This window comes from Xenopus laevis, chromosome 5L (assembly GCF_017654675.1).
Source record: "Xenopus laevis strain J_2021 chromosome 5L, Xenopus_laevis_v10.1, whole genome shotgun sequence".
Taxonomy (NCBI): Eukaryota; Metazoa; Chordata; class Amphibia; order Anura; family Pipidae; genus Xenopus; species Xenopus laevis.
In genome coordinates, this window is record NC_054379.1 from 119,831,928 (window position 1) to 119,904,016 (window position 72,089).

Below are 72,089 nucleotides of genomic sequence, written 5' to 3' on the forward strand. Positions count from 1 at the left end.
TTTATTAGGAACACTGGCAGGACTTGGATAAGCAATGTTTCAGGCTCAACAGCTGTTTATAAAGAAACATACTGCACATACAGTATATGTTCCTTTATAAAAATCTGTATTGCCGTTACTTATGGTGCTTCTAAAATGACTAAAGGTATTCTTATAACAGAGAGTCCAGGGTGAAGGGGTGTACCACTTGTGCTGCACATGCAGGTATAGGATCTGTTATCCGGAAACCCGGTATCCAGAAAGTTCCAAATTAAAATTAATATTTAAATGATTTTTTTTAGTAACTTAGGGTATGGAGATCCTAATTACAAAAAGATAACTTATCCAGGTCCTGAGCATTCTGGATAACAGGTCCTATACCTGTATCACATACAAATGCCATTAGCTGGACTGCAGAAGGTGTGCAGATTTCAAGTGCTGCCCATAAATGACAAATGTTTATGAATTGCACAGTATATTAGAGGCTCCTGTATGTGGAAGTTATAGATGAGGGTAGATATAGCAGCACTGTCAGTTAGTGATGGGCGAATTTATTCGCCAGGCGCGAATTTGCGGCGAATTTGCGCGATTCGCTGGCGTTAAAAACGGGCGCCGGCGTCAAAAACGGGCACGGGCATCAAAAACGAGACGCCGCAAATTCGCCCATCACTACTGTCAGTACCTGTTTTCCAAAATACCCACCCTTAGGCTGGATGCCTCCTGTGCCCCTCCCCCAATGCGTGATCTTATAGCTCCTGTAGGCTCCTCTGCTCTTCGTTCCAGGTGTCCCAATGAGGATAATAGATGAGGCTGGGCCTAAAAATTTGGCTCTTTGTCAGGTTTTGGTTGGGCGAGTCTTTAAAAACAAGCAGGTCTCTACCTCGGAGTTTGATCAATTTATTTAAAATACAGTATGGGGTACCTAATTCCCAATATATTTGTCACTAAATGTAATGGTTCATTTTGTGTTTATTAAAAAAGACTTTTTATTTTCAGTGTACTTCAAATCCATTCACAGTGTATAATAAAAATACATTTTTGGTTCATAATATGTACATAGATCCATCCCCTAAGGGATAATCATCAGTTTTACTGCAGTTTGGCCTCCTCCATTGGTGGCAAGTGTTTGTAACGTCTCTAAGACAGAGAGAGGGAAATATACAAATACATGAGCAGGATAGTGCCCCTAGAACTGCATTTATTTCTACATATTACTGCTGTCTTCACTTATCGAGCAGTGATATATTGCTGAGCTTAGTTTCCCTACCCTGGGTGAAGACCTGCTGGATGGTGAAGGGCAGATAATGAGTGTGTTCATACAGCATGAAGCAATGCCCTTCAAAAGTGTATTAGCCAAAGAGAAGGCTGGACAGGGATAATATCAGGGTTCTTTCTGATCATTAAATATCTTTCTCTCAACGGAAAAGCAATAAGGAAATGTTTTACACATTACACAGACAGCAACAATAGAGCATTTATTCTCTCTTTACACTTCCATTTGCTTTTTAATTCATTGTGCCCTTTTCCAGTTCTTCTTAATTGGGGAACCTTTCACACACGAATGGATTTCAGTATTCAGTCAGAAGGCAAGCCCTGAACACAAGGATCAGGTAGATGGCTGTGTAAGGATCATCTACAGAACAGAAATTAATTAGTGGCTTCAGGTATAAAAAGTTACCTTTTGTTATAGCATTTATGAAAAAAATGTAAACTTGGTTTATCAGTCTAATGATATTGAACACAGACATTAGCAACACAATATTCACATCTCTATACAGGAATATTAACAGCATTACACATTACATGTAGCCATTACTATAAAAATATAATTTATAATAATAGTGCAATTTTTATGACCACATACCCAATAACACTTATTTATTAGGATATATTTTTATGATAGATACTAGATCATTTTACAGTCTACAGATTGATGCTACAAAGTGAAGGTAACAATCTCCCAAAAAGCTCTATGGGCTGTGAAAAAAGCCAGAATACTGTAGGTTTTAGAAATGATAAGTCATAAGGGGTTGTGAGTGTTCTCTTGGTCCAGGCAGTAAGAAATGAGCTGGTAGAGATGAGAGAGCTGAGAAAAAAATGTAAAAGACTGTGGGGCTCATTTATAAATACTGGGCAAATTTGCACCTGGGCAGTAACCCATATCAACCAATCAGTGAGTGGCTTTTTTCAGTCACCTGCAGGTTGAACAATGAAAACAAACCTTAGATTGGTTGCCACGGGTTACTGCCCAGATGCAAATATGCCCAGTGTTTTTAAATGAGTCCCTGTGAATTAGATATTTGCCGTTTTCCTAAATTAAGTTGCCCCTTATAGTCATGAGGAAAGGTCTCAAAGCAGATTTGAGGTATCTAGGCAGTGGACTAGTCTTTTCTGATGACCAAAGAATTAACTTTATATTGTTTACTCTAAATGAAAAAAGTCCCTTGTTTGTGGAAACCCTGCTGTCAATAAAATACAGGCACATACCTGCTTGAAAATTACATTGGTTGTCACTACCTTTAAAATAGGTAACTCCACGTCTGCCTTTTGAGTAAATTCACACTGTATAAATATATATATATATAGGGGCAGATTTACTAAAGGAAGAAGTGGCTAACGCTAGCGACATTTCGCCAGAAATCCCGTCCGCAGGGACATCGCCAATTTACTAACAGGCACAGATGACAAATCAATAGAGAATGGGACCTTTACTAGCATTCATTCACACTCTATCACACTCTGGGGTATATTTATCAAAGAGTGAAGTTAATAGTGAAGTTCCGCCACTAGAGTGAAATTCCGCCACTTTCCATTCATTTCTATGGGATTTTTATATGCGTATTTATCAAAGGGTGAACTTTCACTTTCACCCATTGATAAATACGCCTTTCAAAATCCCATAGAAATGAATTGAGAGCTGCGGAATTTCACTCTAGTGGCGGAACTTCACTCTTTGATAAATTTACCCCTCTATCTCCGGTCATTACTCCGCAAATTCATTAAAGTGTGAATTTTACTGAACGTTACCTCTTTCGCCAGAGTTGACTTCGCCACCTCAGACCAGGCAAACTGCTAAAATGAAGCTACATCTTCCTCAATCTTATGTCAGTGACATCATATCCTGTCTGCCGGAAAATCATTAAAGTTGTAAAAACTCTGACGACATTTCCTTTTTTTAAGCGGGATTGCCTGAAAAAGTCCTAACTATGAAACTTTTTTGATTTAACATATTTCCCCAAACATTTGAGGGGCATGGAACATTCATTTTAGGGTGGGCTCGTGTGTAGGGCATTATAGTATCTCTTTTGTCTTTATTCAGGTTCCTTGGACATTTGTAATAATAAGTGGCATTTGCACTTTAGTGAATTAGTGTAGTGGTAACGAATTTTCACCTGGCGAAGAGGTATGAAGAGGTGCGAAGTGTGCGAAGCTGTCGCTGGCAGCAATTCGCTATTTAGTGAATCTGCCCCATAATATATCAGTAGAGTCTCAGAGAAAAAAAATCCTTGTGCAGGGGGCCATTCAAATCCAATGACTCCAGCATAATATGCCCTTTATATGCAGTAAAAAGTACCGGGCTCCCTTGTACCTTGGATCCCCTGGAGCTTCTTCCACCCTTTATATCCTGACAGACACAGAAGGTAGGGGCTTGCCAACATCTCACCCATGAGTACTCCTCCAGCATAGTGCTGTAGGTGAGCAAAGAGTTATGAAATTAAATTATAGTCAAGAAAAAGTGTCAATCTTGTGAGGCATGGTGTTTGCTGTTAGGCAATGTGCTATATTCTCAAGAAAGTGTTTTCACTGTTACCATTTTTCCAAATCTTTTACTACTGCCTTCCTTACCCAACATAATTTTTTAATCTTACAGTTTTACCTACTTCAGCAAAAAATGAATGTAACCAAAAATGAATAATACAACTGGCTCAACTAAAGAAGTGCTGGATATTATAGGTAAGTTCAAAATTCATTCCGTGTTGCCTTATACTGTAATATAAACGGAATATAAAAGAATCAGGATATATCTATTACTATACTAGCTGCCATATTGCTTACTTTGCTATGGTAAAATGTAATGGATATAATATTAAATGACATGGTAGAATACTCACTTGTGTCTGCCACACATGTTTTGAATTAAGTGCATTGAGTGTGACTGTGCTTTACTAAAGGAAAAGCTGTACAGGTATGGGACCTGTTATCCACAATGCCAACCTGGGGTTTTCTGGATAATGGATCTTTCCATAATTTGGATCTTCATACTTTAAGTCTACTAGAAAATCATGTATACATTTAATAAACCCAATTAAGGATTAATTATATCTTAGTTGGGATGAAGTACAAAGTATTGTTTTATTATTACAGAGAAAAATTAAACACTTTTTAATAATTTGGATTATTTGGATAAAAAGAAGTCTATAGGAGATGACCTTTTCATAATATTGAACCTTCTGGATAACGGGATTCCGGATAAGGGATCCCATACCTGTACAATATATTTACAATCTTAAAAAAATTCTGATTTTATCAGAATAATATCTTAATGAACTGAAGCGAATGGCAGGATTCGGAAATAGATTTAGAAGCTCTTATGATTTTCATGTTTTGGGACAAGCATTTTAAAAACACATACCATCAGCTTCAAAGAGTTGTTGTGATGAATCCCTTTCATAGCTGTATGGAAGGCCCTGATCAGGTTATGGTATGAATAAACACCAAGTATACATTTTGAGGACATTGGACATTTAGCTTAAAGGACCAGTAACATCAAATTTTTTTTTAAAAAAATCGTTAGTACACATCAAAAAAAAAAACACCACCACAAATTATAATTTAAAATCACAAAGCCTTTATTAAGAAATAACTTCCTGCAGACCTACGTGTGCCTTGTAGCTGGATGCGATACAGCTTTCCTTTTCCCCGCTCCGCTGCACCTCCTCTGCTCCTGCGCCCAGTGCTAATCCAGCGCACAATTCAGCTACAAGGCACACGTAGGTCTGTTAGCTAAACGGAATGCAGGCAGATACAAACGCTATCGAAACAATCACTCATGTGCAGCGAAAGGAGCAGGAGCGACCAGGGCAGGGAGCGGTGGAGGAGGAGGGGGCCTGGCCAGTGACTGATGATGAGAAGCGGTTGCCGCTGCCAACATTGATTTACAGCTCCCTCCACCGCCTCCACTACCACCGCTTCCTCCAGTGTCCAGTTGGGCGCTTCTCATCTATAGTGCAGGAGGAGGAGGGGGACCGAGCAGTCACTGCATCGCAGGCATGAGGCATCCATCTTGCTCCTTCACAAGCTGTCAGTAGAGTAGCCAGGGAGGAGAAATCGAGCCCAGCAGCATCGATGGTCGCCCTTTCGCCGTTTCTGTACAGGACAGGAAGTGCAGTTTCTGTAAGTTATTTCTTAATAAAGGCTTTGTGATTTTAAATTATAATTTGTGGTGGTTTTTTTTTTTTGATGTGTACTAACGATTTTTTAAAAAAAATTTTTTTGATGTTACTGGTCCTTTAAGTGCTGGCCTTCTCTGACCCTTTGTTCTCATGGTTATTGCTTTGTGCAATTGACTGTATATAATATACAGTATACCTTCAGTCTGCTCCTGAAATGCCCCCTCATTGGTGTATAGGTATTTATAGGACTCAGTGCTAGAATAAACACATTTCTTTAAGCCATAACCTTTATTAATATGCCATTTTACAAAAACTCTCAAAAACGTGCCTTTTATAAATGATTATATCTTATTTGGTTAGATATGAAAGAGATAAAGGAAGGGAATTTAGGGATGGTGGACTTGGGGTATAGAACTTTATCCAGGTTAAGGTTCAGCTTTTAGAGTTGCCGGATTAATCCCATAGTTCACAGCAATCAAGCCTCATTTACGACTGCAGTGCAGTGTGCAAAGTGCAATGTGAATTGTAATTTTTCTCCCACAATGCAACAGAATTCCAGTCGGTTGAGTCTGTCCCAGTTTTGCCAAAATGAACTCCATTTCACATATCCATTTTTGTGAAATGTGTACAATTTGCAACTAACATTTTCAGAGTGGGGACTGTGCCATTTCCAGAGTGCCAATGCCTGTGTCTTTGAAAATGCCATTACCATGTGATTTGTCTTGTGCAAGTCGGTTGTGGCTACTCACACAACTCACAGTGGAAACCCTGAAATGTCCCACCATATTGAGGGTAGTGGTAATTCCAGGGCTCCCATGTGTCAGTAGGCACAAACTTGGTGGGTGCAGGGACATGCAAAGAGCATGTTTGATGCCACTAATTATTACTGTAGAGTGAAAAGGGGGCCGCCTTAATTACAAATCAAGATACGTTTTTGTTAGTAGATGAGACTGGTCCTGACTTCATACTGTAAGTTGGAATCCTATGGTGGTGTCTAGAGGGTAGATGGCACTTGTCACCTGCCCACCACATATATGCAACAATTCCTTCCTCTTTCACAAGGTGTTTTTAGCCTGCCAGCACCTTGTGAAGGACCTATGGAAAGTTTAAATCAATAATGAAGAGCACCTGTAACATATGGCTAGGATCTTATAGTTTTTTTTAGGCACTGTTGGTATAAACAGTTGTCTCATTCCCTATCAGTGAATGGCCTGCCCATGACCTTCCGCCATAGGTAAACCTCTAAGCAACATTTTCAATAAAGTAACTAATTGTGATATTTGGGTGTCGCAAATTCTATGAGTTCTCTCTATAGTGGAAGGCTATTTAAAGACATTTTGTTTCATTTGGTTTCATGGAAAAAGTCAGAATTGTCCATGAACAGATGCCATTGGGTCCAGCTTTGTAGAGACAGTGAGCCAGTTCAACAATACTAGGTCTCTCTGAGGTTGTCACCCATTATCAAAGTTATGGGCATCACATAGGATTTCTTGACACTGAGACAGTGAATTAAGTATATCAGTTTCCCATAACAACTCTCCCTACCAGTGTTGTTGCTTGTAATGAGTTCTCCTCAAATAAATGCATATTATTCTGTCCCCCCCCCCAAACTCTAACTGCATTCCTGTTCAGCCTTTATTTGTTTTGGAGAAATCTAATCAGGGGTTCTGGTCAGACAATTCTCCACCATTATCTATTTACTGTGGGGGACCAGATGTTTGGGGAGATAGGTTATTGTACAAAAGTCTTGAGAAGGTGCAACTCAATCTGAGTCAGTTGGGGATGCTTCAGGTGATTTTAATGGAGGAAATTATGTGCTTGCAAAATGCCACTGGTCCATCACCTTTATAGCAAGAGACTGCCTACTATAGCCCTAAATAGTTTTGTTACTTGTACTGCCTGAAAGTCAACAATTTCTTAAAGGAAAACTATACCCCTCAAACAATGTAGGTCTCTATAAAAAGATATTGCTTAAAACAGCTCATTTGTAAAACCCTGATTCATATAAATAAACCATTTTCATAATAATATAGCTTTTTATAAGCTGAAAAACTCGAGTATAAGCCGAGTTTTTCAACACCCAAAATGTGCTGAAAAAGTCTACCTCGGCTTATACTCGAGTCAGCTAAAAAAGTTGCTGCTTACTCACTGATTGAAGCGTGCAGTGACTCCTCCGTGCTGCCCATAATTCTCCCCCATCGTGGCTTGATTCTGCTTCCTTAGCCCCTCCCCTCTCAGCTCTCGTCACTCAGTACTCGCCCTCCTCAGCCCTTCCCCTTTTTTTCCCACATGTGTGCGTATTATTTTTAATAGGAGCATGCGAGAGTTTGGAAGAGGAGCGCTCAAGATGACAGTAGGACGAGGTGCGCGCTCACTCTGTGATACGAGCGTGCACCTGTACAGGGAGCGGAGGCGCGCGTCTTCTCCCTCTGTGACGTGCCCTGCTTCCTTCGTGACGCATAGTTGCAGGAGGGGCTGCAGCTCTGAAGTTATACTTTTTAAATATGGCGCCTGTCAGAAAGAAGAGAGGCGAAGCATGGTTCAATCTGTGGAGAAAAGGTAGCGCCAGAAGAGGGAGGACTGAGTGACAAGAGCTGAGAGGGGAGGGGCTGAGGGCTAAGGAAGCAGAATCAAGCGAGGAGGGGGGAAAAGTATGGGCAGCACGGAGGAGTCACTGCATGAGTAAGCAGCAACTTTAAAGCTTTAAATTGACCTTGTCCTAAAATTTATTTCTCTCCCCTAGGCTTATACTTGAATCCAGTTTTCTTAGGTAAATTAGGTACCTCTGCTTATACTCGGTCGGCTTATACTGGAGTATATACGGTATGTGCCATTGGGTAATCAGAAATAGAATATTGCCATTTTAAAAAATAAGGACAGCCCCGTGGGATCGTATGATTCACAGTGCATACAAACATAACAAACAAACTATACTTGTTAGATCACATGAGCCAATTAACAGACAAGGTTCTGTCTTTTGTTTCCACACTTCTTCCTGTTACAGTTAGAGTTGCAGTATTTCTGGTCAGGTGATCTCTGAGGCAGCACACAGACCATCATGAAATGGGGGTTCAAGGCAAGAGATGTAAAAGGGCAATATTTACTTAAATATATATTCCAGTTTGGTAAGATTCTTTAATATGCCACTTAATATGATATGAACTATCTGTTGCTCAAGTGTTCATTTTGGGGGTATAGTTTTTCTTTAACCTCTTGTGTGTAATTCAGCCTAGTTTCTGTTGTTTGTTGTCCTAAAGGTTACAGCTTTCCACTCTACAGCTACACCTCTCCACACAGAATAAATGTGCTTAAATATATTGAAAAATCCAGAAACACAGAAAAAAAACTGATGACCAAGGTATAATTAATGGCAATACAGATCCAAAATTACAAATAAATTAGCCAATCTTTTAAGCATTAAAGAGTCAAGTTCAAACACATTATTTTTATTAATATTATTGGCATTTATTTATATATATACTGGTATATCATTCACCACTTACCTAGATCACTGATGGTGTAGTTTAGTCTGTAGATGTAGAGCCCTGGCCAGAATCAAGCCCAGGTCCACAACACTGAGAAGGAACTGATGGATAATTTTCAATCCACCAGGATTTCAGGATGGTCGGTCTAAGGGGCCCCACGACTGGCCAGACATACCCAGATGGTCAGCAGTATGCTCGAAATCAGCTGGTGTCTGACCCAATTTGAGTTTTAATGGCCACCTTAAGAATAAGTACATCTGCAAAGTTTAAGCAAGTCTGTGTAGTCACCATGAAATCTCCAACATTTTTATAACAATATGTTTCTTCAGAGCTGTGTTAGTTTCATCTGTGGAGTCTGCTCTGTAACACAGCGTTTATTAATGTCAACATTCAATTTTTTATTATTGCAATATATTTAAAGAAATTATATGTATAATACAAAAGTGCACGTTTAAAATCTTGTGGTTATGACATTAATATTAAACACACAACTTTCTCTTGTATAACAAAGTGTTGCCAAGGAACATGTTCCTCAGGGGTCTAAAATAATTGATGAAGAATTCCATTACTTGAAATCCAGTGCCATGGCCTGACACTGTGAAGCAGCTGCTTAATTAAAGAAGTACCATGCAAATTGAAACTTGCACACCTGGAAACTTTTACAAGTTCTTTTAGATCAGTATAAAAAATTTATTCTACTAGTTAGGGGGGGGTGTATGTGAATTTTCCTCTTTGGGCTCCACCCAGGGTCGGATTGGAGCTTTGGGGGCCCACCAGGGGTGCACATCGAAGGTCCCTCCTGGCAGTCCCAAGGGGGCCCCCTCCTGACCTCTAAATTTTTGCGCATGAAATGCCACAGCGCAACAGCTAGCTGGAGAAACAGGTTTGGGCTGGCGGGGCCCATGAGTCTGACCCTGGCTCCACCTGTTCCCATGGGTGGATACGGCTGGAGAACCCTGGAGAAAAAGGCTGAGTTAGAAGATTGTGTTTATGAGAGCCAACTTATTATGTTAATCGAGGAACAGGGATAGCACCCCAGGGGCAAAAGTCAGGTTAGGTTAGCTATCCCTTAAAGCAGCATTGCCCGTACATTACTAATGCTGGGTCTACTTTTAGTGATGTTGTCTCATTATGATCTATATCCATAAAATATTCTGTTCCATGAAAAATATTATTTTAAATATTGATTTATGAGAAAATGTATATTACTAAATTTTATGTAACCTTAACATAATAAATATCTAAATTAAAAGCATGAAATAGGAGGGTTTGTTGACTTGGGATTTACTGATCACAGCTAAAGGTCTACTGGTAGATCCCAAGCTATCTTTTCAGCACCCCTGCCTTAAAGTGTAGGGACACTCATCTGGAAAGGGTTAGTATTACTTCTTGAGAGGCTTCCACTACAGGCGTCTGAATGATGCTCAAATTAGGGCACAGCCAAGGAGCAAGAGGGGGACACCTACATCTGAAATGGACCACAGAGATCTATAGCAATTCTGCTACCTCCAGGACAGAGAGCAAATTGCAAAAATGGTGCATTGTGCCCATTTACTGCATCTTGCCCTGCAAAAAGTAAAAGACCCCTAAGGAAACTCATAACCAGGCATGTCAACCCTCCTGGTTTTTTCACTCTACTCCTCTTGTTTCTCCTGGTGTGGGTGGTAAAAGTTAGGTGTGCACTCATGGCAAAACAGGCATGGTTTAATGATAACTCCTGGCCAAACACTCACAAATTTCATTCTGTAGAGGCTGCTGTCTTTTCAAAGAGAGGCTGAACAAAAATGAAGAATGAGCTGACAGCTCACAAAGTTACTAAGTTTATTCTGTAAATTTTGTCACTGAAATTTGCCTTTTATATTAAAGTGGACCTTTCACCCAGACACAAAAATCTGTATAATACAAGTCCTTTTCAAATTAAACATGAAATCCAATTTCTATTTTTTTATTAAAGCATTGTTGTAAACTCATTTAAAAATCTCATCTGTCAATCAAATATTGTCTGCCCCTCCTCTATGGCTTGGGCATAGAGGCGGGGCAGACAATTATTTTCACTTTCCATTCAGCACTTCCCAGATGTCACTGCTCTCCACACATTCCTCTGTTCTCTTCACCGTTCTATTGTGTATCCAGGGCATGGGGATGGACATCGGGTCCTCCGTTCTGAGATGATGCAAGGCTTGCCTTAATAACAGTGTCCACAAAATGGCTCCTGCCTGCTTGCTATAATTATGAATTCCCAGAATGAAGGAAACAAGATTCAAATAATTTCTATAGTGTAAGTAAAGTTCATTTTGCTTGACTAATGTGATAAAATAGGATTCTGAATGATTTTTTTGGGTGATGGGTCCCCTTTAAATGTCTGTGAATTGAACCAGAAAAGCCTTCCCATGATGAACTAATAAAATTATAACAAACTATAACAAATTGAAAACCAAATTTGCCTTTTATTCCGTCTTTGATGTCTATACTTGATCTTGATTATGTAATGCATTAATCCTCTGCAACACAGCAGGTTACACAGCTTTTCTTTATAATTAATTTGAAATGTAGTTAGTGAGCTAATGGGGTGGACCAAGGGCTTTGTGAAATAAAAAATGTTGATTGCTTTCATTTTTTTTTAGCTCACCATGAAATTTCCATTTTCAAGAATATTAGCCGTTAACTTCGCCCTTATTTGCATTAGTATCTCTGTAGTATGTTGGCAGATGATTTCTTGCACAATTTTATTTTTATAACGATTTTTCACGTATGCAGCACAGGCAGTTTATAGTGTATACATGTAAATACTGATGCAAGCCCCCAACTGTGCTTTTGCCATGGACACACTTCTCTCCTAAATGAGACATGAGACCAATAACCACGCAAATCATAACACACTTACACACAGTCATGCCATTACTTTGTGCCTTTCCTTTGTGTTCATCATTAGAAATGCCCCCTGTCTATGATGAAGATCTTGGTTTAAAGGGTTTGATTTAAAATTAGTATGTTTTAGAATGAGCAATTCTTAGCAACTTTTACGTTTTTAAAACATTTGCTTTCTTCTTCTGACTTTTTACAGCTTTCAAATGGGGGTCACTGACTCCGAAGCCAAAATGCTATTGCTCTGTGAGGCTATACATTTAGGGGCAGATTTACATAGGGTATCCACCCTGTGCTGACATGCTCTGCTTCCCACTGAAGGTAAAAGAGCGGCTGGGGAAGAGGGGGTTCTTGTTGGCTATAGAGGAAGCAGACCCCGCAGGTTCCCCTTTTCCCGGACCCCCCTGCGACTGCCGGTTCTACTTCCTTTATAGTTACGCCACTGCCTATTCATATTCCAGTCTATTATTCAAATAAATGCATGGTTGCTAGGGTAATTTTGCCCCTAGCAACCAGATTGTGGAAATTGCAAACTTGACAGCTGCCGAATAAAACAGTAAATAACTCAAAAACCTTAAATAATAACATTATTGTCTCAATAATGATTAATTGTCTCAGAATATCACGCTATACTTCATGCGAAAAGTTAATTCAAAGGAGAAGCAACCCCTAAAGTTAAAAAAACCCTACCCTACATAGACCCCCCTCCCTCCCCCCCAGCCTAGCTGCTACCCTAGGCAAATGCCCCTAAATCTTTACTTACCCTTCGGTGCAGATTCTGTCTAGCGGAGTTCACGGGCGCCATCTTCTTCTCTCGGGTAATCTTCGGGAAGTAAATGCCATATAGGCGCATGCGCAGTTGGAGCAATTTTCTGTTTTGTGACACCGAAATGGGAAATTGAGAAGCGCCGGGAGAAGACCTGAAGATTACCGAAGTGGATGAAAATAGTGCCCGTTAACTTCACTGGACTGAATCTGCACCGAGGGGTAAGTAAAAACTTAGGGGGTATTTGTCTGGGGTAGCAGCTAGGCTGGGGTAGGAGGGAGTGGCGTCTATGTAGGGTAGGGGGGGTAGGGTTTTTAACTTTAGGGTTTGCTTCTCCTTTAAAGGCAACCCCCTATAAATTGTACAAAACGTCAACCATATTGTAATTGAGTAAAAAAACAGAACATATGAAAGCAGTGATGATCTTACACAGTGTACTTTTGCAGCTATAGCACTTCTGCCTCAGAAACCAAGTATGGGTCGCCTCAGTGTATAAGAACCAGGTCTAACCCAAGCTTGATTTCTAAGGTCAGAGTGATCAGTCCCTTGTGATTAGGCCTCATGTCTCCTGTGAACCAACATTATTAGTTATTTATATAGCACCAACATATTCAGCAGCTTTTTACAAAGATTACAAATTATTCACGTCAGATGGAGTTTGTAAAGATTAACTTTGTTATATGTTTTTGGATTGTGGGAGGAAATTTGCGTAGCTGAGGGAACCCATTGAAGCAAGGGGCAAATTTACCAAGGTGTCAATCTCCTCCTTCTCTAACTTCAACAAAGTTCAGCTCAATTCACCAGGTACATTTTCACAGCATATCTCATGTTTACTAAAATTGTAAGGACATTGTTTAAGAGAAATGTGGTGAATATGTGTAAATTCTCAATGAATATTAGCCAGTACAGGTATGGGACCTGTTATCCAGAATGCTCGGGACCTGGGGTTTTGTGGATAATGGATCTTTCCGTAATTTGGATTTTCATACCTTAAATTTACTAGAAAATCATGTAAACATTAAATAAACCAAATAGGCTGGTTTTGCTTCCAATAAGGATTAATTATATCTTAGTTTGGATCAAGTACAAGCTAATGTTTTATTATTACTAAGAAAAATAAATCATTTTTAGAAATTTGGATTATTTGGATAAAATGGAGTCTATGGGAGATGGGCAGTCCGCAATTTGGAGCTTTCTGGATAATTTCCAGATAACGGATCCCATACCTGTATATTTTCCCCATACATCCGTAGTGAAGATGAAGAAATTATGGTAAAATTAGCACGGAAGAGGTGACACAGATTATGAGATTTAAAAGTGAGATAAGGAGAGTCAAAAAAGTTCACCTGGAAAAGAGATGTCAATTTTCACCAGTGTGAAATGAATGCTCCATATTGGAAATGTTAGCCCCTTAGTATGATGCAGCCAATGGTATTCTAAGACGTTTTGTAACTGATTTTTTCCTTTGTGGGTTTTTGAAACTTTTCGTTCTGCATCTATCCAGTTGAAAATAATGCTATTATCTTGTTTCTAGGATTCCTCTTCCCTTAGCAACAAGGCAGCGGATAGAATGGAGGATGAATAGGAGAGTGCCTGTCTAATTTCCTGCCTGAAAAGATATAAGATTGAAAGCTTTGGTGTAGAAAATCCCAACGGAATCTCACCGAGCTTCTTGCAATAAACAAACTGAATAGTTTGTTATCATACAGTTCATGTATTCACCTTCTCTATAGAAAGTTTTGAACCTGATTGTGTTTTAGATACCAAAGCAGTCAATTTCAGCCCAGTAAGATATTTAATTTAATGTACTTTTGCTATCGTCCTCCATAGCGGGATATAAATCACTGACATCTTTATTTTGTGGCTGTTGCGCTAAGTGCGGTAGCCCTCCAACAGATGTACACGACATCCGTAATTACTTTTTGAGGAGAGAGTGGGAGTTCTGCCTGCAATACAATAAGAAGAGATACTACCTGCTCCGATTTTGCCTGGATTGCCACATTAATCTCTTCTTTCATGTCAGAGGCTTGATTGCTCTTTCATTCTTTACAGTAGGCTGTGCTATCAAGTAGATCCAAAGGAGCCAAGCATCATGTCAAAATGTTCAATTTAGAACTTCTGAAAATAGACAAGCGAGCTGCTTTAGTTGGGCGCTGAGGTGGAAGACGGAATGCATATATTTTATTCTGAGAGGGGGAAATAGTTTTAATAAATATTTGTCTTTCTACAACAGAACACTGGTTGTTAGGCTGGAAGAATGAATACACTGCTGACAACGTTTGCCTTTAAATATATATGACATTTATACGAAAAATGGTCCTGAGGATGTGAATTAAGGCACACACATTCTTGCAGTACAGCTGTATTCTCAACAGTAACAGCATCAATTCTCTTCCCTTCATTCTAAATTATATTCATACAACATGGAAATATACAAATCTATCAAGCCCAGTCATCAAAATACAGTCTATGAGCAGTCTTTACCCAGCACAGAAGTTATCTAATATATAACCTGGTCTCTTGTGTCCTACTGACAAATCCCAAGGGTCATACACTAATTTCATACATTACCTGCTCCTTTGCCTCTAACTGACAAAGTAAGGGTCACATGGTAATTTTTACATATTAACTGCCCCCTTGTCTCCCACTGACAAACCAAGTGTCAGATAGTAATTTAGATATCATCTGTACCCTTGCCTTCCAATGACAAACCCCAAGGGTCAGATAGTAATTTCACATATTTTCTGCTCTCTGTCTCCTTCCCATTGGCAACCAATGGTCAGATGGTAATTTACATATCATCTCCTCTCTTACTTCCCAATGGCTCAAGAGCCAGAAAGTAATGTCACATATTAACTGCCCCCTTGTCTCCCACTGACAAACCAAGTGTCAGATGTTTAAATATTTATATATCATCTGCTCCCTTACCTGTCATAGGCAACCTGCAAGGGTCACATAGTAATTGTAGACATTACCTGCTGCTTTGCTTCCCTACAACACCCACAAGGGTCAGCTCTTATACATCAATCCTCATGGCATGGCACAGTAGCTCTGTTGGTTTCAATTGTTAGCTAGGAGAAGCAAAATAAAAATGACAAAATCATCATGCACTAGCTATCAGAACAGGAAGCTCTTTGTATTTGTATATATATATATATATATATATGTTACTAAGCAATAACTTTCAAGTCTCCACAGCTGGCATAGTATAGTTGCTTCTTATTCTTCTTGGTCTTCAATCATGCAAGCAGAAAATTCCTAAATCTGTTTTCCCCACAAACAGCAACTTATACACAGTATTTTACACTAGTAGGAGCGACATTCATGATAGATGCAACACTGTATGATCATCAAAAGCATGCAATATCAAGAAAATCAATATAACGGGTAGTATATTCCAAGAATGACCAGTCTTAGCAAGATAAAATAGGGGATCTGGCAGTGCAGCATGCAAAATCTTAGAGCTGAATAATAAGCAACAGAATGGGGAAACTTCATTTTGTACAGAAATCATCTATTGAAGAGAGGATGCAAAGTCAGAATTTGATTGAGTTGTAGAGTACAGTGAAGCAAATTAGGTATACAAGAACATTTTGAATCGGCAGTATAAAAATGATAGATGATATTTCCAGACATGGAGTCATACAGCAGTGAATTTAAATACAAAGAGGCGTCTCACCCAAAAACTTAATAGCTGCAAATATAGGAGAATGACAAAGAATTGGATTCCTAATGAAAGCACAGAAATTTGAAGAAAACACTTTATACCACAAGGAGAAAAGGCCATTTCCTTTGTAGCCATTATGAGTAGCATTATTCCTCTGTAAGAGCAAAGGTGGTTGACATTAACAGAAATGTACCATAGCCCTTTCTATTTATTTCAAGAATGCATTATTACAGAGTGTCATTGTTGGAAATATAATTCCATAGCCAAAACACGAAACAAAGGCACATGCTGTACAAAATATTTTGTTACAAAGAAGAAAGAAAAAAGAAAGAAAAAAAACAATAGACGAGTAAAGGTCATGTCCTGATCCAAATGAATCAGAAACCGAAATGTTGTTACAAAAACTTCTGTATACTGTATGTTACAATTTAAAAAGTAGGACATTAAGTGGGAATCAAGAGCAGTTTATTTATAGATCATCATACTTCTGTACATGATTAAAAAACATTCACTTGCAAAAATAGACATTCTTTACTCGCTTTTCCAAGGGCAATTGGGTTCAGAGAATTTTGCATTGAGTTTTTGGCGAAAATAAAACTTTGTTCAATTGATTGAGTTTTAGAATGAAACCCACTGAAAAAAACTCAAACATCATGTCTCATGAAGGCTATTAACATTAACATCAGAAATAGAAATATAAGGGTTCATTTACAAGGGCTGATTCACTAAGGGTCGAATATCGAGGGTTAATTAACCCTCGATATTCGACTGGGAATTGAAATCCTTCGACTTTGAATATCGAAGTCGAAGGATTTAGCGCAAATAGTATGATCGAACGATCGAAGGATAATTCCTTCGATCGAACGATAAAATCCTTCGATCGAACGATAAAATCCTTCGATCGAACGATAAAATCCTTCGATCGAACGATAAAATCCTTCGAATCGAACGATAAAATCCTTCGAATCGAACGATAAAATCCTTCGAATCGAACGATAAAATCCTTCGAATCGAACGATAAAATCCTTCGAATCGAACGATTCGAAGGATTTTAATCCAACGATTGAAGGAATATCCTTCGATCAAAAAAAGTTAGCCAAGCCTATGGGGACCTTCCCCATAGGCTAACATTGACTTCGGTAGCTTTTAGATGGCGAACTAGGGGGTCGAAGTTTTTTTTAAAGAGACAGTACTTCGACTATCGAATGGTCGAATAGTCGAACGATTTTTAGTTCGAATCCTTCGATTCGAAGTCGAAGGTCGATGTAGCCCATTCGATGGTCGAAGTAGCCCAAAAAAAACTTCGAATCCTTCACTCGAAGTTAGTGAATCGGCCCCTAAGTGTAAGTTCTTACTTGCTAAGGGCAGCAAAAGTGGACCTTTTGAGCAAAACAAAGCACTAGAAAAGGGTGGCCCAGTATAGACCCAGTAGTGTAACTTCATTTCATAAGTAGGGATGTAGCGAACCGCCGATAATGTGTTCGCGAACGCCGTTCGCGAACACTGGCAAAAAATGCGAACAGTTCGCGAACAGTTCGCGAACTTCGAACATCCGAAAATCGTTCGATTAGAACGATCGAAGGATTTTAATCGTTCGATCGAACGATTTTCGTTCGAATCGAACGAAAATCGTTCGATTTTAGCGACCGAATGGTCGAACGATTTTGACGCGAACGCCTATTGGCGAACGTCGCGCGACGTTCGCGAACTTGCGGCGGACGCGAACAGCCGATGTTCGCGCGAACAAGTTCGCCGCAGAACAGTCCGCGACATCCCTATTCATAAGTCCCTTCTTCCCATGGCTGGACCTGGAGAAAAGGGTAGCCCAGTATAGACCCACATCCCCACACCCCCATACTGCCTGCACCTGTGCCATCCAATATAATTCCAGTGTGTGCTGGGGGATGCAAGGTGCTAGACAGCCCTGTTCTACACCTTCTGCAAAATGAAAGTTGAGTTTGCACTTCCCAGTGGCAAATGCAGTTGCTCTTGTATCTTTAACTTTAGGTCATTTGTTTCCAGTTTCCAAGCAGGATTTTCCCAGGCACACGGAAAGTTATACAATAAAATTGCCAGCGCTCGGTCTAACCCACATTCTGGAGTTTTACAGCTGCTAGAAACGATAAAAAGACATTATTTGCACACAAAAAGAAAAAGATTGCTTTAAAAATAACCAATGGTTACCTATATATTTACATGTTTCCAGTGTAGCAACTTTCCGGGATCACCACTGTATTCCTGAATATGCAACAATGGAAAAGCAGTACAGTAGAGATACAAATGAAACATGTGACAAGGTAAAGCAAAATATCTGCATTAGAGTTGCTGTTTTGCATTTCTCAAACAGGTTCAGTAAAAATCTAAAACAATTACAAGTTTTTTCACATCACAGAGTAATTAAGGTGGTGTAATGAATGTTTGTACATTTTCCTCAATGCTTAGAGCTCCCCATACTCAATACTAAAAACAAGGACATATCCGAAAGGTCTCTCGATTCCGTTCGTTAAAATGCTTATTAACAGGTTTAGCAAAACATCAAAGCAGCTGTAAAAAGTCTATGGTCTTTCCTCCACATGATTGAGTATTACAATTAATGTTGCAGAAATTCATGTAAATAATAAGAAATAATGATTGCTTTCTTGAAAAATAAAAAAGAAGTATTTGATATATAGCTTTAGTTAATAAGCTTCCCTAAAAGAGCTTAGTCTGCTCCATTGGCATTAAGCCATGAAGTCTTCATCCTCCATCAAGTTGTATCCTTTATTTTCATTTCATCCCTGCATGACATGCCTTTGAAGTATGATCAAAATGTATTTAAATTAGCATTAACATTTTATCTTATGAAAAGCAGCATGCCTATCTAAATTAGCAACGGCAAAGCCATGGAACACATCCTTTCACTAGAAAGCAGACACAAAAACTGATAATGTTTCAATAGTGTAACTGTTCTGTAAATGTAACTTTGGTCTGTAATGAAAATGAATATTATATTTACTTATACGTATTTACCTATTCACACAAATTTATATTACAGGTGTGGGACCTGTTATCCAGAATGCTTGGGACCTGTTGTTTTCCGGATAACGGATCTTTCCGTGATTTGGATCTTTTTTAATAGAAAATCATGTAAACATTAAATGAGCCCCATAGGCTGATTTTGCTTCCATTAAGGATTAATTATATTTTAGTTTGGATTAAGTACAAGCTATGTTTTTATTATTACAGAGAAAAGGGAAATCTTGAAATATTTGGATTAGTTGATTATAATGGAGTCCATGGGAGACAGCGTTTTCGTAATTTGGAACTTTCTGGATAACGGGTTCCAGATCCCATATCCCATACCTGTATCTTGTTTTTTTCCTGATAACCCTGGTCATGATTCTGTTTTACCTGAATGTTTCATATCCATACACATTTTGTTGCTTATGCTTGTTTTCTTCATTTAACAACTTGGATTGTTTCTTTTTATTTCTTGATTGTTACTCTTTGGGGGATATGTATCAAAGGTCGAATTTTATAGTTTTTTCATACCTCGAATGAACTCGAATGAAATCACAACTCAAATAGAAAAAACTTGATTCAGCGAGTTCGGAGTTAAAAACCTGAAAACTTGAATTGCTGGAATTGTTGAGTTTTCTGGCAAAACCCTTCCAAAAAAACCTCAAACATCATGGAAGCTATTAACATTTTCAAATGTTTCAAGGGATCTCTGACATTTACTCCTACATGACCTCGACAGGTTTTACCTGGTGTATTTTCAGATTCAAGCTATTTCAAGGGTTGGGGTATAAGAAATCTCGAAGTTCTAGGTTTTTTTTTCTAACCTGAAAATGTGATTTTTGACCCCAAAAAAAACTCGACAACATAAGTTGATCCTTAATATATGTTTAAAACACTTACGGGCACATTTACTTAGCTTGAGTGAAGGAATAGAATAAAAAATACTTCGAATTTCGAAGTATTTTTTGGCTACTTCGACTACGACTTCGAATCGAACGATTCGAACTAAAAATCGTTCGACTATTCAACCATTTAATAGTCGAAGTACTGTCTCTTTAAAAAAAACTTTGACCACCTACTTCGCCACCTAAAACCTACCAAGCATCAATGTTAGCCTATGGGGAAGGTCCATATAGGCTTTCCTAGCTTTTTTTGATCGAACGAAAATCGTTCGATCAATGGATTAAAATCCTTCAAATCGTTAGATTCGAAGGATTTAATCGTTCGATCGATTTTTCGTACAACCATTTGAACGAATATCGAGGGTTAATTAACCCTCGATATTCGACCCTAAGTAAATGTGCCCCCAAAGGTATGATGATCCAAGTTATGGAAAGATCTGCTATCTGGAAACCCCCAGGTCCCAAGTATGCTTGATAACAGGTCCCATCCTTGTGTGTGTGTGACGTGTAGGTACTCCTGTTTCTAGACATAATAGCTCATAGCAACAGTGGTATAATTAGGGGCTCATGTAGCCCTCCTTTTTGCCAAATAAAGCCCCTGCCCCTCAATCATCCCCAATCTTTTCATAAATCATATTTGTGTTTATCTGGGCAGTTTCATTATTTATTGTGATATTATGAGGCCAATTTACCAATGCCTGATAATGTTTTTTTTTACTCCTCAGCAAGAATCGAGCAGTGCTGAGCACTATCTCCCCACTCAACAGAACGGCATTGGAAGCAATCACACACGCTGTGACGAATTGCACCATTGTGGACTTTGATAAATGTGTCATTTTGTTCAGAACTTTTCCTGACTGTCAAGAAAGTTTTGATAAATGGGCTAAATATCGTACTGCTGATAATCCTTCAGGATTCCTCAGGTCAATATTTGATAAATCAAGTCTGATGTATTAAATAAATAAATATATATATATATATATATATATATATATATATATATATATATATATTATTGTAATTATAAACAACCAATTTGGTACAGTTAGACATTCACAAGTGCACCTTTATGGCTCTTTTTGCTACAAAGACATAATCAGCACAATGATCAACAGGGATTTCAGCTAAATTCAGCGTGATGTTTAAACTAGGTAATTATCACTGAGGCTGTCATTGAAAAACCCATCAATGTTGCCTAATGGTTCCATTTCAGCGCTTCCTCACTGAATCTTAATCTCTCCAGAGACCTGTATTTGGAATCAGAGCAGTTCCTTTCTAGCATTCCCATAAACTGACAGATGTTGATCCTTATTTTGCTGTACACATACACGTACCAATGTATTACACCGTCTCAAACGTTGAGGTTTCTGCATATGGCAAGTGACCTCCAGATTTGGATTTTTCTAAAATACACGTATGAAATTGCTGTAATGATTGTTTTCACAAAGTGCCAATGGCTTATTGAACCACAAATATAACAGTAGGATAAATGTGCTTTAAATGTGAAATAATATTACATATAAGATCATATAATTACAGTATTTCTATAGCATCCAGCATCTTGACACCTTTTAATCAGCCTACCACATGTCATTGTGTGGTATCACTAACAATATGTTAGCTTTACTTTTAATAAAGAAAATTGTTCCACAACTGTGAATTCAAAATGCTAAACTCAGATTTTCCTCTGCTATGCTAAGGAATTAGAAATGCACAGAAAAAATATTTCTGCCACCTTGAGTAATCAGTGGGGTGATGCTTCCTGAATGCAGCATCCCTAGTCCTTGACAGTAGATAATTAAATAACCACTATACAACCCCCTCCCTGCAGCCTTTGTTGTGACTGTATTGATAGCAGAAGACCATTATATTTGCAAAAATCAAACATGGAGTAGCTTCATTCTCTGTTTGCCTTGTTCAGTTTAATAAATAACAAAAACAGATATTTTCTGGGGACATTTAACCCCTATTGACTGTAATTCTTTATGAACACAAGTTGCACTGTTAAAACGACCTACCAATGAATTCCCATGTGGAGCAACAAATGGAAAGCGAAGCCCAAGATGACCACTATATGGTGACCCGAAACATCTGAACAGGATTCATGTGTCTGATAAAGGTATTGGCTTTTCATTTTTTTGTGACCCATAAACGTTGCCATTTGCAAGAATTCAGTCCTAGTAATGCCAAAACCACCTTTGTATGATACAGTGGAAAATCTAAGTTTTTATAACTTCATCAGACAAAGCAAGAGAAATGCATAGTCAGTTAATGATAAGATATATAAGAATAATTTTGCTCCAAAAAAAGGTATATTACTCTGCACCTAGGATTGCTGGAGACATTATTATTATGAGATGTCTTATTTATGGCTCATGACCTTCCAGCTCTGTGCCAGCTGAACCATAGCTATACCTGTACAAATACAGAGCTAAGCCTTCTGAGGTCCCGTGCCAAACACGCAGCATTAAATCTCATTAGATCACTTCCAATATGACATAGATTTGACTTTTGCAGTGTAAGGTCCCACCAGAGAATATAGTCACAAAATCAATTTACTGCAATAAAAAAATCATTGTCAGAAACGTAAAAATCAGGATAAAATGTGACAAATTAATTTCCATACTTGTCCACCTACTTTGTACATTGATTTATTATACTACTGACCTTTTTAGGCAGTCAGAGGGCTTGGGTTGGGAAAATAAAGTACCTAGTGTTGCTTGGGAAATTTTATAACTTTTAAAATAATATTGAGACGTTCTCCAGTGATATAGAATGACACAGTGTCATTGGTTAAATAGGTTGGCGGATCTGAACCCAGGATTGGATGGTAAATTAATAGGTTTAAGGCAAATAGACTGCATTACCAAGCTCAGTACCCTTGACCCCTATATATATATATATATATATATATATATATATATATATATATATATATATATATATATATATATATATATATATATATATATATATATATATATATATATATATATATATATGGTTTCTCTGTTGCAACAATGCACTGCTGAGTAATTCTTCCAAACTATAGAATGGTACAATTTCATTATTCAGATGGTCAGCTATTGAATTTTGAGGCAAGCTAAAGGCATGTTGATCTATCACCCCTTCCCGTTTGTCACTACTCTCTCTCTCTTAAGCTTGATTGAGGGCATGGGGGGTGATTGGTGGCAAAGCTTTTCCCTTGCTGTCCAGCCTGAATTGTATAGCTCTGTTGAATGGCACAGTATCACAGTCTATGGAATTGTGCAATATGTTCAGATGGATGTGTGTGGTTTTGGTGTAAATATACTGTATGACAGATTCAAGTGAAGACCCCTAGATACATGTTTTGTCCCAATGCTTCAATGAGTTCTGCTATGTTACAGAATGATGAATTTTGATTGGTCAGATGGGAGACTTTGGGGTAAATGGGTGACATTAGGCTCAGCACTTTTAAAAAAAACCTCTATGTACATATTTTGTTGCATTTTATTGAACTCTATGGAATGCTGAACTCTAGATGGGCAGATAAAATTGGGGACTGCACCAGAAATAGTACCATTCTAAAAAAATTACAGGGGACAGATTTTTCATCTGTATTGTTGTATCGCATGCAAGTTACTGTACCCACTAAGCAATACATTTTTACATTGCTGCATTGTGGGTAAAAAAACATCTTGCGCCATTTACACTATTGATAAATGTAGAGCTGTGGAGTCGCAGTCGTTGAATTCAAAGCAATTTTGGAGTTGGAGTTGCCAAAAATATTTAGACTCCTAATAACTTTATAACAAGCACTAAGAATAATCAAATACGATTTAAGAGCTTCTATGAAGGATGAGATGACAAAAGCAATTCTGTTTATAAGAACAATACTTTTATAATAAAGTATAATCATTTTGGATTGTTTAACAGCTATTCTACAGCTACTGTATATGCCAGGTTCAATTACTATACAAGTTGTTTTATAATGTTTTTGCTTAGTCTTTCTGAAGCAAACATGCTAGTTTTACAAGTGCAGAGCAATTGTACATTATATTTAATTACTTTGATACACTTTTAGGGGCACATTTACTAAGGGTCGAATATCGAGGGCTAATTAATCGAAGTTAAATCTTTCGACTTCGAATATCGAAGGATTTGCCGATATTCGTTCGAAGGAATAATCGCTCGATCGAATGATTAAATCCTTTGAATCGAACGATTCAAATGATTTTAATCCATCGATCGAACAAAATTCCTTCGATCAAAAAAACCTTGGAAAGCCTATGGGGACCTTCCCCATAGGCTAACATTGATGCTCGGTAGGTTTTAAGTGGAAAGTAGGGGGTCGAAGTTTTTTTTAAAGAGACAGTACTTCGACTATCGAGTGATCGAATAGTTGAACGATTTTTAGTTTGAATCGTTCGATTCGAAGTCGAAGTCGTAGTCGAAGGTCGAAGTAGCCAATTCGATGGTCGAAGTAGCCAAAAAAACACTTCGAAATTCGAAGTATTTTTTATTCTATTCCTTCACTCGAGCTAAGTAAATGTGCCCCTAAGTTTTGGTGTTACTGTTCCTTTAAAACCAAAGGAGTCAGAGGTGCCATAAAATGAGGAGTCGTAGTCAAAGGATTTATGTACCAGCATAATAGTGCTATGGAAAAAAGGGGGGCTGCAGTGGTATACTATTTTTATTTTATGTACCACATTAATAAATGAACCCCTGTATATTAATATGTATTCTTGCACACCAAAGTAACATCTTCCTATTCAAATTTAATAAGCCAAAATGGGTATTTTCCACTCATTCCCACAACTACATGAATGGTGGAAAAAAATAAAAGAGAGAAAGAGAGAGAACAGGACCTTGTTAAATGGAATCAATGTGTGGTACCAGATTATGGAGGCTGCACTTCCATGGGAATTAATAAGAGCGAGTAACTTTCACACTTAATTAAACAGCTTCATTATGCCAAGTTTATTATTTCTTGGGGTGCTACTTAAATGGAAGTGATAAAATAGTGCTCTAGTAATTTTCATCTGCAATTAAACAAGTTTCTGGAAAAGACAATCTTACTTTAAAATACACAGTACAGGAAATGTGAACTGGACATTGTGTATATGCATTAAATATATGTAATGTCAGCAGCTGTCTACTACTGGCCTACTACTAGCCTAATTCAGTTTGAACCTGGGGATAATTTATCAAATAACAATTATAACATTGAGGAATCATGAACAATCAGAAACCCCATTTACCTAGAAGGACATTAAATTAATTTATTCAATTTGTTGCAAGTGTCCATTTACAAAAATGTTTTTGACTGCTTTGAGCAGATGGATGTCATTGCGATTTATGGGAAGATAGTGGACAGTGCAGTTCAGCAGCAGCCATTGAATCATGATACCCTAACATGTATCCCATGTTTGTAGAAACAAATGTTTTTTCTCAATGTTGGAACAAATCGATCCAAAAGGTTTAACCCCTTATAATATGCTGAAAAAATCTGGGAGCTAATATATGTTAATGACTTCTAAGAGCCCAGCAAAAATCTGGGTACCCAAGGTTAGGAAATATTGAAATTACATCTTCACCCTGGTGGTATTTCTATGGACGCGCAAACTTTTTTGCCTGGTACAGTTTTGCAGCAAAATTCATGTTTTTGACAGTGGCCCACAAGGGCTGCTGCCTTAGTGCCCCCCAAACCCTCTACCGGGCCCCCAGGGCCGGATTTACATAGAGGGCACCCCAAGGCCCACTGCCGTTCGGCGCCCCTGTCCCCTCCCCTTTATTCGTGCAAATTTTCATCATCAATGGGGAAATTTAAAAAAATATTGTATCTCCAGCGCATCCCCAGTGTTTTTGAACCAAAGTGGGTGTGGTTGGGCATCATGCTGCCCCCCTAAAATCCTGCCGCCCTAGGCCCGGGCCTAGGTGGCCATTCCACAAATCCGGGCCTGCGGGCCCCCCCGACGCAGCCACAAAGCTCCTCTGGCCCCTCTGCCCGAGTGGCAACCCCCACTGCCCCCCCGTGAGTGCATGTCAGATGTCAGAGGCAGCAAAGAAGGCATAGTGAAGGGAGCAGGTCTTTGCCAGTGGTGCCCAGTCCGACCCTGGTTGGCAGTAATGAATCCTCTCCCCATAAACTGGTTCCTACTTCTTTTCAGTTTCATCTATGTGCAAAGTTCTTCTGTCACTTACCGTGATTCAGGAGCTCAGGCAACTTTATAGACATTGCATTTGCCAACGTCTGGTCCAGTGGAGAGAATGTAATTGCTATACTGACTGCCCCCAGCTTCAGTGGTCCTGGGTTTACCTGGGCTCTATCTCCATAACCCCACTATCTACTGGTTCCTAAGTGAAATATTTTAAGAGCTCGGCTGTCTGTTCATCCCTTTATGCCATTAACTGTCTATACCAGTGATCCCTAACCAGTGGCTCATGAGAAATGTTGCTTCCAGAGGCCTCAAAGCAGGTGCTTATTTTGAAATCCTGATTTGGAGGCAAGTTTTGGTTGCATAACAACTAGGTCTACTGCCAATACTGCCACATAGAGTCTCATGTAGGCTGCCAGTCCACATAGCCAATAACAGCACTTATTTTGCACTACCCAGAATATTTTTCATGCTTGTGTTGCTCCCCAACTCTTTTTACATCTGAATATGAACCCTGCACACAATCTAAAAAGACATCTGACATCTTCTGCAAAATATCTGCCTCTGTGGCCCATAGATTTCCTTCTTAGAACCTAAAAGAACAAGGTTTATAACACAGTTATGTATGTCGTCTCCTTGGAACAGCAAAAGCAAAATGTTTCAGTAACACAGGAGCAGGTATTTGTAGTTATATCTCTAATGAGAAGCAAGTCAAATGTTTCAGCAAGTTTGGAAACCCTATGAATATTGATAGTTTGTTGACTTCAGAAGAATTTGTGACTAATTATTTTGTAGCTCTCTTGCAAAACATTTATGCTATGTGCTTTTAATGCTCTAAATGCATTAGAACATGATCCTATACTACATCCCTTATATGTAGGAATAAGATATCAACCCAGTATAGAAATCCTTTATACGTACATATAATGAAAAAATTAAATGTATAAATTGAACGGTTCTTTATAGATGATGTTCAGTCATATCTCTGTATAATACATGTGATCTGATGAATTATTTAGCAGGTACAAAGATTAGAAATTAGGCATTGTTCATATCATATTTTTCATGATTAGTGAAATCATAAGCAGGCTCTTTATCCTTATCTACATTACATATGTGAGATGATTGAAAAGAACAGCCAACAGAAACTTGCATCTATTAAACATAGACATTCCAGAGTAGGACTCTCTACAAACAGAATAGTAAAGGAGCCAGGGAAAACTTGTTAGATATTAAGATTAAATTCCTTAATCCTCCCTGGGAGGATACCCAAGGGGATGGACTTTGTTCATAAGATTGCAAAGTTTACGTATATAAAAAAGAACAAAACCTTTAGTTGTATGACAGGTATTCTCCTTCGAAAGGCTGTACAGAGAAAGCAAGCTTTAGGAATAACAGGCTAATGCAACACATTTTTACCAAATCAGTGCAAATGGATTTTGATTGGGTTTTGGGCAATATACAATTTTCTCCTCCAAATTCAATTTCCTAATTGTAGATCTTTCTCCTTTCAGCACAATATTCACTTATCTCTACTATTGCTATAGTAAGATGTAACTATTGAATGATGATTCAAGGCGGGATTTACCATAAGTGCCATGCCATGTTCTCAATAATGGCTCAGCTGTTACTTATCTGGCCACAGTTGCTGAGTATTAGCCATTAATCTGCTTATATAACAGCTGCCACTTGCTGCCCACTGCCAGACTCCACTCACTCACACCCCCTTGATTTGTGACCCCCCCAATGGCACCTGCAGCACTCTCTCTCCCAAAGTCTGTCCAACTTTCTCCCAACTTTCTGATTTCAAAAGATCTCTTAAAACTCACTTATTTAGAGAAGCCTACCCTTACTCTTGCTTAACTACCAAATGCAATACCATATGCTACAACTCTCACCCACTTAATTCTGATCTTGCCCACTCCAACACCTTGTGTCGTATTCCCTTCTCTTTAGATTGTAAGCCCTTTTGCACAGGGCCTTCCTCACCTTTTGTACTGATATTGGTCGTGATTTTTTGTAACTCCATGGGGGTTATTTACTAAACTCCAAATATTTTATAAATGTTTTATGTTTTATAAAATCTGACTTTATGTTATTAAACCCCCTGAAGATGGAAAAGTCAGAATCAGAAAATCCAGCATCTCAGACCTGTCGACGTTGCATATAAGTCAATGGGAGAAGTCACAATGATTTTTTAATATGTGCTGGCTTTCGTGCAATACCCTGAAGTTTTCAGAATTTTTGGGCAAAAATCCAATTGTTTTGGGCAAAAAAAAACTTGAACATTTCAGGAAAATGGAATAATAAATAAGCATAAAAAATCGAGTGGATTTGATCAGAGTTTGTAGCAGAAAATATTGAGATCAATTCGGATTTTGATAAATAACCCCCCGTATGTTCTACGAATGTAATTCATGTGATTTAGTTGTATAAACACGTTTACTTAACAGTGATGCACAATATGTTGGCGCTATATAAATACATGTTTAGAATAATAATATTAATAATGTAAACTCGACTAGTAAAGGAACTGAAGTGAATGGTGAACAACCTCCATGCTACAAAGATGTGTCAGTGATATATAAATAAAGGATAATAAATTGTACATAAATCTCCACCAAACACCAGAGTCTAATGCTCCCCTTTTCACAATAGTTATTCCTTCCTAAACCCTGTCATTATTATGAAATAGTCACTAATCAAAACTTCTCTCTAGGCCATGCCTATTGAAGTCCATTTTATCCTACTGACCAGTCCATACAACAACAAGAATATGTAAGAAATACTGTATGCCTTCTCTATCATAATATACAGTATATAGCAGTAAGCATTTTCTTTTTAGATTTCATAGAGTATTGGAGTACTTTAAATAACCTTATATTCACAACTGACAATATCTATCTATATTAAAGGTAAGATGAGAAACATATTTGTTGGCGGGGTTGAATAAGTTAATTTGATTGCAACAAAAGTGAGATCTGCTTAGGAACGACAAGCAACATGTTAACTGTGATATTGTCTTTACACTGCATAATACATTTACTAGACACCTTAACAGTGTAAAAGAAGTCAGTGACTTAATTCCTGGCTGATTAAAGGGGGATGTAGCATTTCATTACCACATAGAATGTAAATATATTCCCTGTGTGTTTCTGATTGTTTCAATAAAGTCTGCCAACAGTATGTGCTTATATGATTAACTTCGCATATATTTAACAATGAAATCACAACAATCCAAAAATAAACCCTGTAATGGCTCCTGCAAAGTAGATGTGCAATCAGCTTTACCCATAAAACCAAGAACATCATTCTAAATATCCCAATTAAGCAGGGAGAAAGGAGAGCAGAGCAGCTCTTCATGCAAATGGTGAATGGCAGTGACAATAAAAAAAAAAAGTCAGACTTGGGATTGAAATCTCGCTCTCTTGAGGTATAAAAAAAAGTTAAAGTAAAGAATTACTTGAAAAGGAAAATCAAATCCTTTTCTGTCTGTGTCAAATCCCTGTTCTCTAATAAGGGCACAGCCATTTATTGTACTAGCATCCAAAATATTCTTCCACGTCGGAATATCATAGCAGAAGACAGAAGTGAGTGGGGACACTGCGTACAGTTTTCTGCCAATAATACGGCCAAATGACATTTTAAAAAATCATAAATGAATTATTAATGCATAATTAATTAAACCTGTTATCCTTTACCCCATCATCTTTTTCAGTAATAACTTTTGGATGTACCATTTTACTGGATCTGCTACCCTTATCTAAATATGACAGCAATGCCTAATCTTTGGTCAGGTATTAGTTGCCCTTTTATGTATTGTAGATTTTTGTTTTTTGTCTGTGCTCCGTTAAAGCATCAGAAGAGGTTAGACTGTGTTCTGAGGTGGAGTGGAACAGGAAAACATACATTTTGGCTTTGCACCACTTTGTCTAAACTACCCTGTTTATCCCTGTAATAAGGCACTTAAAGTCCAGTAAACACTACATTGTTTTAACTAAAGTTGACTGGGGGGGGGGTGTCTTTGCTTTGTATCTGACCCACCCATGCCCTTCAACTTTCTGGACACTCTGGATGAGTTGCTGATCATATTATTTGATCATATCCATCCCACTCATTTTCTTTCCTCTAAGCAGGGCCTCCATTGCTTCATCTTGCTAGTTCAGTTGGCAATAAATCTGCCTTGTAGATCTAAGTGTAGTCCCAGAAATATACAGATCATAAGCAAACCAATACAATGTTATTTTTAGAGATAGCTTGGCTATTAGAACCTGGCTTCCATTCAATATACTAAACAGAAACTCAGCTCACCAAACTAACCAATGACCATCTCCAGACACAGTCTGAATGTCACTATTGCATACTCATCCTTTTAGATCTATGGCACATAGACCTTGCCACCCACCCACTCCTGCTAGGCGCTGCCCTTTCATTGTTTAAACCTTAATTGGCTAATCATTCATTTAAATAGTTTTTTCTGGCTCCACCTCCACCTCTTTCCTTCTTTATATTGGAGCTCCTCAAGGCTATGTCTGAGGCCTCCTGCACTTCTCACACTATACAACTTCTCTAAAAAAACTGGTTAAGTCATTTGTATTCCAGAACCACCATTATGTTAATGGTACCGGAATCTACTCTAGACTGCTCTCATTCCATCTTTTCCAAAGTCACAGATTGCATTCCTGCTATCTTCTCCTAAATGTCACAATGCCACCTACAACTGAATTCATCACAGATCACCTCTTGTTTCATTAATAGTCAACAACTTCATCTTTCATTCAACCACACAGACATGATGCCAAGGTGTTATATTTTGACTCCCATCTGTCAAATTTAAACCCTTGCCAAATCCTGTAGCTTTCATCTGGGTAACAGTGCATGAATAATGCCATACATTAGCTAACCAAATCACTTATTCAATCTCTTATTATTTCTTGCTTCATTACTGCAGCTTACTACTTGCAGGCATTACTCTATACCACCTTTCAGATTTTATTGTTGGTCTTGCCCACCTATCTCATTTTATTTCACATGCAAATCCCTTCACTGGCTCCCAGTTTCCTCTTAAATTTCAAACACTAATACATTCAAGCCCCTGAACTATGAACCCTATCCCTATATCTCAGATCTGATCTCAAGATACCACTACGTACCACAAAAACCAAACAATCAAAATCTACTTTCTGTTTCAATCAATAGTTTGATCAATTTACCAATCAATTCCATCAATAGGTAAATATAATAATGCCCTGCTTTTATCCAATGAATAACTGCTTGTCACACATAACATATATATACCACTCTATTTATCAAGTATGTCAGTTTGTTAAAATTGAAGACTTGTAACTGTAAATTGACGGGGAGTAAAATCCATTTGCTGAAATTGTATTAGTAAGTGAAGGACAAAACTCCCTTTACACTGACAGCAATAGCATTTTATTGTTTTGATGGCGACAGATATCTGACTTGATTGTTTAACTAGCCAGGCTAGCAGTCAGTTACCTAATTCGGGAACTGCTGAAAATATTATAGGATTTTCTCATGGCCTGTGTATTTGGAGAGCAGAACGATTAAGGACCTGAAAGGCTGACTGCCAGGCATTCACACTATAGTGTATGATGGTATATATTAATGTACAATCACTGGTACCTGAATACTAGGCAGTGGCACATCATCTATATCTATTTGAGAGTACAATGCAGCCACAGCATGAAATAAATTTACAGTTTGTATATAAGATTTTCCAAATTGGTCGTGTATTTATATAAATTATCTACCTGTGCCTAGAAATATAACTATATCTACTGTATATATACTGTAGTTAGTATATCCTATTATTTACATTGGTATCTAGTATAATTTTTATTGGTTAGCAACCATTATTACTATTATTATTATTATAGTATTATTACTTAGTACCATTGTTTCTTGCAGTATAAAGAGATACAAGAACAGTTTACATATACAGGGATGGGATCAATACAGTATAGGCTTTCCACTAATCATCCCATCTGGACATACACCAATAGACTCAATTTTATTGAAACAATTCAAGTTTTTCAAAGCAATTCTCCCTTTCTCTGTAATAACAAAACAGTACTGTGTACAGATATGGGATCTGTTATCCATGTTATGCTAAGGATTTCCTGATAATTGGTCTTTCTGTAATTTGGATCTTCATACCTTAAGTCTAATAAAAAATCATATAAACATTAAAGAGACCCAATAGGATGGTTTTGCTTCCAATAAGGGTTCATTCTATGTTAGTTTGGGTCAAGTACAAGGTACTGTTTTATTACTACAGAGAAAAGGAAATACTATATAAAAATTTGGATTATTTATATAAAATGGGGTGTATGGGAGATAGCCTTGGCGTAATTCAAAACTTTCTGGATAATGGGTTTCTCGATAACGGATCCCATACCTGTACCAGATTGCAACTAAGATATAATTAATCCTTAATGGAAGCATGGCAGTCTTATTGGATTGAATTACTGTTTGATTTATTTTTTAGAAGACTTAAGGTATGGAGATCCAAATTACAGAAATATTCATTATCCAGAAAACCGAAGATCCCAAGCATTCAGACTATGCACTTGGTATGCCTGTTCCATTCTTTTTCTGTAGCTGGGGAGGAAAAAGATTTTCAGATTGTAATAAAAGTAGGAAATCCCCATAGATAAGACTGTCTAGCTGTATTAGAAATGCTTTATTTTGGTAAAAATGTTGATGTATTGAAAAAGTATGAATTTTAATGAATTGTTTCTTTGAAGTAACAGAGTTATAAAAATGCTACCTTGGTAGCATTCAATTGTGCTAACTAGGAAGGTCTAAAAAATACTGTATACACAGCAATGAAACCACACATAAGCATAAGGGGTCATCGGCCTCCACACACGCAGTTTACAAACTGTCATTTTATAATGCAATCAGCATGTTTGTTACCCACAATGCAGCATTTTCCCCCCAGAATTCCAGCATTTTTGTGGTCATCAGGGAAGTAGTGCCTGATGAAATTGTTTGTAACCGATTCAAGCTATTTGCTGCTTTGGGGCATAATAAATCTTGGACAATTCAAGTTTTTTTATCCCGAAAAATTTACATTTTTACTTGGAGTGCATCTTGACCAAAGTCTTGACCCTTTAAAGAATAGGATTTTTCACACAACTGCAGGGAATTTCAATAATGTTTTCAATTAACATGAAGGCACAGCTGCTAATTTTTGTTTTGACCATCAGGGGGGCACCTTGAACCTTCATGTCTGAAAGATCCATCTCTAGATCTGCTTGAAGAAATGACAAAATTCCAGCAATGTGCTAAATCAATTCAAGAGAATATGATTCACATTTATCTTCAAACATTTTACAGAGCTTGAGGTTTAGATGAGCACATTTTCAGTTACAATGAGTGAAGACTTAGGAGGTTATTTATTAAAGGTTGCGTTGTGTTTTCCCTGAAAAATTTGAGTTTTCAAGGGTAGTTTAAGTAAAAAATTGTATTTTTCGGGATAAAAAACTTGAATTTTTCAAGATTTATTATGCCCCAAAGCTGCAAATAGCTTGAATCTGAAAATACTTCAGCTGAAACCTGTCAAGGTCATGTAGAAGTCAATGGCAGAGGTCCCTTGAACCATTTCAAGATGTTTTTAGCCTTCAAGATTCACTGTTTTTTTCTGAGGTTTGTACTCGAAAACTCAATCAATTCAAGCTATTTGGGGACTTTTTTCGCTGATAACTTGATGAGTTCAAGTATTTGAATTTTTGCATTCATTCGAGTTTATCCCCCTGATTGCATTCATTTGAGTTTTTTACATTCAAGTTTTTTCATAAATAAGCAAACATTGTGAGTTGTGAGTTTATTCGCTGTATAAAAAACCTCACAAACTCGACCTTTGATAAATAACCCCCATAATGAAGTTAAAGAGGATGGGGCATCCTCTTCTTTTCAGCCTCTATACCCTCAAAGTTTAAAGGAGACATATAGGATACGTAAAAAAAAACAAAAACTCTACTTTTGTAGGCAATAGAATAAATAGTGCCGTTTTACTGGGGCTACAAATATTATCATCAAAAATGTCCCCTTTATTTTAGCTGCCTATAGATCTTCTACAGTTGCGGTCCGTGTTTCAAATGAGGGGTGGGTGTATCCTAATATCTCTACCAGAAGCACAGTAGGAGGGGGATAGCCAATCATAGCCCTTCAGGCAAACACAGGTTTCAGGTCAGCCTAGATGCTGATTGGTTCCTATACTACAGTGCAGTGGGCTGAGTGACCCCAGCTCTCCTGCACAACCAGAGAATTCAGCTGGCAGGAAGTGGAAAAAATGGGCAGTGGTAGTTGGGTTTTGGGGCAATTATTCAATAAATCAGCTCCAAAAACATATTTTTAAGCACATACCTTCTATAGTTATAATGTATAATGCGCTGGCAGATTCTTCTTTCTGCACAGTATGTCTCCTTTAAGATTTGGAGCGTTAGTAATCACTGCACCATTGGAAATAAGTTAAAGCCTTCATAAATAAGATCAACATTTGACTGAAAGTAGCGTCCTTCACGCCTGTACGAGAGAACTATGATCATAAATGTACAATATTCCATAATCTTTTCCCAGGATTTTGCAGATCAATGCAGATGCGAGAACTGGTCCCTGTCCTTCTGTACAGGATTCATAGTATGTGAATTCCCTTCCTTGTACAACCTGTCTTGATATATTAGACTTTGTCATCACTGGACAGGTCCTCATTTTAGTATTTATAGTGAATTGATGTGCCAGATAAATCAATACATTGTGTACATTATCTAATTCAGCTTTCCTTAAATCTAAAGAACAATTGACCTTGTAAGGGATGTAACCATACATTGAATTTTGAGAACATAATAATGGAGGTGCCACAACATGCTGTGAACTGTACTGCTAAGCCTTTTACTTGCATTGGAGTGTAGCTTTCAAGGCTTCCAAAATACATTTTTGCTAAGCGGTATTCTTATAGCAGGACTGCCAGGGCAGAGCATTGAGGATGCATGTTTGGGGGCCAACATTTTCTATTTAAAGTTAAACAGAACCCCAAATGTTCTATTAGATCAGTGTGCCAGGCGGTAATATGATGGTAATGTATGATGGCAATCTTGCCCACTGGAGGAAAAATAGACAGGGTAAAATAGGCAGGGTAAAATAGAAGTACTATTATCTGTCGGATAGCTTTATCCCATTTTTAATGTGCCGGAGCAGTTTTGCCATCAAGTCAATGTCAAGCAGAGCCTTAATTGTTGGTATTTTATACTTAATACAGAGAAGATTGCTTTTCGAGGTTCATTTTCTTTAAGCGCATGACTGTGCTGTTAGCTTTGGATACTCTTTGTAATGACTCTACCTAAGGAAAGGGATGATTACATACCACATTCCAAGCATAACGGCAGTACACCTGTTCTGATGAAAGTAATGGAACTGATTGTTCACAATTTGGATATTCTTTAATTTTTTTGTTATGCCGAAGCTAGCTGCGTACTGAAACTGCATTTCATTTCTCAGAAGGATATTTAGGAGAGTAGTTTCATCCCTTTTTCAGTGTTTGTGGATTAGAGACATAACAACACTACACCAGCTGAGCCTTCATATGCTGTGCCATAAAACAGTATGCAAAAATAAAAAGCTCACTATGTCAAACTACCAATCTGTTCTGTAGATGAGATTGAATCCTCCAAAATGCAGTAATTTTGTGTTCTGTGCCGGCAAGTGGTTGCAGAGGTTGTTAAAACATTTCTTTTCACAGCCCATTATTTCCATTGAACAGCTGCTGCCTTATTACAACGCTAAACATTGTGCAGTTCAAAGTAAAGAAACCCACGGTAAAGTTGCAAGGCATGAGTAGGTTGTCTCAATTACTGGAAACTTGCTGACTATATAAATGTCTGAAATGTTTTCTGCAACTGATGGATCCACATGACCAAGCTTTTGTGTAACAAGGATAGAAATGGCTTTATATACAGTAACATTTATCATTTTCTCATTGTAATGAAGAATAAGACACAGTCCATAGCAAATTGGGAGCGATACGCATGCTGCACACTTGTCTAAATTCAGTTTTTCTCTATTTGAAAGCTAGCAGTTCTGGCACAATTTCCTCTACACATACTGTACATGCGAGCTTCAATTAATCCCTGTTTTTACAATATTAATAAGTAAAAGATCAATCCTGCTTGTTTAACATTTGTTTATGTCAGCTGTTTATAGACAGGTAAGCAAATCTAGCTCTATAGAGTAATTATTTTCTAGTTCAAGTAAATGACATTGCACTGATTTTAATGAAGACAATTTGTCAATAGAGAGAGATTTCATAAGGAAACATCCCATTATATGACTGTATGTTGTGATGTTGAAAGTTGGCAAGCTCTGTTGCATAGATAAATGCATTATTTACACATCTTTATGTTTGTAGACACCTTTAGGCTAGGGCCACATGACACAGATTCTCCTCAGGCAGTGAATCTGCTTCTGTATGATCCCCTTTTCTTTCGGTGAGAAATGCAAAATAGCCATTCGGCACCGAAATCCTCCGCATCTGCCTGCACCCAAACAGAGGTAGTGATTCCAGGTGCAGGCAGCACAGCAGAAGAGAAGCAGCAGCAGGGCAGAGGATTCTTGGTCTGCTTTGGTCTGTTGTTAGGAAATGTAGGGGGGAAACGGGGAACCCTGAAAAAATTTACGCTCTTTTGCAGCATATCACCCTGAAAAATGTAAAGTCGCCAGCATTTTTTGGGACTTATGGGCTGCCTCCATTGGGAGAACCGCTAGTACTTAGTATGTCAGTCCGACCCTGCCTTTATGGTCAACAGTGTTTCTGCCTCAATTGGGGTGATATTGGCAAAGAGAGAGAAAGAGGATTGTGCTTAAAAGATTGAGAATACTGTATGTGTTGTTTCTGGTATGTGTTATGAAAAACCAAACCTGGCTAGCCCTTCACTAGCAATTTACATGAAATCAGAAGGTATTTACTTGTCTTATGCCATACACACAGCACTGCCTAGATACCAAAATAAGAGTTGTAATTCTTCTATAAGGCTTTTTGACTTCCTTTTAGCCCTTCTCATCCTAACCAGTTTCGGTTTCTCATTTCACTACTCTCCAAGTCCTACCCCTCAGAAGCCATTCTTATTTTGGTTATTTTTTTTTTTATTCTTTGTTTCACCAGAATTTATTTTACTATACCAGTCTATGGGCTTTTTATCAGCCACGAAACACAGTGAAATATTTTGCTCATACCTATTTTCCACTGCTATACATATACTAATATAAGAAAAAATTTAGGCCACAACACCGTGCTCCATGAAAACAAAACGTTTATTTAGTCCATTAAAAACAAACCATCACTAAACCAACGCCTTGCGTGTTTCGGGCGTTACTATCTTTAATGTATAGCCCAACAGTATGTGAAAAAGAAAAGGCACTGAGTACTAAATGTAGATTACGGACAATATTGAAGCTACATGAATTGTAAAAATTGGTTTCAATGGGTCAGCTTGAATGTTGTTTACAAATTGTGCATACAGATAATATTTTAATGATTCTCAAGGAATGACTTGGAAACCAAGCACTGTCTGTTTTGGGTTGGCACCTTCCTTTCTTTGTGTTTCTCACTTATAGCACCCCTCCAGTACTCTATAGGTTCCAGGAAAACAGTAAGGAGCGTAACTTCAGTTCAGTACAGGGAGAGGATAAAGAATTTTTTGAGAAAATTTAGAAGGGAATGTCACCCCAAAAAATAATTTTGCCTAATAAAATAAAACAGCATTCTAAGCAATCTTGCAATATACATTCATTACAATTGACCAAATATTTGCACGTTATAGACATTTATCTATTTAATTAGACACCTTCCTAGAATAAGTTTCAAAATGAACAATATACAGAAGTTTATGGAACATTCATATGTGTTCTCCTGCAACAGGGATTCCCAAATGGAGGTAATTCAGTGCAAGCTCTGGATATTTTTAAGGTTTTGTTATATGAAATGGAGTAGATGTTGGTTATATCAGTCTTGGTAGTGATTAATAAGTTGCACTTTGAGCCTGAGCGCTGATATCTTTCATTGCAGCCAGCATCTCTGACATGTCAGTAATCTCACTGAAATGAAATGCTCTCGAATGAATTTGAGCAGTTAAGTGGCCACAACCTCCCAACTAGCATGTGCTAATGCAAACTACACATATCACTAAGGAAATCCAATCAGCCGTCATTAAATTGTGTTGCAGCTTACAAACACTAACATGCCTTTCTCCATTGAGGGTAAAGTGTTTATATCTTGAGCTTCTGCCCTTGGTATTGATTTGCCACGGACAAGGCTCCACTGTAGCACTGCCTTCATTTATCTCTGTTTGTAACAGTGTAGGCCATGCTCCTGACATGATTGATGTTACAGGAAGCTAGAAGGGGCAGGTAGAAGGGTTATATACAAGGCTGGATAAAAAAGGATGATCATTCATTGCTAATTCAAAGGAGACGCTCTCCGCAGTAGGTTATACAGTAGAAAGGCTGATGTAAAGGGGTAGCCTACCCTAAAAGCAACTATTAGTATGTAGTTGTAGGCAATTCTATTTTAAGACAATTTGGAAGAGGCCATTTATTTTTGTTCTTGGTGATTTTTCAATTAACTGTTTATTCTGCCAAACTAGAGTTTAGAATTTCAGTGGTTATTTGGTTGCTATCATTCCACATACCCTAGTAACCTGCCAACAGTTTGGAAGTCAGAAATGAGGAGATGAATAGAACAGGGTGCCACAGCTGAAAAGGAGAAAATTATCTTCATACTTACCCAAATTTTCCTTTTCTGGCCACTCTTCATGTCAGCAAAAACATACGGGTAGGGTGTCAGCAAAAACATACGGGTAGGGTCCCACCCGGGTAGGGTCCCACCCCCCGACCTCTACCTGTATCTTTTTGCTGACATGAGGTCACCAGGAAATCATTTTTTTTTTTCAGTTGCAGATGTAATTTCCAAACACATAAAAAATGTATATAAAATGGGTGTGGTGTATTCACAATATTAGCAGTTTTACCCTGCCAATATTATATTCTCTCCCCAGCAGGTAAAAATGCTCTAAAACCAACATTTCAGTGTACTTTTTAACTGCCACTGTGCTCTTAGTAAATGCTTTGAATCCCATTTATCTTGCTGTGTAAATAACAGTGACAAAATACACCACACATTATCAGGCATCACCAGATGAAAAATGTTCTGTTTATCAAGCTTTGTATTGATTATCAGTGATTGCGTACCTCTGTGTAAAACTCCGGTTTAAACAGACACAGCCTTTGAAAATGCTATAGAAAAAAAAGGTTCATCCATCCAGGTCTGAAGTGTTGTAAAATAACAATATCAAACCCAGATTCTTACACCTTTTTTGTGGTGTAAATTATTTTACACCGTTTGATAAATAAGCCCCTTTTGTATATGGAATATGCAGGTGTTGAGAGGCAGTCTACAATTGGAAATGCCAAAGTGAGCTAGCATTTGCCATGGACAGTGCTTTTTACATACTTTGCAATGTGAAGTGGTTACATATTTTGTGCATATTGACTGCCAACTGCCAACCCTACATCAAAGGAGAGACAGAAGAAGACAATTAGTAAATGTAAGCAAGGATTAAATCTCACATATAGTGAGCTGAAACAAGGAGCAAAAAAACGATGATATACAGTATGTGTGAAACCTGTGATGCAGCTGAAGCAGTGATGAAATGTCAGGGGTACTCCATGAGATGGATAAGAATGTAGTGCAGAGATGACCACTATAATACAATTTTAAAGGGCAGATGCTCATCAGCTAACGTTTGTTTCTATTTATACAGTTTTCTTAATTTATATTAATTTAAATTAAGCAGCAAGTGACAGAAGAATTTGGTTAAAGATAATCATTTTAATCCTTCACACACCATAAATGTTTAGAAATGTACAAGGTCACATAATTCTGTCTTAACAACAACAACAAGTGGATGGTGTGTCCCCCACCCTGTCAAGATGCCAAGACAATAAAAAGCAGAACCCATAGCAGCTACTGAGGTGAAACTAAGAGATTCCTCATGCACCTTTGGATGCAGCAGCCATGGGTGTAAGGCAGTGTCCCCCCAACCAGTGGCTCGTGGGCAACATGTTGCTCACCAACCCCTTGGATGTTGCTCCCGGTGGCCTCAAAGCAGGTGTTTATTTTTGAGTTCCAGGCTTAGAAGCAAGCTTTAATTGCATAAAAACCAGGTGCACTGCCGAACAGACCCCCCTGTAGCCTGCTAGTCAACATAGGGGCTACCAAATAGCCAACCAGAGCTCATATTTGGCACCATAACATTTTTTGCATGCTAATGTTGCTCTCCAACTTCTTTTACCTGTGGTTCACAGGTAAAAATCATTTGGGATCCCTGATGTAAGATATGAAAGAAATAATAGGACTCATTTACAAATGGAGAATGAAGTGTGCAAAAAACAGGAGCACTTTGCGCATTGCCATATCCTCTTGATGAATTGCTGTTGGTCTCTGTACTCTATTTTGAAACACTGAGACCTCGTCTACCCCCATAAATACAGTGCTGCCTGAGTCTGGCATCCCCACTACATGTCCCCTAACATGGTCATTAAGCTAGTGAGCAGTGGTGGATGCAAGAAGCAACTGGACTCTGTATTTATCACTGCACCCATGGTGGGTGGTAGGAACAGAGTCGACTTGTGTTCGTTGTTGCTTCAATCTACAACTAAGGGCACATTTTTAAGACATTACCCCAGGCAGAAGTGCTCTATGCATGAGTGGAAAAATTCCATCTGAATTTTTCTGTATTGTATGCCTTTGCTAATTGCCCAGAGCAATTGACTACCACAAAACTAGGGGTAAACAGAAGTGGCCTGCCTAGGGTGCAGTGATGGGGGGAGTGGGGCAGGTAGCTCTTCTGCCTACCTCTAGTCTGGGTTCTCTCGCCCCCACTTGTGATCATGCACTCCGCCCCGTAATGTCACTGCACATGTTTTGTTGTTCACCCATTCACTTTGGAAAGGGACGTGGTGGCTGGCTGGGCAACTGGCCTGCTTGGCCCACCTCTGATTGAATGTACCAATGTTCAGCTCCCACTACAAAGACATTGATAGAAGCAGAATAGGAACCAAAAGCAAATGCAAAACCACCCATCAGTGTCCAGGTTCCACATCTACAATTCCTATTTGCAATTCATGAATATATTGCAATACATTTATCTTGTGACAGTAAAATGTGTTAATTGCAGACACTGACAATGATCTGGAACTTGAGACTTATGGTGATGTCATCTGGCATACACATACTGTATATAAAAGCTGAAGAGCGTGGATTCACCTCATTGCCTTAAACATCTGTATTAAAGAGATACTGACACCAGAAAATATTTTTTTTTATCATAATATTGTCTTTGTATACTATATATCATTTTTTTTATAAAAGTATGTGCCAGATGCTTTTAAATTACCTTTCTTACCCCAATGTTCCTCTATGAGGGGCTGTCATATTTGTGCACCAGGAGTCCGTTAGCATTAGAATCTCTAATTGACAAGTTGAGAATTCAGGTAATTCAGGTGTTAATATATAGCCATATACAGGCCAACACTCCCTTAACCACACAAGATGGAGTCCGTAGCTTGTGGTGCAGTGGGTGGTGCTAAATCTACAGCCTCACCAGTTGTTTTGAAAATCACTTAAAGTGATACTGACTCTATAAAAATACTTTTTAAAATATTAATGTACAGTCCATTAAAAGTTACCTATAGGTCAGGTTTTTGTTTTTTGCTGAGAGGTTTGTTTTTGTAAGCAAGTGTTAGTTGAAGTTTCTAAACCTGACTGTTTTGCCAACCTGACTGTCCCATCTCAGCCTTTCAGTTAAAGTTCCAAATGCTAACGGACTCCTGCTGCACAAATATGGCAGGCCCCTCAAATATGCAAATACGTTATGGAAAAGTTATAAGTAGCTTTCAAAGGAAATATTATGATAGATGTGAAAAAGAGTTTAATATCTGGTGTCAGTATCTCTTTAAGTCCAGGATCACACTGGAATGTAAATGCACTCCTCTACCAACTGGCCCGGATGTGCTTGATCCACAACCATCAAACCATCAGCTCAACCAGTCTGGCTCCCGGTCTTTCAATATATGACTAGCTTTATAAAATGAGTCGTTACGTAACAAGTTAACAAGGCTCATCTATTAACAAAGCTGCAGGTTCGGGTGTTTTACACTAGAAGCACTTATTGATACTATTACAGTTATTTGTAACCAAACACACTTCTTGTACTTTCACATAGTTCCACCAAGCTCCATTGTGCCTATTTTGCCTCTTCTGGTGAATTGTGAACAAGTGTTCCTATTCACACTGAACATAGCAGTGATTCCAGGTTCCCACAGCAGAATGCTCTAAAACAATCCTACGCTAACAGCATTTCAAGTGACACAATCCCGACTTAAATTTGTTACCGTGCAGTTGCATTTGTGCTGATGCATTGGGTGCTCACTGCACTGTGTTTGTCATTTACCCTGATGTCTTCGTTAAGTTTCAGTACTTTCCCACAGAATGCATTGTTTCATTACACAAATTAACATCAACAATAGTAAGTAGTCATTTACTTTCTAGCTATTTTGACCTTTTTATTGGTTGGAAATAGAAGTTAATTGATTGTAAGCTATGGCCAAAGTTAATGTGCCAGCACACTCTGACAACACATCTATGGCCCAACACAGCAGCTTTGGTTGTTGGGGTTTGGTAGGAGATACAGTAAGGTTATCAAATCATTTAACATATCAGGGACACATGTCATAAATGCAAGTTGCTGGGCTGCACTGATTCCATTTAAATCACAACAGTCCTTCAAACTGAAATTTTGGTTCCCAATAATTCACATGATCTTTTCGCCTTTAGTCAAAGCTTCAGAAGTGGTGCCCAGGTTGTATATTCATAAATAGTTTCATGTTTGTGCTATACTCAGATTCCAGATCCCCGGCTGCCTTGTGTAGCTCTGATTACATGGGTGATTCTCAATCTGTTTTTCTGCTACCAGCATTGTCTTTCCAGGCCCTCAGCTGCCACATGTAGCTAACAGCATACAAAGAACTTTTTCTGCACTGCTTAATGTTGTGAATAGCACATGAAATATATTTCCTAGCCCTTATATACTGCCTGCTGTGTGTACTGTGCAAAGTATCTTTCCTGTACTCCTGCAAGTGGTGAATAGTATAATAACCTCTCTATCTAGCCTAGTATACATTTTTCCAGACCATGTGCATACTCCCCATGTGCATACTCCCTGCTTGGTTCTGTTTGAAAGTTAATATCCAGATCCAAATATGTTACTTTTAACAAGTGTTAATTCCATATTTCAAGGTCAAGGATAATAAGTACAGGGGGAGAGAAGCACAGCATGCACACAGTAAAATAAAATCTAAGTATCTATAATTTGCAGAGTTCAGATTACAGTTTAGTAAATGAAAGAACCAGCTTGAAACAACAGGTCTCACCTGAGGCAATAGGCAGTGCATGCTGAAAGGTAATGTAAAAAGACTTACAGATTAAAGTAGGAGCTTCTGAAGCGGAACATGTCATTCTTCCAAAGGAAAAAAATTGCTCCCTCCGGCTGGAAAGAAGCTAATTACAGGCAGGACACTGGGACAAGTGAGGGGTAAGGAGGCAGTGATAGCAAGGACAAATAATAACAGGACAGTGCAGCTCTAAGAAGTGAGAGGGGAAAGAAGCCTGGTAAAGACAGAAGAAATCACTGAAGAGTTTGCTGCTGCAGCACTGCAATAAGTAGAAAGATGCTGCATGTCCCTGTCATTTCTCTAGCGTTTGAAATAATGAATGAGGTGGGGAAGCAGGGGATGCTTCCTACTCGTACTGAATGAGATGTCAGCAGGGTCTCAAGAGAGTGTAATGTAGCTCAGCTTGAGCCTGATCCTCCACCCCCAGATCTCGCCTTCATACTTTCTCATCCTCTCCTTCACCCTCCCCATTTGCTTTATCTGTCATTCAATTCCTGCCCAAATCACTTTATTCTCTTGTCAATGTCTCCCTTTCTTTGCAAATATGTCTAAGATCCCCCAGATTTCTGCACTCTTAGCTCTACGTTAGGGAAATCTATATGAGTGTATCCATATGCCCTTCTTTTCCAGCACTTAAACAGACAGTATCTAAAGACAGCACTAGTCACTACAGGATACTGTGCTGATAGAGACAACAGGCATAGGCAACATTTGGAACTCCAGCTGTTTCAGAACTAGAACCTTCAGCATCCATTCTAGGAATTGGAATTCACCAACAGCTGGAGCATCAAAGGTTGCTTACACTGTCAATGCTTAATTATATTCTTCTGTATGTGGAAATCTTCCTTTACCTGGGCTGCTTAGTATCACTTCTGAAACCTTATAGGGACAGAACTCATTGACTAACTGAAATGTGCCAAGACATACACATGACAACTAGACATTAATTTTATTTTAAATATATATATATATATATATATATATATATATATATATATATATATATATATATATATATATATGCCAGATTTACAATATGCAAAGGGGTATGCATTCATGAGCAAATTTACACCTACAATGCAATAATGTGTATGGGAAGGTACCCATAGGCATTTAATGTACCTGCCTAGCAAGTACTTCTGTGTGTTCTACTGCAAGCCAACACAAGTATTGATCAATATCATTCTGTCCTATGACTCTATACCAAGGAGTGGTGATTTATGTTAATTCTCCAGTTCTGGGGCTACAGACTGAGAAAGGAACACACTACAATTCTCCACATCCAACTGACTGTTGGATACTTTTATATGTGAAAGCAGTTCAACAGCATCTGAAGGGAATGGGTTATTCATCTCAGGGTGTTACATTGCATATGATAATATGTCATTTTCCATTTATTTAGAGACATATTCTGACCAACAGGCTCTCTCTGCAACTGAGGATACAGATCAAATGACAACTCTGGACTCTTTGCCTTCTTCCACACCTTTCTGTTTATTCTCTTTAGTATGCCTTTATTAAAGAGGCTGTTTACCTTTAGGTGAACTTTTTGTATGTTTTAGAATGACTAATTCTAAGCAACTTTTCAACTGGCCTTCATTTTCTATTTTGTAGTGGTTTTTTTTTTGAGTGTTATTTATTTGAGAATTATTTGCCTTCTTCTTTCCAGCTTTCAAATGGCCCCAGTTTACATACAAATGCTCTGTAAGTATACACATTTATTGTTATTACTAATTTGTATTACTCATATTTCTATTCAGGTCCTCTCCTATTCTTATTCCAGTCTTTCATTCAACTGAATGCATGGTTGCATTTGGGCTTTAGCAAACAGATTGCTAAAATGGAAAACCGGAGAGTTGCAGAATAAAAAGCAAAATAACTCAAAAACGTCTCAAAATAGCACTCTGTAAAAGTTAATTTAGAGGTGAACAACCCCTTTAATACCCTGCCACCAATTTTATATGGTTTTTTTATTGAGCTGTAAAAAAAATGACACACTAACAAAATACATTAATAATAGCAGAAATTGGTCTTCTTAAAATGTATGTGACAGTATTACATCAATGTAATCCCAGGGAATATTCAGATATTATATTAGTCCTTGCCCCAGGGAAGCTTACACCTTAATACCTTTATCATAGCCACATAAACACATACTAGGGTTAGTTTAATCAGAATCCAATTAACCTACCAATATTTCATTGAACAATGAGAGGAAACCAGAAAACATGGATGTAACCCACACAATGAGCAGAACATATAGTGGCTGATTAAAGCTGGCCATAGATGTAAAGATTTTTAAAAGATCCAATCGTTATCGTGAGACCATGATTATCTCGAAATTATCGTTTAAATGTACGATGTATACATCAACTAGAAAGACCATTTCAGGTGATATTGCCAGCAAAACTGAAGAGTAGCTGCCGGCTTGGCCCTGCAAACATAGATTGATTGCACTGGGACCGAGAAAGATTTTTAAACCTGGCCGATCAATTTTCTGACAGATGTCTGCCAAAAAATCGTAATATGTATGAACGTTCGAATCCCACTAACTGCACGATAATTTGACAGATTGGTTGGGCTGCACTGAAATCGGTCGTTCACCAAAGAAGAATCGTCGAGTCTATGGGGACCTTTACTCATATAGGTGCTAAATTGCACAAGCATGGTTGCCAGTAGAAACCAGGTTTTTACTTTCATTGTATAAGTTGTAGGGGCAGAGTAACATAGGGTCCAATATCGAGGGTTAATTAACCCTCGATATTCGACTGCCGAATGTAAATCCTTCGACTTCAAATATCAAGGTCGAAGGATTTACTGCAACGAAGGATTTTAATCCTTCGATCGAAGGATTTTCCTTTGATCAGAAAATTGTTAGGAAGCCTAAGGGGACCTTCCCCATAGGCTAACATTGGCCTCGGTAGGTTTTATTTGCCGAAGTAGGGGGTCGAAGTATTTTTTAAAGAGACAGTACTTCGACTATCGAATGGTCGAATAGTCGAACGATTTTTAGTTCGAATCGTTCGATTCAAAGTCGAAGTCGTAGTCGAAGGTCGAAGTAGCCATATTCGACCATTCAAAATTCGAAGTATTTATTCTTCTATTCCTTCACTCGAGCTAAGTAAATGGGCCCCGTAGTGTTCTGTTCAAAAGTAATTGCTAATTAGAAGCTATTGCCAACTACATTTTTGCAGTTTAGCACTTAGAGTAATAAATCAGCCCACAAGCTCAATGTACAGTAGATAGTCTTCTTGTCCATATGGCTGCTAAATAATGTGAGGAAGAGCACTATATAAGCAGTTGCTGTGCCAGCAGCAAAAAAGTAACTAAAATGTCGGAGGAAAATGAAAAAATTATAAAAGACTAGATTTGAATTGGATGGATTTGTTATAAAAACTGACCTTTACCTTATCTGTGTGGAGTCAGAAATAAAATTAATATCATGATTTGACAATACTTCATTTGTATTTCTCTCACAATATAGAATATGGGTTTAGTGGTTATTATTTAAACACAGTCAATAGTTATGTTGTAGAAAGTGATATAAGGGAATTAAACATGGCAGCCAAGGTCATAATATAATGGCATGACGTGGGAAGTGGCCATATTGATTTTCCAAAAGGAATCAGAAATAGTAGCAAATAAACACAGATATCTTAAGAACCAATTGGTCAGTAAATCAAAAGCCACACATAGCAAGCATTTTGCTTAGGGAGAAAAAGTAGAAAAAACATGTAAATATATTAAATGAAATCCGAGTCTTTCAGCCATGATAAGGGAAAGGTCCAGAGATATCTGTGTTAATGTGCTGTTAAAATGCTGTTGTTGCTTTTACCCTTTCCAAATGTGCTAAAACTTTCACAGCAATGGGTTGTAGTTAAAGCTGGCATTGATCGCAAGCACACAATGTATATTTAGATCTCCTTGTACTGAGTAATGACATATATCAGATTTTCCATAAAAACAAAGGCACTGTGGCTTGTAAGCTTATCTTACATTTTTAATTGAGACTTTGGCAGCTGATGTGAAAAACAATAATCATTTAGGAAGAATGTAAAACTCTTGCATTCTGTCGTCTTTCTGAACATCCTTCTTAACACATTCTCTTTATGTGACAGTAAAATATACCTCCAGTATATAACAAGTGGATCCATTAGTACTGCAGATGGAGCTAGGTAGAACTGGCTTTAGCCTCCGTCCTGTCTGCCCTCCACCCTACAGACGGCAGGCTCGTACATAAACGTTCTCTTTATAGTGTGTATGAACAAGGGGAACCATCTTAGATGAATTAATAAGAAATCCTGACACATTTTTTCCAGCATTTAGTGCTTGGACTGTTACTAATGTGTAAACACACACATGCAAATAAAACAGGTTTTTTTCAAAGATGTGCCAGTCTGCAGAAGGGATGTAGGCTGAATAATGCATTTGTAGTTGCTATAGTACACTAAGGAGCAGATTTCAATAAGTTCAATATATAAAATATGGCATGTATAACCAAATTAATTATCAATAGTTTTTATCAAACAAATCAGAGTGATAAAACATTGTGACAAAATCGAGCAACAATTACTATCATACGATTGGCGCTCCAAAAAACTTGATTTTATTGAATTTTCAATGAGAAAACACAACTTTTTCTGATTATCGGACAAAAATCCTTACTTGATCTAAATATCCAGTGCAGATCACAACAGAACAACTTTAGGGACATCTACATTGACTTCTACATGACCTGGACAGGTTTAAGAGTATTTTAGTATTTTAGCAGCTTTGGGGTATGATAAATCTCAAAAAATTAGAGTTTTTATTTTTCCATAAAAAAATTGAGTTTTCCCCCTAAAACCCTTGACCAGAAAAAAAGTTTAATAAATGGGCCCAATAGGGTTATGTAGTTATGTAAAGATACCTGCCCTTAGAGGGATTGCGGCACATTACAAGTTTTCACAGTAATAATTCAATAAAGTTGAGTTTTCGGAGTGTGAATTGACGTTCGATTTTGTCACAACATTTTGTCATAAAAAAACTGAGATTAATTCAAGTTTTAATAAATAACCCCTACATCATAATAATTGCATATAATAATTGTCATAAAAACTGCAATATGGAAACAAAAGTGATGGCTACTTTCATGCCACTTTTTCTCAAATGGAGAGATTAGAGATTATTTGTGTTTTGCTTGTTTAATTTGAATATTATGGAGAACTAAACCCTCCTTATAATTAAAACCCCTATTAACTTTGTGCCATCACCCCCTCCCCTCTCTAGACTTTGCCTTAGTTCAAAAAGAAGCCCCTAAAAAAACCCAACCTTAAATTGCAGAGCAGCGCAGCAGAGATCCCCTGCGTCATCTTCTGGCTATTTGCGTTCTTTTGGGTCTCTTTGCTGCCACAAAACCTGTGGGAGCATCCTCAGTTGAGCCTAGCCAGGAATCAACTGCGCATGCTCCCATCAACATTCAGACCCGAAATACAGTGAATAGCCAGAAGATGGTGCCCAGGAACTCTGCTGCGCTGCTCTGCAGTTTAAGGTTGGGTTTTTTTAGAGGCTTGGGTTTAACTAAGGCACAGTGTGGAGAGGGAGAGGGGAGGGAAGCAATGGCAGGAAGTTATTGGGGGCTTTTATTACAAGGGGGATTAGTTCTCCTTTAATGTGATTCCTATATAATCTGTACAAAAAGTACCGTAAATTCACTTTAAAATTAACACTTAATAAAGGAAGCAGTTCTAGGAGCAATTTGCCTTTAAAGTCAATGTAAATTACTGTTGAATGCTGAAAATTTTCGGAGCCCGCTGCTGCTGTGAGACAGCAATAACTCTTTGGAATTTACTTTCAGTGGACCTCCTGCTGGGTTATCTCCTGCAATGCAGCACAGACATAAATGGCCTTCTTATTACAGAAAAAAAATGCTATAGTCAGTTGGGAAATGATTAACGGAACACAGTTTAATATCATTCATGCTAATAGGTACAGATCAAACTGTCATCTTAATTCTTGGGGCACAAGTATTGTAATGTTAAATGCAAAGCCTCCTTTCCAGTTTCACATGTATTTTAAACCTGGTCCAAATAACCATATGAAACACTAATATATACTAAAATATTTACCGGGAAATAAATCATTATTTACTATAGACGGGAGGTCTCCACTCAACACTGGCCCTGACAATCTTCCACAGGGCATCTGAGTAGTGGCCAACTGTAATCATCTGTAATACATGTAGGAAATGTGGAGACAATATTGATCAATATAACATATTTTTTTTAATTGATAGAATACAGGTTCACTTGATGGATGTCTGCCTTTTTTTTTTTTTTAAAGCAAACTACTATATTACTATGAGTTTTCAATAGTTTCCCATGATACAGTCTTCTGAATGTATTGCAGAGGGCAGCTATGTTTCATAGGATGGAGATTCCAGGTTAGAGTTCCAGCTGTGTAGCAATGACCTCTTTTGGGCATCTGTTGTTGGTGATCCCCACACGGCCAGAAAATTGTAGAAACCTCATATGACTTTATCTTTGCGTCTATGGCCATGTTTAGTCTCAAATGTATAGGTCAGAAAATTAAGATTTATTTTTTCAGTACAGCTAAGACAATCGCTCACTCATGATGGTGAGTGTTCCTCAAGAGATGCACTTGCTTTATCATCTATTACAGTAATGTTCAATCTCTAGCTACCATAATTCCCAGCTCACCAGTAGGGGATATTAGTAGTTCAATTCCTGATGGTGGTTATATTTTAGACACTCCTGCTCTACCAAAAAAAAAATAACATTAAATACATTCTGTTCTTTATTTCAAGTGCATTTGTTACATGGGTCAATGATACACAGATCTATGAATGCCCATTAACAAAAGAAATAAATAGTATATGGTTGAATTACCATCAGTTATCTACAATTTTTTTTTATCACAAAGACTTGACTCATGTTTCAAAATTGATTTGTCTAGAAAATAAAGCTTTGTCATTGCACAGGACAGAATAATTATCTTACTGTTAAGAGGTCTGTTTGTTCATTCATTTTTAGTGCTGCCTGGATGTTGTCTGCTTCACAAAAGGGATATTACATCTATTCATACAAATGTGTGCAACCGCCAGATGCACTCTCTTTTCATACTATCATGTCCCTTTGCTAACGCCTGCTTTTTTTGATCAATTTGTCCAAAGGACTATCAATTGTCTTTTTGTTTTCTCATGGTAGATAAAAAGATAGACCGATCCATACATCACAGGAGCAAGGACAAAAGCCATTGCAAATTTGCTTCAGGATTGTTTCTCGTAGCAATATTTATCACAATGAATACTGTAACATTGCTCCAACGTACTGATCAGTGGAGATACAGTTTAAAGGACTTGGAAAAAATAACATATGCAGCTTAGTTACAAATGATAACAGAAACAATTCACTGTATTTATTGCAGATATTTTATTATTATGATTAATATTATTACAGGTATGGGACCTGTTATCCAGAATGCTCGGGACCTGGGGTTTTCCGGATAACGGATCTTTCCGTAATTTGGGTCTTCATGCCTTAAGTCTACTAGAAATTCATTTAAACATTAGATAAACCCAATAGGCTGGGTTTGCTTCCAATAAGGATTAATTATATCTTAGTTGGGATCAAGTACAAGCTACTGTTTTATTATTACACAGAAAAAGGAAATATTTTTTTAAAAATTTGGATTATTTGGATAAAATGGAGTCTATGGGAGACAGCCATTCCGTAATTCGGAGCTTTCTGGATATCGGGTTAGGGATCCTATACCTGTATTACATTACAGGTGGTAGATATTTATAAACCGGGTGTGTTCATATGGGCGATATCCAATGAAAGGAAAATGAGCCAAAAGATTTAATAAAATAAATAAATTTAAACCTTATATTACCAGGTACTGGGTGTGACAAACCTTTTGAGAAAGGAAGGTTACCCTCAAAATGTTAACTTACCTTGTCACTTAAGGCTCATTGACTATTCAATGCCCCATGTCCTTGTCTTAGCACCCATAGCTGCACATATGTGCATTGTGCCTGTATGGTTAATATCACGCTTCCTGCATTTGGCAGTAATGTATTCACAGTGTCAGACTGGGATACCAAGGGCCCACCAGAACCTGATATAAAGGGTCCACCAAACATTAGTGAGCCCTAAAACATTGTATTCTTGCTGAGAAAAATACTGGCATCCCCTTGTTTGAGAGATTTACTATTCTTATAAACAAGAGGAACAATATAATATAAACAAGAAGAAGTTTTTCCAAAATGGTTTACCCGTTTACTCCAACCCACTTTTTACCTTGCACATAATTCAACATGGTGGTAGGGGCTCTGTACTTACTGCTTGCCTATGGATGGTGTTAGGTTCAGGGCTGCACTTCCATTCAGCACAAGGTGCAAGGCACAGGCTGAACTAAAATTCCCTGCCACAAGTGTTCCGTAACTGTGCAGCTCCTATTCTTTTTAATGGATGGCGATGCCCAGACAAGCAACCAGAGAGCATAGCACCTCAGTAAAAATCTACTTAATGTATGTGCTGGGACTTATTATTATACAACTGACTCATTTGACATTTGTGGGCTTCATTTCTCCCCTTTATTTTAGTGATTTATTAAAGCATACACTGGGTGCTATTACAGATTATTTTAGACAGGTAGGACTAAAAGGTACTGTCATTTAAGTTATTATTATTATTATCATTAACTTTGTAAAACCCACTTCAGAAGCAGTGCGGAAAAGATTTAACAGCAGCTATAAGGGAAGACATGGTTATGGAATATACATACTGTATATACAGATGCAGCCACTTTGGTTTGTCTGTTTGACACAGAATAACTAAACACAGATATCCCATTTATCTCATTTAACACAGAAAACTGTGACATAACATCCCATCTAATTAAAGCATTCACCATTGTGAACAATGGTGCTTTGGTATGCTAATGAAAAGGTTAAATGCATTAAATGAGTTAAGATAACTTTAGATAACACAGTTTCTTCAATTAACTCTGAGTCATGACGCATTTAACTCACAAATCCAAGTGGCTTCATCTGTATAACACCAGTACTCAAAGTCCTTTGAAAAAATGCATGTATTACAAAAACTGTGTTTTTCTATGCAGTTTTTTAACTTTATATTTCCAAGGAAGTTGAGTGCTGGTGACCTTTGTTTTTCTATTTCTTCACTTGTGGCAAAATTCAGACACCATAAATTAGACATTGCGTGTTGTTGTGAACTTATTTGTTTCACAAAAAAAAGAGAATTTTGTAATGGTCAAAAAAGTGTATTGAGCATATAAATACAGCCAACTCTACATTTCGGTCCCTATTATAGGACCTTTTTCAAGACCTTAAAAAATGAATCTATTATAAAATATCCCAGTGTTGCTAGTCTTATTGTGAAGTCTGTACCTGTGCACCTGGGTGAAATTTTGAGGCGGTGTCTTTCCCCACTACTTCTTGAGTGGCTTATACAGGTTTGTTCATAATAACAACAACAATAATATTATCTATGTATAAAATAAAGGTAAAGTGTGCATATTTCACATATAATTACTTGTATTATATTCCCTTAACTAATTGTCTGCTGATGGTTATTAATAAGGAAGCTCCATGTTTCTGCAAATGGGACACACTGAACACAACTATAGCAATCATTGATTATTACCCCTCCTCGAGTAGAAACTACAACTGCAGGAAAAGTAAAATGTGGCACAAAAATGCTCTTTATTTTTCAAAACCCTTTGTGCAAATTGCCAGTGTGTCTGCCTTGCTTTATGATTTATGCCCCTCTGAATTAGTTATGGTATTGTTCTTCATAAACAAATAAAAATCTGTAGAGTACAGTACAGTACTCTGTGGAACTCCTTGTGACTTATTATATCCTTATATTTTACAATAGGGTGTACTTTATTCACTATATAATTTACATAACGCTCTGCCCAATGGGGCCTAAAATATCAGGTCCCTATCACTCACACATAATACTATTATTTATTAATGACCTTAAAGGGATACTGTCATGGGAAAACATGTTTTTTTCAAAACGTATCAGTTAATAGTGCTGCTCCAGCAGAATTCTGCACTGAAATCCATTTTTCAAAAGAGCAAACAGATTTTGTTATATTCAATATTGAAATCTGACATTGGGCTAGACATTTTGTCAATTTCCCAGCTGCCTCCAGTCATGTGACTTGTGCTCTGATAAACTTCAATCACTCTTTACTGCTGTACTGCAAGTTTGAATGATATCACCCCTCCCCCCCCAGCAGCCTAACAACAGAACAATGGGAAGGTGACGAGATAGCAGCTCCCTAACACAAGATAACAGCTGCCTGGAAGATATTAAAACAGCACTTAATCATAAAAGCCAAGTCCCACTGAGACACATCCAGTTACATTGAGTAGGAGAAATAACAGCCTGCCAGAAAGTAATTCCATCCTAAAGTGCAGGCAAAAGTCACATAACTGGGGCAGCTGGGAAACTGACAAAATGTCTAGCCCCATGTCAGATTTTAAAATTGAATATAAAAAAAAATCTGTTTGGATCCATGCAGCTTAGTTACCATCAAGTACAAGGTAATGTGATATTACTACAGAGGAAAAGGAAACAATTTTACAAAATTTGAATCAGACCAATGGAAGATGAATTCAGAGCTTTCTAGATAACAGATTTGTGAATATAGGACCCTTTCATCCCCCCCAAAAAAAAACTAAACAAGAGTGGCAAATATACTTAGAGATAATTATGATTAAAGTAAAGTTTGCAAAGAAATGCAAATTTAGAAATGTGTATTGAGCAAGACAGGGTGGAGCAGCCTTCTTTCAGAACCCTTTGAAATCCAACTACACAAAGATACTACAGCTTCTCTCCTCCTGACACATTGAAGTTGCTGCTACATTTCTCTATAGCAATCAATAACAACAAACCACTGCAATCAATTAGTAAATCACACTGAATTTTCTAGCTGCAAGTAGGTCCAAACTGAGACTGAAACTAGGCCCTGACATCTTAATTACACAGATGCCCAATCAGCCCCTTGCAGGTCCAATAAATATTGACTGTCTAGGGCATCTTACAGCAGCAGCTATGCCATTTTCGGGAATCTTAAGAAGATGGTTGAGAACCTCCAATACTGTACAGGCATGGGATCCATTATCCAGAAACCCATTATCTAAAAAGTTTTGAATTATGGGAAGGCTATGTCCTATAGACTCCATTTTTTGTTGTTGGTAATTCATGTTTTATTTGATTTTAACAAATAAAAAATAAAGGTATACAACATAGTATGGGATAGAATAAGAATAGCACCAAAGTATGTAGAGAAAGAAAATACTGTTATTGAGTTCTTGCACGATATCTCAAATATAACATAAAGCAAATTGTTTCTAAACATTATACAATTTGGTAAAAGAACAGCAAGCCTGATAACAATGGCATAAATATACAGCTAAGTTGAAATATTTACTTTTTCTTACATTTATATGTTTAGATGTTTTTTTCGTTCTTACTATTGAGAACCATAAACTCAATTTTAATCAAACAATTCTGATTTCTAAAAACAATGTCCTTTTTCTCTGTAATAATAAGAGTACCTTGTACTTGATCCCAACTAAGATACAATTTATCCTTAAAGGAGGTAATACAATCCTATTGGTTTTTATTTAATGTCTACATTTTTCGTAAACTATATTGAGATGCAAATTAAGGAAAGACCCCTTGTCCGGAAAATCCCAGGTCCCAAGCATTCTGGATAGCATGTCCTATATCTGAACAGAAATTCTATAGAGATTTTCTTCTATAATTCTATAATTTAATAACTGATCATTTTGCACACAGAGAAGTTATAACTTGGGGCATGGGTCAGGTAAAGGGACAGACATGGGAAAGTCTATGTCAGGGGAGCATCATCTGCCATTCTACTGCTCTGCTCTAAACAACAACCTTGTTTGCCTATAATCTGACTCACAGTTTTCTGAGACGGATTCCCTTAAAGTTGGAAAAGATGTTACCATGGCTACATTAAAACCCTTTCAAGTATAAGTTACAGTTCTTAATTAATAATTAAAGGGTTTTCTAAAGACTTTATTATAGCACAGCAGAAACAGGTTAATGCAAGCCTGCACAAATACGATGTAAAATGCAGCCACTTTACACCCAGGGGGTATGGAGAGACAGCGCGGCTAAAGGAGGATGACATGGGCTGAATTCCAGGGAAGGTCATACACATTATATAGCAGTATACTTCTCAGGAGCAGGGGCAGCACACTAAGCAAAGGGAACTGAATTTAATTTGTCATGGCTCAGCATACTTTATGGAAATGTAATAACATTTGCACATCCATCATTTGCACATCCATCATTTGATAAGGCCATACAAGTAATGAAAATATGATGTGGGCCAAGAGTCACGCAAGTGTTCTGAACCAGCAAAAGTTTTACTGTAAATTTAAAACATTCAATTAAATTTGTACTGTATACTTTATATATCTTATACATTATACATTATATACTGCAAGGACTACATGGGAACTGTGGTATGGCATCACCCAACCTTATGTAGTTAGCTCTAGTACAGGGATCCCCAACCTCTTTTACCCATAAGTAACATTCAGATGTAAAAAGAGCAGGGGAGCAATGCAAGCATAAAAAAATGTTCCTGGGTGATGCAAAATAAGTGCTGTGATAGGCCATTTGGTAGCCCCTATGTGGACTGGCAGCCTACAGAAGGCTCTGTTTAGGGTAATTCATGAATAAGAACCTGATTTGAGGCCATTGGGAGCAACATCCAAGGGGTTGGTGAGCAAGATGTTGCTAACAAGCTACTAGGACCAAGCTAGTGGGCTACATAGGACCAAGCTATTCTACAGAAGTAAGGGGTGCTGTTTGGCCAGCCACAGAGATAATCACTGCAGATGGCATGGGAAGGTTTGCTGTGAGTATGACTCTGTAGACTATATCAGATTCCAGTGCCTGACAAGAATAAAATTATAAGGGTAATTTATGAACACAGTCCAGCGTGCAAAGTGCAGTTTATTACGCACAATGCAGCATTTTCCACCCAGCAGCATACTTATGGGTGTGCAGCAAATTGCTCCTGATGCATCAGAACAAAAGCAATTGCTAATACGAGTATTCATAAATGGGCACAAGTTGTAGATATTATTTTTATAACAGGGATTGTGTACATTTCAAACCATGGTTTTAAAAGGCACAATCCCGTACAACTTTTAGTGCACCTTTTGATGCAGAATTTCCAAAAACACCCGCACACCCTCGTCCTTCGATAGTGACTCCCTGGTGCACAGCAAAGGAAGGAGACGGCCACCTTCCAAGTAACAACAGTACAAAAATTTCACCGGCACACAGGATAATGCAAGCAGGCTCGGCTTTGCTATGTGATTTATTGCAGCATGCAACGTTTCGGGGTTACCCCCTTTATCAAGCAAGACCATAATGGGAACCCTGGAATTACCTCCGTTCAGGATGGGGATTAGTGATGTGCAGGTTGAGAGAAGCTTGCCTCCTCCCCTATATATATAGACCTGTGCTGACCCGCCCTGCCAACGACATCATAAAGGGGCAGGTCGATTGCAAGGGTATAAAAAAGAGTGCTGGAAGCATGAAGACTGCAGTGTAAGGTCGCGGGCAGGGAGAGCAGACACGCAAAGACACGCCTGTCCCACGGGGATCAGGTCGACCCGCACATCACTAGTGGGGATACCTCCAGGAATCCCCAGTATCAATAGGACCACTTGCGCACAATTCAACAAAAGACTTAGGATGGGTGCAATGACATAGTTTCCACGCCCTCACAATAATTTCAGTTTGTAAATTAAATTTCTCTGCCAGATTCTTCATACACAGGAGCCCCCAGAGTGATTTGTAGTATATCTATTAATTGGTGAAAAGTCAGGAATCTGCAACATTCCCTCTCTGTACGGTGACCAATTATGTTTCCTTTATAGTTCACACTGAACAGAATATGAACTTATTTGACATATGCAAACACAGGCATAGGTCATATAAGTGAAAAGTTAGATGTATTTGTCATTCTGTGTTTACAGTCATAACAGCAATATTCTCATTTCTGTCTCAATGACCCATTTAGTAAATGCATAGAAAATGTGAGACAAGCTAAAGTGATTTTTTTATAGTGCCTATAAGATACACTGTTGCTACCTTTGTACTAGGGTGAAAGCATAGCACCACTAGCTGGTAAACATCTGGCATTGCAATGCCTCATCCTCAAGAATACAGACTAGCTATTAGTGGTTTTACTGGTAGAACAGGGTCCTAACCCAGCTGAGCTTATATGGATTACACTTGGCTACACTGACTTTACCAGATCTATCTCTGGTCTCTCTGGTATCACAGTACAATACAACTACCTTTAAATGATCTTTTTTCTATCTTAAATATATTTCTCCAGCAGCTCTTCAGCTTGGAATTAAAGATTGCTAGGGTTCAATTTACCCTAGCAATTAGACAGTGGTTTCAGCGAGTGACTGGAATATTAACAGGAGAAGACCCGAACAGCAAAATAAGTCGTACAAAAATAACAATGCAAACTTAGCTTCATTGAGCAATAGCAGTTTAGTGTCCATGTTTGGTGTCTCCCCAATCTGAAAGTTGGAAAGAAGAGGAAGGCAAATAATTCAAAAACTAACAAATGAAAAAAAAATTACCAATTCAAATGTTGCTACTCACTTTGTTAGGCACCCCCAGTGAATATAATAGCTAACCTTGAACCGTGAGCCCATGCTCCTCTCTTCTAAAAAATGCAGAGTTCCTTCTATTTGAGCACTTTCTTCAGTGTTCCCAGGTTTCCATGGGCTGAACATGCACACATTTTCTTCCTGTGAACCTGGTTTTGTGGTCCAGGTCTGGTGCATGTGCAGTATAGTAAAATGTCCAAATCCCTCTAATTCCTGTGTATATGGCAGTCCTGCATAACTGATAGAAACCCCTTTAGGTTTAGGAGATACAGTATTTAGTCAGTGTCCTGCATATAGTGGGGCCCCTCCACCGCCCCAGGGTGGTGCCTATAACTGTGCAGGAATTTGCTGCCCTAAAAGTGCTTTTGCAAAAAGGGTCCAAAATTGCCTCTCAGTTCTATTCAGAGAAACTGGGGCCCTATAATACTGCAATTAAGAAAAATGTGGCTGAAATCTTTCAAAAAACAAAGCTCAAAGTGATAGAGTTCACTCCCCTGAACAACTCCGCCCATTCCCACCAGATGCCCGGCCCCTTTTTAGATCCACAAACTGCTATGGCCGATTGGGCCCCTAACAGGCTTAGTATGTGGCTGGTCATGATCAGTAATACGGCATACATTATATCACTGAGAATCACTTTATTGCAGACAATGTACTGTTAACCCCTCCCCCTCACTCTACCACAGGGACTCTGACAAAACTCCCACATGTCCCATCATTTCCTGCCTGATACCAACTGCCCTATAGAAATCCCCCTGCCTGTAGCCCAGCACTTACTTCATAACAGGCAGAACAGTACTTCTGTCTAGACAGGTCTCCCTCTGCTCTCTCTAGGCTTCTCACTGCAGGAAGCTTTCTCCTATTGGCTAAAGTTACCGGAAATTAGAGCTGAGGCAAGACTCCCTCTCCCATTGGCTAATGTTACAGGAAATTAAAACTGAGTCAAGACTCCCTCTCCCATTGGCTAAAGTTACAGGAAATTAGAGCTGAGGCAAGACTCCCTCTCCCATTGGCTAATGTTACAGGAAATTAAAGCTGAGGCAAGACTGCCTCTCCCATTGGCTAATGTTACAGGAAATTAGAACTGAGGTAAGACTCCCTCTCCCATTGGCTAATGTTACAGGAAATTAAAGCTGAGGCAAGACTGCCTCTCCCATTGGCTAATGTTACAGGAAATTAGAACTGAGGTAAGACTCCCTCTCCCATTGGCTAATGTTACAGGAAATTAAAGCTGAGGCAAGACTCCCTCTCCCATTGGTTAATGTTACAGGAAATTAGAGCTAAGGCAAGACTCCCTCTCCCATTGGCTAAAGTTACAGGAAATTAGAACTGAGGCAAGACTCCCTCTCCCATTGGCAATTAGAGCGGAGGCAAGACTTCCTTTCCCATTGGCTAAAGTTACAGGAAATTAGAGCTGTGGCAAGACTCATTCTCTTACTGACTGCGGGATACTCTCTTCGACTGGCTAAAATGACGGGAAGTGACCATTTGCAGCCATGATGCAAGATGCTGCTCTCCCATTGGCTGTAGGCTATTTTCCTCCCCCTCACTGGCTAAACTTGTAGGGGATGGTTTCTCTCACAGAAAGCTCTCCATGATGTACTTGTGTGTGACACAGGGATGGGGGTGGGGCTGTGTGTGTTACTTTTATACCAAAAAAGCATAAAACTGGTGTAAAATGTAAGTTATGTTTATAAAGCTGCACCATGTGAATTAACTCTGCCCTTTGGCAATAATTCCATATAGTAAAGCTGTGAGGCACTTGTTTATAACCCTGCGTATACCAGAGTTACACCAGAATTTACACACAGAGCCCTTGTATATCAAAATACCTGCACTTACAATAGATGTTGTCTAACTGCCATGACATACATTCATGTATATGAAGAATCATATACCTGCCTTCTAATCTTGTAAGGTCTTTCATTGACTTTTTAGTATAAGCCCTTTATTTTAAGCCACCTTTATACATTAAGTAAAGTATACAATGTTAACCCATTCGGTAACACAGAGCAGGCCATTTGCAGTAAACTTGAAATCTGTACCTAGCTGTATTATAAGGGAATTACATGTCACTAGAAATTAATAATAGTTTGGTTCTTATCCAGGGGTTTAACTATAGAGGAAGGAGACCCTGTGACTAATGGGAGCCCAGAGGTTTAGGGGGACAGTGGTTTCGGGGGGCCACGGTGGGGTATTAATCAATAAATGGGTTCAAGAAAATGCCTTAGTGTGCCCTAAAATGATTGTGCTATGGGGCTCAGTAACTTCTAATTGCAGCACTGTCCTGTATACTTTACTGAGTAGTTTGGGGAAATGGTATCTGTCACACTGGTAAGTACCATTTAGTACCAAGTGTTGGACCATATAATGTCCCTTTACATTAATGATCTTTCTTCTTTCCTTTAGCGACAAGCAGAATGCGGGTCCCTCTCTGAGACTTATAAGGTGAGTAGAAAAGAGGGTAAAATACATGACTCAGTAACTGTAGGGGCTGCCTGAGCATGGAATCTGGCAGTAGGTTTGGTGATGCTTCTGCCCAGTTGTAAAACCCTCCCAACTGGCAGTTGCCTCTCTATTTCAAGTACCTTATTGCCAATCCTCCCCTCTTCCTCTGTCTGTCCCCCAAGGTAAGTGATACATTTTTTTGATACCCTGTGACATATTATGTTATCAATAAAATTCCTCTTTTATTCTATTCTATTTTCCAGCCTCCTCATGGTCGGCTGACCAAGGACGTGCTTCTCGGAGAGGGTGGAACTGGAGACGTGTATAAGGTAAGGGAAAAACCAATCACTAAATGGCAGGGGGAACTGGAAGCAACTTCAAAGTGCTAGTGGCATGTTGTGGTCCCCAAATAGAATAGACAGTAAACTCCATTTGTTCCCAAAATGAATCTTGATATTTGCAGCTAATATGGAATGTCAGTTAAACCTTTTCTATCTGTGTTACAGGGTCGCCACCATTGCAAAGGAGTGGTGGCTGTGACGATAGCCAACATCAGCAGGGTAGTGTATTTTTATAGTTCCATTCTCCATATCATTCCTATTTGTGTAATCGACTATGTGAGCTAAAGAGTTTCCCATTATCCCACTCCAAGATGAAGAGTCTGTTTGCCAGGAAGTTAATTTTCTCCGGAAGTTCGGCGGCTATAAGAATGTCGCTGCTTTCCATGGAGCCTATTATAGTGCTCCACTTAATGAGTGCTCATCGGAGCTGCTGGAGGTAAGAAATTATTTGCTGTATCACGTTTATCCCTCTTGTGCCAAAGGGATCTCATTTAAAGGTAATAGAAGGCCTTAAATAATTTATTTCTATTTTTCTACTGCAGATTGTCCTTGAATACTGTGGGGGTGGCTCCCTATATGACATGATCAATTCCACCGAAGGCCAATCCCTGAGAGAGACCTGGATTGGCTATGTCTGCAAAGAAGTGTTAAATGTAAGGCCAGATTTGCTTTACACACACACAAATACATATATATATATATATATATATATATATATATATATATATATATATATACATACATACATACATACATACATACATACATACATACATACATATATATATATATATATATATATATATATATATATATATAACAAACAAGGGAAAGTTGCACTCACCACTATTTTTTAAAACCATTAGGCGGGGGTGCAATGAGGCTGTGACCACAAAATAGATATAGTCAAATACAATGTCGCTGTCTTAAATATATTGATAATGGGTTGAGTGCAGAGGACTCTTGTATTTGACTATATGTATTTTGTGGTCACAGCCTCATTGCACCTCCGCCTAATGGTTTTAAAAAATAGTGGTGAGCACAACTTTCCCTTGTTTGTTATAGTAATACAGGAGCAGTGACCAGCTCCATGTTGTAGCTCCCACCCTTCCCAGCTATAGTCAGGTGATCCCACTGGTGTCTAATAAAAGGGCAGCCAAGTTTGGGAGTTTTACTTTGAAAGCAGCTAGTAAGTTGCAGGTAAAACCTAGTCCCTTTGTAAAATGTATAATGAAGCAATATAATTCTTAATGAATCAGATAAAATTGAACATACGACTGGCCAGATATGGGATGACTTTGACGTAGTTGGCCAGCTTAAATATATTGCAATATATGGACAAACAATCCCTGTTTTGTTTAAAGGGTAAGGCATTTTTTAGTAGCAGTATGCACAAAATGTCGCTGTCTTAAATATAGTGATAATGGGTTGAGTGCAGAATTTTGTGTCCTTTTTGAAATCTTGTCTGGAAAAGGAACCATCAAAGAGGTGGAGTGCTGAAGAACTTCTGCAGCACCCGTTCATTACTGAACTGCCCCGAAAAAGATCATTAGGGCTGAAATAAAGAAACACCTTCAGGTGCTGCAGAACCATCTGACCAAGAAAGGTGCGTGAATCCATTATGTTAAGTTTAAACCTCCCCCTCTTTTGCATAACTTAAATCAGCACTAAATTGAGAAGCTGAAAAAGGTGGTCATATTATATTGGCGCTAGGAATAATGAACATTTTAAGGGGGACTTAAAGGAGAAGCAAAGGCTTTATTTACTTTGGGGTGGCTAATTTTTGTCACCCCAAAGTAAATAAAGCCTTTCCTTCTCCTTTAAGTCCCCCTTAAAATGTTCCAAGTGATTGCATATACTTATCTTAAACCCCAGGCCGGTGCTCCTATCAGCAGAAAACTGCACCGGCCCAGGGTTTCAGGAAAGTATATACAATCACTTGGGGTGCTATATTTTGGCACCCCCAAGTAAATGGCCCTTTCCTTTTCCTTTAACCTCATTACATTTTAGGATAACATTGACAATGGAATTCTAAGACAATTTGCATTTTTATTTTTGAGTGATGCACATTTTATCCTGTAGCAATTCTGTGCAGCTAGCTTACATCTGTGCAGGTTTAACAGCACTTGCGTCCATTTTGATTATATCCAATAAATTAAACAAAAACAGGATAACATCCAAGGAGAAACATCCACAGGGAAAGGTACCATCTTCATTAAATATTCCTACATATTGGTCCTAGAGAGCTTTAGGACAATATTTTCTCTGCCGGCAGACAAATCCCAATTTGGTCGCCTTCTACCCAGTGTGTGCGTATGCATTGACAGTAACTAAATCCACCTGTCACTGTGCACAAGAGGTGGATTTGTGCTGCAAAAAGTTGGATGCCTTTTCCAATCAAAATCCTCTCCATGAGCTAAGTGATAATTGGGTGCATACACACACCAGGCAGTGGTGGATAAATGAACCAGCCCTGGAAAAATAACTGATTTGCCATCTTTCCTTTCCTAGTCATCCCTGCAGACTTGGGGGCAAAATTATTAGTTAAATTAACGGAATTTATCAACCTGTATATTTTTACGCCATGTGAATGCCAGATTTAAAGCCATTATTTTACATTGCTTCCAGCTTTAAGAAAAAACGCGTAAAAAAATGTACACCATTTTTTTACACGGTGAAGTCTGGCATTGTGTCATGTATTATGGTCTATTATCCCGCTGTTTTTTACACAGCATAATAAATATGCTACTTATACTTGCACATGTGCGGTAGACTAATATTTTCTGATTCTACTTTGCTGCACATGAGAAAATTGTGCCAATAAATTTTATTTAATAAAGGAGCCCAAAAAAAAAACTCCCTAACTCCCCCACAGTGAATAAGGCTTTCCTACTACTTTAATACCATGCTACTTAACAAATATTCATAATGATAAACAGTATTACTTATTGATGTATTTTTTGTTTCTCAAACAGCACCAGTGCCAATGACAGCTCCACCAGAACCATCTCCTTTTAAGCCACCACTGCTGAACCAGTCGTGTTTTGAACATCCACTGACGGTGTCTTCACCTTCATCCAGAGCTCCATACTTACTGCATCCTTTTCAGACCACCATATTTTCACCAGTGGTGTCTTGAGATCCTGCAACTCCACCAGCAGTCTCACTTTGAAGGACCACATCACCACCAGTGGTACCTTACTTTCTGTCACGACCAGCACCCAATACCAGAACAAGTGCCAAGCACCCTGGTCTCGGCTCGGCTTCACCAGTAGTGTGACCACCGTTGGGCTTTGGGAGGAGCCTTCAGCTTACTTGGGTGCCACCTGGATTTAACGAGGGATGCAAGGCGAGATGTTCTGGCTGGCAAACGGGCACGGCTGTTAGCAAAGTCTTTTGGGCCGAAGGTCACGGTACAAATGGAGCAGGCAAGAGAATCGACAGATAGGCTGGGTTGAGGCAGGCAGATATCAAGAATCGTCAGGCAGGCAAGGGTCAAAACCGGTTAATCAAACAGATGGAATCAGGCAAGAGAGTGGTCAAAGTTCATGCTGGGTCAGGATACAGAGTTCAGAGTAGTCAGGATACAGGCAGGGTCAAACACGGATAATCAAGATAATCAGAATAACAGGAACAGACGCACTAGGCTCAGAAACCACTAGAAACAGTGTTCTATCACGGGCACGTGCCTTTGGAGAGATAGATAGACAGACAGAGAGAGAGAGATACTGTATTAGATAGATAGATAGACAGATAGATGAGAGAGAGAGAGACCTGTTCTACTGTCTGCATTAACAATGACATCAAACGGATTGATCTTCATATTTACATATACCACAATAATGTCTCAATCTTTTTGTCTTTGGATAGATAGACAGACAGAGAAATAGAGAGAGAGAGAGAGAGAGAGAGAGAGAGAGAGAGAGAGAGAGAGAGAGATACTGTATTAGATAGATAGAGAGACAAATAGATGATAGATAGATAGAGAGAGAGAGACTAGTGATGGGCGAATTTGCGCCGGCGTCTGTTTTTTACGGGCAAATTTTCGCGGGCGTTTCGTGAATTTATTCACTGGCGGAGAATCTCGCAAAAGGGTCCTATAACTTTAAATATGTTGTGTGTACTAATACAGCATTTGCAGCTAAATTCCTATCTCTTCAGTATTCTATAAAATGGTATTCTATAAATGTGGCTCTCCAGGAAATAGCGGATTTACCTGGGATTACTACTTTACAGTGTCTCAGTAACTTCTCTCTAACTGTGAGCCCACTGCAGTGAGTTCAGAGCAGCTGTGGAGGTTTCCCGTCTAAAGTCTTGAGAGATTTCTCATGGTGATGTCATCACACATTGGAGTTGCCTGTGACCTGACATGTAGACATTTGTTACTAATCAGCAGCCCTCCCTTGATCAAGCACAAGCAGGAATACTGGTCAGTAGGGTTGCCACCTTTTAGCCAGGTGGAGACCAAGCAGAGGGCGGGGCCAATCGCCGCATAAATTTTATTTTATTTGGAGAGTTTTTAAAAAAAATTTTTAGACAAGCAAGTTTGGGGAGGCATAGCCTCCGTCCATGGGCCCCACAGAGGTTGTCATGGAATATTGGGACTTCAGAAAGTCGCTTGCTATATAGACATAATGGACCTGTTTTAGCCCTGATTACCATTACCTAAACATGCCAAGAAACCAGAGAAACCCTCACATGCTGTATTGTAAGTGGCCCACAGCAAAGGCAGTTACTAAGTGATTGACTTTTCTATTTCTCTAAGTTACTACACTGACCACAAAAAAATAAACAGAGAAATAAAAATAAATCGGAGCCTATTAACAGCACTTCATTGACTTTCAGGTATTGTACTTTTGACTACATGATGTGCTCATAAAATGATTACAGAAATATGTTTTCATTATTGGAAGCTGCATGGAGATTACATTGAGTTCTCAGCTCAATGGCTCAGGGCTGGACTGATGTTGATTGTAAATTAAAACATAGCATGTAGAAATAGAGAGATTTATCCGATCCCATAGACCTCGTGCCAATTTATCACTGCACCTATGAATTACTGTTCTGAGCCTCTACATAGCATCACTTATCAGCCACATGAACCTATTCTAATCAGCAAACTGCAGCATTTTGTACCTTTTTAATGTTGCTTTATCACCCCGTGCTTAATGTAATATCTTTAACAAACAAATTATTAGTTGCTAGCTGAAAATAATCCTCACGAAAAATATTTTATCATTCAGTGTATTGAGTTGAAAAAAAAGAATGAAAGCCTAGTCTTGTTCGACCTATATATATATATATATATATATATATATATATATATATATATATATATATATATATATATATATACAGTGTGTACAGTGGACCAGCACTCCAATAATTTTTCAAACAATTTTATTGAGTCATCACTAGTGTGTCCAACGTTTTGCCCTAGTTGGACTCGGGGTAAGAGTGCGGGTACTTTTGGATTTATTTTATATATAGATATATATATATATATATATATATATATATATATATATATATATATATATATATATATATATATATAGTGAATAAAGTACCCCTTCTTGTAAAATATAAAGATATTATAAGTTACCGAGGAGTATCATGACCATTTAAAAACTTAGGTAACTTATAATATTCTTATATTTTGCAACTGGGGGTACTTTATTTATTAATACACAAGTTTCAGTGTCAAAAAAAACAGCCGCCGGCATTATTTACAAGATATTCATGGCTTTTGTGTATTATATATATATAGGTATGCAACCTGTTAGCCAGAGTGCTAGGGAACTGAGGTTTTCCAGGTAATGGATCTTTCTGTAATTTGAATCCTCATTCCTTGCAACAACTAGAAAATCATGTAAACATTAAATAAACCCAATAGGATGGTTTTGCTTCCAATAAGGATTAATTATATCTTAGTTTGGGTCAAGTACAAGGTACTGTTTTATTACTACAGAGAAAAAGGAAATCATTTTTAAAAATTTGGATTAAATCATTATAATGGAGTCTATGGGAGATGGGCATTCCTTAATTCTGAGCTTTCTGGATAACAGGTTTCCCGGATAAAGGATCCCATACTGGTGTATATAAACACAGCCTGCCTCTGCTCAAGCCATTTTTCAATTACCAAGGACTGAAAATATGATTCATAGAAGTAACCCTGCAAGAAGTGGAGCTAGGACTTTCATTATCTTACAGTAGAAAAGCAAATCCTACATGCACATGTGACAGTGAGGCTGCTATATGTATAGGACCCCGTTATACAGAATGCTCCAAATTATGGAAAGGCCATCTCCCATAGACTCCATTTTAATCAAATAATTAAAATTTTTAAAAATGATTTCCTTTTTCCCTGTACTAATAAAACATTGATTATCCAAGACAAGAAATACAAAAGTGAGGACACAATGGGGAAAATTTACTTACCTGCGAAGTTGCGCCAGCGCTGGCTTTGCCGCACTTCACCAGGCAAAGTTTCACCAGGACGACGCTAATTCTCTAAAATCCGAAGTTGCGTTCAGGGAGTTGAAAGGTAGCGAAGTTGCGCTACCGTTAATTCGTCAAGCAAAGCGAAGTTACACTAGCGATGCCTAATTTGCATATGGTGCCAAGTTAAAGTACAAAGTCCATCAAGTTCAACCCCTCCAAATGAAAACCCAGCATCCATACATACACCCCTCCCTACTTTTATATAAATTCTATATACCCATACCTATACTAACTATAGAGCTTAGTATCACAATAGCCTTTGATATTATATCTGTCCAAAAAATCATCCAAGCCATTCTTAAAGGCATTAACTGAATCAGCCATCACAACATCACCCGGCAGTGCATTCCACAACCTCACTGTCCTGACTGTGAAGAACCACCTACGTTGCTTCAAATGAAAGTTCTTTTCTTCTAGTCTAAAGGGGTGGCCTCTGGTACGGTGATCCACTTTATGGGTAAAAAGGTCCCCTGCTATTTGTCTATAATGTCCTCTAATGTACTTGTAAAATGTAATCATGTCCCCTCACAAGCGCCTTTTTTCCAGAGAAAACAACCCCAACCTTGACAGTCTACCCTCATAATTTAAGTCTTCCGTCCCTCTAACCAGTTTAGTTGCACTTAGTCTCTGCACTCTCTCCAGCTCATTAATATTACACTACACAAGTCTGGGAAACCTTCATAAAATAAAATAGAGTTGTTATTTTGCCCTATACATGTGCCCACAGTATAGTTTAGGTGCCATATGTTAGGAAATGTAAGGAGGAAGGTGTGTTCCCCCAAAATAATTTACGATTTTTTTCAGCCTATCACCCTTAAAAAAGTAAAAGACGTCAGCGTTTTTCAAATTTTTTTTGAAGCAAGCCCTTTCTACTATATTGTACTTCGCCTGGTCTGAGGTGGCGAAGGCAAGTCTGGCCCAAGAGCTAACGTTCAGTAAAATGTTATTTAAGTTATTTAATTAGAGTAGTTGTCCCTTCGCCATTGTGCAACTTCGCCTGGCGTAAGGGTGCGAAGTAGTGCTAGAGTAGGTCCACTTCGCTAACAAATTTACGTCAGCAACCGTTAATGTAATGTAAATCGACAAGCAACGAAATGACGTCACACTGGCGAATTTGTGCTAGCGTTAGCCGATTCGCGCTTTAGTGAATTTGCCCCCATGACTCGTGAAGTAATAACCACTGTTTAATATAACATTAAAAAACAGGTGGCTGCTGTGGAATGGACGCCGAACACGTTTTGGGAACCTCCCTTAATCGGGGCAAGCCTATGATTCTCTTCTTTCTTGTCCTGGATAATCACAGTTTGAGGAGCTCTGCATGAATATAGGCACACTGAATCCTCTGCAGTCAGTTTGTGATACTAAGTGAAGGGAGCAGGGATGAGTCTGAATTGTTTTGCTGAACCACTATAAAACAGTACTTTGTACTTGATCCCAACTAAGATATAATTGAATCCTTACTGGAGGCAAAAAAAATTCTATTGGGTTTATTTAAGGTTTTAATGATTTTTTAGTAGCCTTAAAGTATGGTGATCTGAACTACTGATTCTGAGTAATCTGAATAACATACCTGTGGTATGTTAGGTACTGTTCTCTTATGACTTCTTAGGGAGCTAAATATGAGCAGGGTAACAGGGCAGGTGTGCTTGGAAGTCTGTTGTTGGCTACTATCCTCTGGTGCCACTTGTCAGTACATTAAATGATTTGTAGATGAGAAGTAGGAAATTACTTCATAGCCCAGAGTCCATCTTCCAGCTGTCCTGGTTCCACCAATATAACTTTCCTGACTTTATCAAGAGATTGATCAATGGGGCCAGCCATCACCCAAAGCTGGCAGGTGCCCAGTAGTGCAACAGCATGTTATTGTGAGACGGAAGACTATCATCTCAACTGTAAGTAAGTTGCCACTGGGAAGGTATCAATCTCCCAACTAACATAGACCTTTTAGCATGGGAATGGGATACTGTAGATAGAAGCAGCTACTGTTTTTCCAGGTATGGTGCTTTGGGGAAGAAGGCTCAAGCTGAGTCTTTAAATTGAGCAAGTTAGAGCCTGTTTGTATTCCCATTACAAGTGTGCATTGTCATATAAGATTTCCTTTTAAATATATAAAGGTTTATAGTTTTTCCTAAGTTTATAGTTCTGACCTAATAGCTGCAGGCAATTTTGTACCAGCTTGCAAAGTCTCTCCATACTGCTATCAAGGCGGGTTCCATAATACAATGCTACATAATTCTGTACAATTTTATCTTACAATAAAATGCTTGGAAGTAGCACCACTAACAAATATTCATATTCGCTCTTTGCTCTTGGATTTCTTCCTGTCCTACAATGCCTCTAATAACCACAGGGTCACTTAAGGACAATGGTGAATCTTTGAAAGGAGCCTCAGGCGACTCCTGCAATGCAACCCCCCTCACCCTCCAGCACTTACCTTTCCTGTGGGGCATTACTAGTGCAGTGAGCGCAATTGTACTCTTTTGCACTAGAAAAGCAGAATTTCCGGTTTACAAACCAAAAATTCAGCTCTTAAAGTTACCAGGAGCAGCTTTTTTGTCACCCCTCGTACCTTGCTTTCCTGCCTGAGGCGAGTTTTTCAACTCTCCTCATTTGTACAGCGCTTGAGTAACTAGAAGTTACTTGGTCCCTAAAGGCATAATCTAAGAAGATGACCTGATGTGAGGACCTATGTTTGCTAAAGCAAATTTGCAAGATGAAGTATTGCCACAACTTCTATTCTAAGGAACTTTTCATTTGATCTTTATTAATCATGTCTGTCTTTATAGCTATGTGTTTTATTAAATCTAACAGTTGGTTGTTATTTGTATGAGCAGTATATACAGTAAGTTTGCTGTCAAAGGTTATTGAAGTTTCTCCATGTACTGTATATATTGTGTAATATGTTATGAAGTTCTCCCCTCTTGGCCAATTTCAGAGGTGGATTTCTGATATGAAGCCCTTACAGTAAGGACATATAGGAGAGGGAAGGCAAGTGCATTTACATAACTACAGTGAAAGTAAACAAAAATGTGAAAGAAGTGTAAAGAAGTGAAGAATAAATTACAGTCTCATGGTTGTGTAATGGCTTACTGACCACCAGATGGTGCTACTTGCTTGTCTCTACAGGATATATAACTAAAATAAAAGCAGCATATAGATTCCAGATAACGTTGATTCTGCAAGTACATGCCTTGTTTTCAATACATATTCATGAATATAACCAAAATAAGCTTACAGTCTGGATGAACTGTTGGCTTAGAATAATGTCAGCCTTTCTATGTCTGTTATGTGCTTCCCAGATAAAAAGACCGGCATTGAGCATTATTTTTATCAACCAAACTGGTTAACTACTAGCAAGAGTGCAACCCTAGCAATTTGTCTGCGGTTTAATAATATACATGCTACTGTCACAGAAATAGGGACAATGACATAAACAGTATGCCTGTAGATCAATGTACGTCGAGTTTGCTTATTTTTTCTTGCTGGATATTCAATTATGGTATCATAGCTGGATCAAATATGATATTAAGTCCTAATGAGAACAGAGTCTTTTTTATGAGTCTTTAGTTGAAAAAACTTTTACCAGTTCTTCCCATTCCTATTCTTCTTTCCTCTCTCAGATTTTCTACACGTGGTAAAAGGAGAAAAGAAAAAGAACACCCATGTTTAATCATGTGATACCTCAGATGTGAGCAAATTTAGCCTGAGCATTTCAGAATATACCCACAATGCAATTGAAAGTCATAATTCAACACTAACACAGCAGCACTGTTATGAATCCCTTTCATGTACTATACAGCACGTTACTCTTTGCAGTAAACAGGGTACTTTTGAGTTTTTAAGACACTATCCCCCATTTGTAATAAAGGACACTAGTTTGCCCAGGAGCAATAACCTATTGAAACCAATAATGTTTGCTTTTAAACAGGGGACTAGTAAATGACACCTGCTGATTGGTTGCTATAGGTTAGTGCTATAGAATATACTAAGGGGGCTAAATATGAAGTTTTAGTTTACTAATTCTCACACAAGGAAGCAATCCCACAGAAAATCCTTTAGAACTAAGTTAAACTTTAGGAATAAGACATTTTTCTTAGAAGTATTAAACATCTTAGAAGTCAGTATACCACTTGACTCCTTATGCCCCTAGCAGCCATAGGGTCCCCAGTGGGCCACGGCCTTCGTGGGCCCGGCTGACCCAAACCTGGTCCTCAAATGCGACTAAAGGTGCTCCTTCCTGGCCTCCTCTATTTAAAAATTCAAGGAGGTGTGGGTGGTTGCGTCGTCAGCTTGTGCAGGACTTCAATGACTGGGGCAGGGGACCCAGTGTGTGTGTGTGGGGGGG

The 72,089-nt window shown here is 38.3% G+C and overlaps 1 long non-coding RNA gene across 3 annotated transcripts; it reads right to left on the reverse strand.

Annotated features, from left to right (window-relative positions):
- Positions 1 to 5,308: 5,308 nt before the first annotated feature.
- Positions 5,309 to 44,194, reverse strand: LOC121393802. Of its 3 annotated transcripts, none has more exons than XR_005961374.1 (6): positions 43,760 to 44,194; positions 15,464 to 15,559; positions 14,462 to 14,606; positions 13,835 to 14,097; positions 8,876 to 9,097; positions 5,309 to 5,346 (listed from the first exon to the last, which is right to left on the reverse strand). It is a non-coding gene; the product is annotated as an uncharacterized LOC121393802 (long non-coding RNA). The 3 variants fall into 3 exon arrangements; XR_005961373.1 differs by having other exon boundaries at positions 8,876 to 9,114; XR_005961372.1 differs by lacking the exon at positions 13,835 to 14,097 and having other exon boundaries at positions 8,876 to 9,217.
- Positions 44,195 to 72,089: the final 27,895 nt, after the last annotated feature.